At 40.2% G+C, this 72,089-nt stretch overlaps 3 protein-coding genes across 7 annotated transcripts; 2 read left to right on the top strand and 1 right to left on the bottom strand.

Moving 5' to 3' along the window:
• The first annotated feature begins 15,757 nt into the window (after positions 1–15,757).
• On the top strand, positions 15,758–18,202 carry LOC117775648 (homeodomain-interacting protein kinase 3-like). The gene is made up of 6 exons (XM_034608984.1): positions 15,758–15,857; positions 16,501–17,286; positions 17,388–17,511; positions 17,608–17,727; positions 17,825–17,917; positions 18,026–18,202. Exons 2-6 carry the CDS (start codon positions 17,057–17,059, stop codon positions 18,200–18,202), a joined length of 744 nt encoding a protein of 247 aa, XP_034464875.1. The 5' UTR covers positions 15,758–15,857; positions 16,501–17,056.
• A 2,327-nt stretch (positions 18,203–20,529) lies between these two features.
• Positions 20,530–41,800, top strand: vrk2 (VRK serine/threonine kinase 2). Of its 4 annotated transcripts, none has more exons than XM_034608504.1 (14): positions 20,530–20,701; positions 21,264–21,417; positions 22,450–22,505; positions 23,859–23,928; positions 24,688–24,775; positions 27,186–27,294; positions 27,432–27,524; positions 27,656–27,788; positions 35,115–35,235; positions 35,634–35,692; positions 37,600–37,778; positions 39,603–39,746; positions 39,852–40,031; positions 40,222–41,800. In XM_034608504.1, the coding sequence occupies exons 2-14, from the start codon at positions 21,288–21,290 to the stop codon at positions 40,606–40,608; spliced, it is 1,749 nt and encodes a 582-aa protein (XP_034464395.1). In that variant the 5' UTR covers positions 20,530–20,701; positions 21,264–21,287; the 3' UTR covers positions 40,609–41,800. The 4 variants fall into 4 exon arrangements, with proteins under 4 accessions (XP_034464395.1, XP_034464394.1, XP_034464396.1 ...); XM_034608503.1 differs by having other exon boundaries at positions 20,557–20,701; positions 21,283–21,417; positions 40,222–40,642; XM_034608505.1 differs by having other exon boundaries at positions 20,557–20,705; positions 21,283–21,417; positions 39,606–39,746; positions 40,222–40,642.
• Positions 40,125–66,164, bottom strand: fancl (FA complementation group L). Of its 2 annotated transcripts, XM_034608506.1 has the most exons (15): positions 65,816–66,164; positions 65,226–65,284; positions 65,002–65,062; positions 64,764–64,790; positions 64,392–64,448; positions 63,957–64,054; positions 56,818–56,914; positions 54,880–54,948; positions 47,568–47,718; positions 47,277–47,360; positions 45,875–45,920; positions 44,063–44,144; positions 43,119–43,235; positions 41,124–41,195; positions 40,125–40,715 (listed from the first exon to the last, which is right to left on the bottom strand). In XM_034608506.1, the coding sequence occupies exons 1-15, from the start codon at positions 65,897–65,899 to the stop codon at positions 40,680–40,682; spliced, it is 1,140 nt and encodes a 379-aa protein (XP_034464397.1). In that variant the 5' UTR covers positions 65,900–66,164; the 3' UTR covers positions 40,125–40,679. The 2 variants fall into 2 exon arrangements, with proteins under 2 accessions (XP_034464397.1, XP_034464398.1); XM_034608507.1 differs by lacking the exon at positions 64,764–64,790.
• Between the last annotated feature and the right edge of the window lie 5,925 nt (positions 66,165–72,089).

Genomic DNA, 72,089 nt, shown 5'->3' with positions numbered 1-72,089 from the left:
GTGTGTGTGTAAGTGCTGGTGTAATTAATCTGCTGGCCCTCAGCTCTGATTAAGCTCAGATTCTTCCACACAGCTGAACACTCTCCACCTCCCGTCCTTTTGGCTTCTGCTCAACACGCTGCGAAACGCAAACACTAATATGATGATTTATGTTTCTGTGTGACATGAAATTCAAAGACTGATAAAAGAAACAAGACAAGGAGCAAGTTTCATTTTCTTAAATATTTCATTCCTGGAATTATCCGTGTTTAGTGGCTAAAGGTCAAACACTTATATCAAAATCATGTCAGTAGGAAAAAAAAACGTGTAAATAAATTTGAATACATTTTTACAATTTGTTTGTGTTTATATATATGACTATAAATTAACAACAGCAGCTGAAAGAGGGGGAAACAATCCCTAACATTCATACTCAATAAAAAAAACAACAGAAATATAATTCCCCTATTTCATGGGTGCTGCCCTTTAGGTGATGTGAGAAGTCAATAAGCGCTACAGATCTAATAAAAAGCTGCTTTGTGTGTGCACATGTGTGTGTGTGTGTGTGTATGTGTGTGTGTTTATGTGCAAGAGCACACACTCTCCACACACACTCCTCTCTTCCCTTGACGTAATCTGTAATAATTGTAGCAGTAATAATCTAGCAAACAGAGTAAAAGGTCAAGTCTGGCAGGTTAATATGGGAGGAGTGGGGAGGGGGATGAGGGGGAGAGAGAAAAAAGAAACAACAGGAGAATGATTGAGAAATGAGAGGAGGGGTAAACAAAGATGATGAGCACGAAAAAGGGATGAAAAACAGAGGAGAGGCCTTTGCCGTGTGTCGCCACTAGTCTCTGCTCTTGCATCAAAGATGAAGGATGCTCCCGGTCGCCCGGCTGCGCTCTATCCCTCTCCTGCCGCCGCTCTCTTTCTTGAAAGCCCAAGGTCTCCCAGGCGGCGTTGGATTCCTGTCTTGACTGCACACGGGACTCCGCTGCAGCCCGCCGCAGACAACTGTATTGTTTCACTACAGAGGAAAGAAGCACAATGTTCGCAGCAAGTGAGCTCCACCAACCCATGCTTCCTATGGAGAACAATGGTGGAAGAAAGCATTGTCCGGTATAGAGTGTTACATAATGTTTACAGTGAGCTCATTATGTCATGGTGGGTCTTAGAAGTGCAGGATAAAAGAACCCTTTGCTCGACTTATTATGAAAGATTTACTCTTCAATCAATGTCTTTTATGTGGTGTCGGATGTTTCTCACTATGACATCATTATTTAGTGTCATTGTTATTTATATGCATACATAGAAATAGTTGATACAGTTGCTGGAGCCTGAGCATCATCACAATAACACTTTTCTGAAAATACATTTATGAGCAGCATGTAAACAGTTAACAAATGTTTTCTAACACTGTGTAAAATATAAAGGAAATATTTGTACTAGTTTCAGAAATGAATGAACAGCATTTGCAATTTATTAATATGAAGTATTAAAGTAGTTATTAACAATTTGCACTAATTATTTCTTTATTAATTAATCAAGTATGTAATCAGTATGTGTCACTTTCCTTAATAACTGAGTAAACTCAATGTGATAATGAAAGCCGCAATATCTAGCTAAAAGCTCTGGGATTAATCTACCAATGAATTATTTTATTATTTTATTCTTTGCTATTTGGAGGAGTTGAGAACACCTTTCCAGGCAGCGTTAAACCTGTTCACCAGTTATTTGTTGTCATCCTCATTGAATGATCGACTGCAAACTGAGTATCAGTCTGGCGACACCAGATGTAAGATGCGACTTCACACAAACAGCTGGGAATATTATACATACAGGTAGATTTGAGGAATCCCACTTTGTGTATATGAGTGTGAATTCATCTGAGGAGGAGTGTCAGACTGACACAGATGTTTTTATTGAATTCTAAGATCAAATTCATCAACGTTATTTTTTTGATGATGATGGATCCTGTCTTTCTCCTCATAGCTGCAGATAAATGGGTCATTGCAAATTAGCAGTCTCTCTATATGGGTTTGACGGGAATAATATTCCCAAATACTGTAGTAAAAGAAGCCATGTTATTTTTCTATACACCGTGGAACGATGGGTTAATATCATCTCCCTCTGTGAAGCTGGAGCCTGTCATGCAGATGGCGTCGTCTTCCTGCTCAACTCGCAGCCTTTGGATTTCACAGACACGAGATGCCATTCATTTCACCCCGATTACTATGTGGAATGAACATCACAGATGGAGACAGAAGTTTGGATCACCTGCGTCTGCAGGTTTAAGAGTTTAAAGGTGAAGTGAAGTGCACAGACTTTTGACTCGCTAGAAGACCCTAAGGTCTTTTGCTCAATATCCCAAAAACGAACTACAAAGAGTTTGGGGAAGCAGCTTTCTGTTGCTATGCACCAAAGGTTTGAATCAAACTCCCACCACACATCAGACAAGCTACTACTGTTGATAGTTGTAAGACACAACTCAAGACCCATTTCTATGATCTTGGTTTTAATTAATTTTCTCTCCTTTTTTAACACCATTGTCTTTACTCTATTTTTTTTTATTTCTTTTTATACATTTTGCTAGTTTTATGGGTTCATGGCTAGTTTTTTTATCCTAAGTCTTTGTTTTATTGCTATCGTGTTCTTATTGATCTGCCTTATTCCATGTCTTTGATTTTATTGTAAAGCACTTTGAGCTGCATTTTATGTATGAAAGGTGCTGTATAAATAAAATGTATTAGTATTATTATTATCATGAGCATGACTCGCATCCACTATAGCATGTTTAGCAATTGATTAAACATCTCATGAGAGAACTGGCGTCATACTCTCTAAACTCTCTAACTCTCTAATACTCTCTACTACTCTCTAGACAGGACACAAAGGTCAGTCATTTAATATATAATATAATATAGATTATCTCAGACGTTACTTTTGTATAACAAACACATGAAATAATTATAATAAATCATGCATCTCCACACGTGTTTTATTTCCTTTCTTTAATTAAAAAACAGCTATTTGTTAAGAATATGCCAATTCCTAATGGACACTGTCTTTTTCATGAATGAAAATGTGCAGTCTTATTATGAAGCAAAAAAGAATAGCCAACACAAATGTTTCTTTTTTAATTATCATTTTTAATTGCATTGATGATATACCACAGTCCTGTAAGTTCTCATTAGATGGTAAAATGTCCTGATTAAGAAAGCCCTCTGTTGACCTTTCACATGAGAAGAGCCAGTAAGAACAGACTGAACCAGGAGATGAATATCACCATCCCACAAATACATGCATTACTTTTTTATAGCTCATGTATTTTCACAGGTGTTATTGTCTAGTGGCTCCAGAACAAAACTTCCACAGCAGACAGACAGACAGGGAGACGGGCGGGGCAGAATCTGACAGCAGAACTTCACTTCAAAGTAAACTTTGGTGGCTCGGGAAGTAGAAAAAGAAAAAGGGAAAGTCATGCAAGGCAAATATCATACAGCGCTGATTCACCGTGTGACCAAACACTGAGCCCAAGTTGAGACTAATGAAGTCTTTAATTTAGTTATAGTTTATTAATGTCAGAGACACTCCGCCATTAATCATATTATAACGCCCCTGAGTGTGCGTGTGCTCGCACTAATGTGCGTCGAGCTTGGATGTGTGAATGTGTGTCTCTTTGCAAGTGTCTTTGACTGTTTTACCTGTGTGTTTCTATATGTGCTTGCATACGTGCACATATATGTATATATATATGTGTGTGTGTGTGTGTTTGTTTGCGTGAGGTAGATGAGTGTGCAGGTCTCCACCAGCAATAATATTGAATACATTTTTAAGGGCCGCCATTATCGCCGTGGGTTACCCCGCAGCCCCCCATTACAAACCCCACAAACCATTTTCATTCCAAACTCATTAATATGCAAACATATTCAAATGAGATTGTAATTAAGCATCTACTGAGTGGGAACCCTTTTCATGATAATTTATGATAAACTCCTTGCCACCTTTGATTGAGATTGATTTTTGGCGCCGGCAAGCCGACCTGAATACAAAGATACACCTGAGAGACCTGGAGGGAGAATAACACTTTTAAAACAGCAAACTTATTTCATGGCTGATTGTGCTACAATCATCTTGGCTGAGTAACAAAGATCTGTTTGAATAATGCATTCCCACTGTGCTGACGATGTGCTCAGCCTATTAAAAAAAAAAAAAAAACTTGAAAACTTGGGCATATCTGTTTCTGGCATCGAGGTGACAAAAAGTAATGTGTGAATGAGAGTCTGTGTGTTTATTGTATAATGGAGGGTAAACCAAGCGTAACTGAGTTTACTAAGCTTTAAAAAAGAAAAGAAAAAAAGATTCATCACCTTTCTTATATGAAAACCGATTTTCTGAAACTAAAACTTTATGAAAATATTGTCAGTTTTATGTTCATATAGATGGTCTGTCATCTTTACAGTCATTTCATTTACCATGGTATCACTATTTTATTGTGTATAAAATTGTAGGTGCAATAGCAAAATATTACTGCGGAACAAAAACCCTGAGAAATCTGTTTCACCACTATGAAAAGAGTTTATGATGGATTAAAATCCATGGCTAAATGTGTAGCTCAATGGGGTTCAAGCAGCATTTTAGTATTGCTCTACCATAAAGTTAAGGTACTCACAAGTGAAAGATTATAAAAAAAAATTAAAAAAAATCAAAGCAACACCTTGAAGGTCAAGGTCTGAAGTCTCTGGATCATACCCTTCCCATAATGCAGCTTCTTACAAACTAGTTAGAAGTATGTGTTCTTTTGGTTAAAGGTATTTTGGGGTGAATTAAATAAAGCCATGAAGGTTCAGCAGGCAATACTCTGCTCATGGCTGGTTGTGTTGGTTGCAGAGATATAAACTATGCGTTGGAAAAACGAAATCCACTAATACACCAAGCGTCAGAAGTGAGGGTGATGAACCTGATGAAATGAGCTGTCATCACAAACTGGGTGGTTCTATAATCATAAAAGGTGGAGTGTTCTTCCGGTAAATCCTTTTCGTTTTTCTTCAAGTTGTGGCTGTGGAGGTATTTTTGGTTTCAGGACATCAGCTTGTTTCCATTCACTTCCATGCAAAACGTACATCAATTAGCAGACTCTTGAAACGGTGTAACTGTGTAATCCATCTTGGTGAACATGAAATTTACATTAATTCTGGTCAGTGTTGTTGTTATCACGGCAGGAAGCGCAGATTGACTTAAAAAAAAAAGGCATTCTATTTCATCATAACTGTTCTGAAACATAAGATAACAATTCTAGTGGATTTCAAGAGTCAGATTTTTGCATGGAAACCAGTCAATGTTTGGAATATTTTAAGAAATTGAGAACAATGGATTAACTCATTAGCATTGAGGCACAGGAAAAGTGCTGCTCTGTAACTGTAGACTCTTAGATCTCAAGTCCCTGAAAGGTTATACCTTTTACTTTTACAAATGGAACGATGAATCCTCAGGACAACCTTTAACAGTCTCAGTATTTTTGCTGCTATGGCCCATCTTGATCTGATGACTAATAGCTTATAGCGGCTGATGTTAGCCAACCTTAAATATTTCTGCATAACTGAGCAAATGGCTCCTCTGTACTTGCTATTAATGTCACACTGTGTTTCAGCAAGGTACAATAAACATTTCAATTAATTTATCACAAAAATAAAACAAGAGACATAGGTGTACAGTTGTTGTTTCCTGTCTCATGTCTTTCTTTTACAGACAGGTAACTGAGTGAGGATCTCTGTAAAGCAACAGACTCAAGAGACATTCTGACATGTCACATTGGGAAAGGGACAGGTGTAAATGCTAAAATGAAGGATGGTCGAATTCCTTTGAGCTGATTCATTTTATGTGTCACTCTGTCACGGCTCACTTGAAAAACCTGAACTTTTTTCCACAGTGACAACAAAAATGTCCACTATGAAAAAGACCTGTCTCTGCCAATGATGAGAAAATCAGTGGTATTTTGCTGCTTGTGGCCACTGTGGTAGTTTGACAAAAGCAAGTTTCACTTTAAAGACCCCTTCCAATGACAATCAACTGAATAACCTTACTATTGTGTGCTTTACTACTATGAGGTATTTTTTATATCATACATGATACAAGCAAAATAATGAGTTAATATGTTGAGTGTTTCCAACTTGGAATTGTAGTGAACCCATGACAGTTTAGATTTAGACATTCAGGGTTTCATATAACACAGACTTAAAAAAATTACAATCTCATTGACCTTTGGCCATAGCATTACAAGCTTAGTTAGCTAGGACGTAGTCAGGCTGAAGGTTATCTAAAATTAAATGATCTGAGAGTGAAAGGTATGTAGAACATTGTTTGATGTATTGGGGGCCAGGCCATTTGATGATTTTTCAAAACTTTTTAAAGAATCTTATTCTCAATCCTGTTCTTAACCCGAGAGGCAATGCAGTGATGCAAGTCAAGTGAGATGTTGTCTCTCTTCCTGGAACCAGTTAGCAGCATTCTGCACCAGCTGCAAATGGGATGACTGGCAAATGCCCTCATAGAGACCATTAGAGTAATCTATCTGCAAAAAACTAAACCCAAACCCAATGAGTCAAAGGCATAAACACTAACCGTAACCTTGCATATCATTTTTCTGCTCACCTAACTGCATCCCTTACAACAGCTTTTGTATTTAAAATGAAATAAATGTAACCATCAGTAGAATGCAGTATATAATCGAACATGACAATCCACTTTCCCCTAACTTAAATTCCTCTTCATAACTCTATGCAACCCTCATCAGAATTCTTGCCCACCGTTTGGGAAACAGTGGTTTGGATGCAGATGGTAATTGCCTTGGTAATTAACACTCTGTGAGTACCAGTGAGGGATGAAGGGAGGGAAGGCATTGTTGTTTGAGGAACAACATCAAAGGTAGTCTCCAGCAAATGATAGTTGTGTAATTGCCCTACAGTACCTGCGAGCTGTATGACCGTACTCTCTGAGCTAGTTAGGATACCCAGGTGAGTGAACAGTGGGGCCAGATCTGAGCGCACCCTGTATCTGCACACATACACACACCTGCATAAATTGGATAGAATCTTTGGGATCAACATCAGAGATTCTTTTGTATTTTCAAAAGTATATTGTTTATTGGGGTCAGAATGATTTAGGGGCAGGACTTGGGATGAAACAAAAGAAAAGCAAAGTGATGTTTGTTTGTGCAACTACAAACTCTACTTAGCATAGAAATGAATCAATAAATTCCTCTCAGCACTGTTCCTTTGTTGTTGCTGAGTTTTTTTTTTTTTTTCTTTTCTCTAAAGGTTTATGTTGGACACTTAGTGCTGTTGTAAGGAAACTAAAATAGGTGAGCTTTGTTAGAGAGAATGGCTCACGGGCCTGCAGCCTTTCTCATGTTTGTGAGGCAGCTTCACAGATCCGGCAAATTGTGTGTGGTTTTGTTTTCATTCTTCAATCAGGTTTCCTGGACATATTCCATTCATGCGCACCATAAAACATGATGCAGACTTTCCGAACCCATCCAGGACTGGCATAAACATCCATCCTGAGCGGTCCAATCACAAATGGACAGCTCTAAGAACAGGTGTGAACATCAACCCAAGATGCACTGAGAAACGATCACTCAGACCACAATCGGAGGCGGTAGTAGTATTCAGCAAATGCTAGTATGCTAACCTCCATCCAGGAAGGGTCGTGGGGGGAACAGGAGCCAATATGTTGGCTGCGAGGCGGGGTACACTCCGGACAGGTTGTCAGTGTGTGACAGGGTTGACGTATAGAAACCAACAACCATTCACTCTCACATTCACACCTATGGTATGATGAGGATAATTAGGCAAAATCCACACAAAACCTTCTTGCTGTGAGTACAGTGGTTAGCACTGTTGCTTCACAGTAAGAAGGTTCTGGGTTTGAACATGCTAGCCGTGTGTGTGAAGATAGCTAGTTTCTCCCTGTGCCTCTGTGGGTTTTCTTTGGGATACCTGGGCTTCCTTGGCTTAATCGCACATTCCAAAATATGCAGTTTTGCTTAATTGGAGACTATAAATTGCCTGTATATGTGAATATCCGCCCTGCAATGCACTTGTGACCTATCGAGTGTGCACTGCTTCTTGCCCAATGTCAGCGGCAACCCTCAAAGAATAGGTTGTATACATTATGGTATGATATGTCGTTCAGCCAAATACAACGCAAAAAAAACTCTTCTCGTTGCCTTTAGGAAGTTGCTGACATGGTTTATAGTGTACATATACTACATGATAAGTCTGTGGATGTATGCGTACATACTTGATCAAGGCTTTAGTCTTATTTTCTCATAGCTGGCCATGAAACTTTGTCTGCTTTATATCCTTGAATATTTCACTGATTCAATTGCCTTTTTCCTGTTGACCCCTGGTTTAAAGTATATGTACATAAGAAAATGTCTCATAGAAATGATGGGAGCATCAATGAAAATTAGTCCCTGATCAGCTGCCACCATGATCACAATCTACCGTCATGATCCATCCCCCACTATCCATCGATCAGTATCCACCATAAATTCAAAAGAGAATTTATTTATTTGTTCATATAACCTGGGTAATGTAATTAATTAAACATGTATGTATGATACATAATTATCAATTTGTCATTATCAGGTTAAACTAAAACCAGTTTTTAGTTAGGAACAGAAATAAATGTTATTATTTCGTAAACCTAACCTGCTTTTTGCAAAATGGAATCTGATTCTCTGATGCTCTTGTATCTTCTATACTTCTACATCCTTATATCTTATTTACAACAAATTATATAATACTTAAAAATGAATAAACAAATGCTGCATTGGGAGGTATGTCCATTAGGATATTGATGCTATCTACTGTCAACTGAAGTAAAAATCCTCACCTCTTTAATGCTGTAAGACAGAATAATTAGAGCCACTTAAGTCACTGCTTGGTGCAAATCAATTGAAATAACTTCATAGTACAGGATAAATTGGATGCATCAACCTGATTCCAAGCCAGTGTCAGCTTATACAGTCATGGTGTTCTTTTGTTAAGTCAAAAATGTTTTTGATCTACTTCTTAAATTCAAAGACACCAAAAAACATTCACCCTGAGAATCCTTTGAAATCTTTCATGGTCTCAGATTTGTAGGTGTACGAATAACAGGAACTCTATGGCCAATCTTGATGACAAAAAATAAGTATGTGTCCAGTTATGTCTACATTCAAGACTGTCTCTCTTTCAGATGCCAGACTACATGAAATACTACAGATTGGTCATAGAGAACTGGAATTTTCTTTTGACTGATTACTTTTGCCAACTCTCAACTAAGACTGCAGGTACAAAGCAAGCACTGATGTGATGTGTGATTGCTTTGCTGAATAAAATGCAGCAGTGTCTGCAGTCCATTGACTGCCAGACTTTTCAAAGGCACAGGGAAGAGTCAAAGGAGGGCAAAACAAGCCATGGTTTCAAACCATATCCAATCAGTGTGGCTCAAGGAAAGTCAGGGTACAGTCCGATAAGGTATTTAAAAATTCCTTGGGCCCTTTCTTTCTGTCTTTCTTTCTTTCTTTCTCACCAGCACTGGACTTGGTGTTTCCGTGGCCAAGGTCATCCAAGTGAATGCGTCAAGCTGTGAATGCGTCAAGTGCTTGAGCATTCTGTACAGGACGCGCTGCTGTTTATGACACAGTACAAAGGCATTCGGGCCAATGCTCCAACCCTCCACGCACCTGATAAGACAATTGATTTAATTCAACTTTCTTTTTACACTTTTTCTCCATGGACGCAGGGAAACATTGCCCCTGTAGATTGATGAGAAGCGTCTAACAGAAGAGCTTCCAGTGGTAATGTATCGATCATTGTTCAAAGAGATAATTGATACCGGGAGTTTGGCTGTTGGAGGCTGTGGCTATACGGTTAGGGAGACCTTGAACAAATACAGCGAGGCTATAAAGGAAAATGATCTCAGTGTCGATCCGGAGTGGACTGAAATAGTGATTTAAACTGAGAATTTAACGTCATCCCAGGCCACGTTGTTCACCCACAGCATCCACACCGCTAATTTTGTAGGCCAACGCTCTTTGTTGTTATAATGTGTATCACACCACTTACAAATTTGGCCACCATGTCCATCGAGAGGAAAGTTATCCAAACTACGGAGTACATTAATGTTTAGGAACAGAGACCAGCTCAGAAAACTATTATTCCATAGCACCACAGGTGGTCAGATACTCCACCGGTAATAAAGGGGGATTGGGTGGCCCTCACCAGACTGAACTCTGATCTATTGACCAGTGTATTGATCACCTGATCTATCAGTCCAGCCAGCATTGATGTGATAGCTGGTCCAGTCTGACCTGTCATAATGATTGTGGTGTGAATGATTGTCATTATTTGTTCTAGTGCAATGACCATTCTAAACATGTCTGTTTGGAATGGACTGTTCTCTTGTCCTGTGTTAATGCTCCGAAGCTACTTCAGAATTATTCCTTGTCATTAGTCTATGTTGCAGAATGAAGTAAAAGGTAGAGTGTTCATCATACCTGGTTTATCTGCAATAAGGTTTTTATGGTAAATGTTTTTCATAAAATTTAAACTTAATCTACTTTATCACTGTTCATTAGTGTGGCTTATATATTAATTTGAAGCATTTACTGAACTGCTGTCATTTTTATACACACACACACGCACACAGAGAGAGAGAGAGAGAGAGAGAGAGAGAGACTGCTGTTTATTTAATGTTTATTAATATTGAATGTATCTCATGTTTACAATAGGCATACCAAGTATGAAGTCGATATGATAAACAGTGCTGGATATGTGTTCCACTTACAAACAGACAGACATTTGTGGAAATTAGTATGTAGATGACCAACCTCGATGCTAATTTGACTGCAATGCAGTATTTAAATTTGTCTTTATATTATTACAGCTTCTATTACTAATAAAAAGGAAAATAACAGATGACAAAGGAAACAAAATTACAAATCTACAAAATACCAATATGGCAGGTTCTGTGCAAACAGTATTCTAACATCCCATATTGTTCAAACATTGATGTGTTTGTCTTGCTGATGCACACGAGAGGAAAAAAGACTGTAATTACTTCAGTACTGAAGTCATTCAGTTGATTGGGATGAAGCTGCTGAGTGGACACAAATCAACAGGACCTAACAGTTAGCACAGCATCACAATGCAAATCCATACACGCATCTTTGTTCATGTAGAGCACCATCTTCCATGCAATGTTTGTGTGAAACAAGGCAAACTACAGTTAAACAGCTTCATGTCTCCATTTTCCACTTGCCGGGCCACATCAGGAAATGTAAAGACTAAGTGATGTTTGGTTTGGGGTTTTACATTTCACTTTAGCCCCAGGCCTGGAAGCCATTAAGGCCTAATCTGAATCCTGGTCAGTGCTTGCTCCCTGGAGCAGAAAGTATGGTTTTATTAGCATCAAATCATACACAGCATTGAGAATGCACACACACACACACACACACACACACACACACGCACACGCACACACACACGCACGCACGCACGCACGCACGCACGCACGCACACACACACACACTGGCATAGACCCAGTGCACATCCAATAATGGTGAAACAGCATCTCATTACTGGCCATTAGATTTGTATTACTTTCATTTGAACTGGCTTAATTTCATATTCATAAGGGAAACAAAGTCACAACATGAAATAGTGGCACAGCTGCATGATGGGAGCTGAGAGACAAGGCCAGGAACAAATGATTCATAAAATGAAACAGTTTGAAAATGTCGTTTATGATATGGGGGCAGGACGTCCATAATTACTGACAAATTGTAACGCCCACTAATGTGCTGACAAGTATGACTACTGTAGGTAATTAAGCTCATAAATACATCAGGTTTTTGAGTGACAATTTTTTTTATCAGAGGCTAAATGTAAATTTATGTGCGTATGAGTGGAGGTGGGTGGGTGGAAAAGAGGGCAAAGAGAGTAAAACCTCCTCTATCTCTTTGGCACAGTGTCCATACTGAGTAGCTGTTACTAACGGACACAGCACATTAACTGGCTCATTATCAGCCTCCCACCATATGGACTCAGGACGGGGTGGGTCAGAGCCGCAGCCGCCCCGATCCGCGCCCCTCTAATTAGGACAATCATACCATCTCCATCACGAGGGCCGGTTACAAAAAAAAATGGTGTCGCGCCCTCAGCGAGATTGGTGTCACCGAGCCCAGACTCCGAGAGGCAGGGAGAGGAAACCGTGAGTGCGATTCAGCAGGCAGCCCACAGAACTCTCAGAGCAATTACCCCCGGATGAGAGCTGGCGAAGTCAGAGGTGGGGAAGGCAGAGAAGAGAGCGAGAGAGGTGGAGGGCAAGTGAAAAGAGAGGAGACAACAGAGGGGGAGCGGTGGAGAGATGCAAGAAGGCGAGGGTTAAAAATCTGGGCCACAGTGAGAGGTTACAGTGTCAATGAAGTTAACACCGAGGGCTGTTGGATCGATTGGGTGCGAGGATGTACAGCTGTATCCTACTGGACAAGGACAAAGACTTTATTAAACGCATTTAACCTCTGTTGGTCCCATTGAACTATAGAGTCTCTCTCTGTTGAAACGTAGTTAAAGGAATAGTTCAACGTTTACAATGTATTATTTGTAGGGGACACAGCCAGACTGGCTACCTACAAAAGTTTTGAAAATACGTCCACCATGCAAGCTCATGTCAAATATAATGAGTTGCATGCTATCACTTCCTCATCAGGATTAATAGTTTATCATTCCGGTCATCTTCCGTATATCATGATTAAAATGATACCAAACCGTGTGATGTGTCGTCAATCTCAAGTGAAGAACTCTGATTCAAGTACAACTACTGACTTGATTTTGACTTGAGCTCTGATGAGTTGAACTTGGAATCAGGCTTAAGCACTGACTGCATTAGGATCCTGACCGTGGACTATGATTACAACAAGACTGCTTGATATACAACATGTCTACTCAGATACTCCATTACTGACAATAATTCATCAATTAATTTACGTTCCATTATGCTACAAACTGTTTATTCAAACCAATGCTGTAAATACCCTTATCTTTCTGATGTTCTCCTTTACACTTGACATCTATTGAACTTCTGTCCGTCCAGGGAGAGGGATCCCTCACATGTGGCTCTCTCTGAGGTTTCTACGTTCTTTTTAGCCTGTTAAATGTTTTTTTTTGTTTTTCCTTACTCTTGTTGAGAGTTAAGGGCAGAGGATGTCACACCCTGTTAAAGCCCTATGAGACAAATTGTGATTTGTGAATATGGGCTATCCAAATAAAATTTGATTGATGATTGATTGACTCAGACTTTTTTTCTTTTTTTCTTTTGTAATGGGCCTCCTCCTCTCCTGTCTCCCCTCTTTTCCACCCACTTCTCCTGTCTATCACAGTTTTTCTCCTCTCACCCCAACCGGTCGAGGCAGATGGCAGCCTACATTGAACCTGTTTCTGCTGGAGGTTTCTCTCCACATTTTCCAAGTGTTTGCTCACTGTAGGAACTGTTTTCTTTCTCTATTATTGTATTGTAAGGTCTCAACCTTATTATGTAAAGTACTTTGATAATGTATGTTGTGATTTGGTGCTTTACAATAAAATGTTATCGAATTGATGATTTGCAATGAGATATTAATAGCTATGTCAACACTGTAGCATTGTTCAATTTTGTGCAAAACATTTTGTGCAACAGTTAGTGCATAAGAGATACCCTGAATTGTTCCCACTTACACATTAAATTCAACCTTGATGACTCAGACTAGTACTCAGGTTATGGTGGCTTGACTCTGACTCTTCTTTGGTGACTTGGACTCGAGTCTTTATGCCCAGCAAATATATATTTTTTCCCAGTGTTGTCTACACCCTTTTGTACACGTCACTCACCTAATGAGCACAGTTGGAATAGCAAATACATATATTTTCATACGTATATATTGTGTCATTAAGCACAAGAAAAAACAAGGTGCATCATGTCATGCAACAAAAGCGACATCAATTTTACACAGTCCAAGCAAACAATCCAGGAAGACGATGACATCTTCAATCCAAAGCAAATGCAGTTTTCTGTTCTTTATGTTCATAGCGGAATCCTCAAGTCTTCAGTTAGACCCTAAATGATGCCTACAGATCGATGTGCAGGTGCACACTGACAGGAGCAAAAAGAGGAGAAATGTTCCCTCTTTTTTTCTTGAAATAAGACAGAAGCGTGATTAGGAGCGATGATTGGGGAGACATGCTCAAGTTTGTGTCCACCACCTGTTACATTTGTTCCCGCAGTCTGTGTTCATTAGCCAGTATTGACCATGTTGTACAGCAAATGGAAATCAAACTGGGATCCTGAAAACAAACTGTTATTGATTGTGTAAGTAAGTTGAATAAACAGCATGCAAGAGGCTACTTTGAAGACTGACTCCCATGTCAGAGTCCTGCACTGCCTCTGGTTTTATTTTACTGCATGTTACACTGGCTGCCCTTATTTACTCTGTGGAGTAGTTATTTATGTTGAGGTTGAGTCCACTTTAAGTACAAGGGTGTTGTAGGATCTGAGTGAAACTGGCATTTATGAATGGCACCCTGAGGATCAGCTACCCTAGAGGCTGACAAGCTGATACACCGGAGGATGGGGTATATTTTTTTAACTGGAGTTACCTTAAACATTGTTATGCTAAAACACTAAACCATTTAGATTTTCACCCTTAAAAGAGATGAAAGCCATCTTAAAGCATTTTTGGTACAACATCAGATAGTAAACGTAAACAAATAAATGTATGTAATGGGACATTTGTAAAGCAGGGGGACCCACAATTATTCAGTAGCAGGGAAATCTCTGCCTTTAGATGAAAAAATCATTTTGTGTATTACTGAATAATTAAATGAATTAGTGACATGTAGACTCTTGATGGAGGGGTAAACATGCATCATATTGCAAGTGATGAGCACAGGGCCTGTTTTTGATTACAATCTATTATGTAGAGAAAATGAAAGGGGACTGCTCAATAAAAAGGACTCTCTCCCTGCCATTGGGTTGATAAGCGCATATATAAATGAGTTCATGCCATGATGTCTGGATGAAGGTCAAGTCCGTGCAATTATTTATTTTGAGAGCTGCAGTTATGATTTTGAAAATACTGTAGAAGACAACACAATGGCACACTGTGACGTCTTAATTGAGCTACACACACACACACACACACACACACACACACACACACACACACACACACACACACACTGATGTCATGAACCCATGCAACAAATATGTACACATACACTTATTTTCTTACTTGTGCTGCTCTGTAAGTCTCGAGCAAACAAAAGTTTGATGCTCAGTTTTGATTGGCTCACTGTAAAGGTCATTTGTTCTGGAGTGAGGGTTCAGGCTGTGAGATTGAGATTGATGGGTGTTCGGGCCCGAACTCTGTGTGAGGCTGGTTTATAACTTTCAGTGACCAGCATGACGTACAGTGTCATGGCTGACTAAACACACACACACACATATATATACATGAGATACATGTTATTATTTAATACATTTCAAACAAGTTGCTGTTTTATGTTTTTAAATGATATATATTTTTGTTTTGTCCACCGGGGACAAATAAAGTTTGTTTGAATTTGAATTTAAAAAAACAACATCTAAGACATCAAAGGAAACCCTTTTGTTGTGAGGTCACAGCAGCAGAGCTTTGATGTAAAGGGCTCAGTTCACCTTTGACAGTTGGAGAGAGGCACACAAGCAAGAAGACTCTGGATTACAGATCGATTCTCAGCTTCTGGTTATTGAACTGCAAACACTGGACATCATGTCATCGTGGGAAACTCCAGAAGATTCTTCTGCTGCCTCAGGTAAGACTCTGAAAACAGAGTAGCTATGCTAGCAGAAGTAGCTATGCTAGCAGAAGTAGCAATTTTAACGTGCAACCTGTGTGTGTCCTTGGTTAACAGCTTGTTGTGCGCTGTTTCCTGTGTGTGTGTGTGAAGAGGAAGATATCAGAGGCTAGCTACTTCTGCTAGCATAGCTACTTCACCCACATCTCCATCTGCACAGTAGTGAGGAGATGATGAGTGCATTTTCATTTTGGGCTGAACCATCCCTTTAAATGCACAGTGACACACAACAGCAGCTTGTGTGTCACCTTCTGCACTGACTTCATGTCCAACAACTCATTGTTTGTTACTTGAGGCCAATGAGTTTTTTGCTGTTTTATCTACAGCATCAACATTATCTTGTCTGATCTATGTACTGAAAACAGAAATAACTTAAATCATCAGGAAATCAAAACAATGTCGGTCATATTTTTAGTCTTCACATGGTCTTAAAATGAGAACTGCAGAAAGACAAAGACATGTGACTCCTGTTGTGCGTTTGTTCATATTGTGTCGACTGAATGAATCTCTCACACTGAAAACACCCACGTCACATATTCTGTCTCCACCATCTCTCTCCACAGTTTCACTGACAGCACCTGATGCTCATGCCGGCAAGAAGCTGCACAGCAGCTCTTCCTCCTATTCGGTCCTGGACTTTCTAGGGCAAGGCAACTTTGGAATGATCTTCTCGTCCATGAACCTTAGGACCAAACAGATCGTGGCTGTGAAAATCCTGAAGGACACCGAGGACGCCGAGGACATTGAGCATGAGGTATGAGACTGAAGTCTTTGTTTATATTCCTGTGCTCAGGTGTTGTCTGCTCCATCAGAACATGAAGCTGATCACAAACTGTTGATAGTCTTGTCTCATCATGTCTCCTCTTCTCTCTTCAGATTACCATGCTGAAAGTCATCAGTGGCCTGGATGTGGATCTCACCAACATGGTCAAGTTCCATGAAGAATTCCAGCACATGGAACAGACCTGTTTGGTGTTTGAGAAGCTGGACATGAGTCTTTATGACCTGCTACAGCAGCGAGAGTGGAAGCACCATCCTCTGCATGAGATCCGCCCAGTTGCCAAGCAGGTATGTAGCCGCGATCAGTGCATCATGAAACCAACACTCTTTTGTTAGAGAGATCCCCAAAACCTAAACCTAACACCCAACAACAGAACATGGGAGAAAATAATTCTAAATGTTGTGTATTCTTTGTGTCCCTGCAGCTCTTGGTGGCTTTGGATGCCCTGAAGGGTCTCGGCGTCCTGCACACGGACATAAAACCAGACAACATTATGTTCGTTAACATGAAGGATCAGCCACTCAGGGTCAAGTTAATTGACTTTGGCTGCGCCATGATGGCGTCCCAAGTCGAGCTGGGGATGGAGATCCAGCCGTGTGGGTACATGTGAGTTCATCCTGCACAGCATCTGTTTAGCAACATTATTTTCTCTGCCCTGAAATGTTTCAACAGATTGTTCATCTGTGGCTCATGTCTTTCCTTCTCAGAGCTCCAGAGATCTCTCTGGGTCTTCCATTCTCCGAGGCCATCGATGTGTGGGGGGTCGGGTGCGTACTGGCATTCCTCTACCTGGCTCAAAACCTGTTCTCCATTAAATGCCAATATCAAATGGTATTTATCATCCAACCAAATGGATTTTTATTTATTTTTCATATTCATAGAGAATGTAAGTGGATGTGATTCTCATAATGTGTATTCTGTCTGCAGATGAAGAACATGGTGACAGTGCTGGGCCAGCCTCAGGACCACCTGCTCCGTGCTGGAATGTACAGCGAGGAGTTCTTCATCGAAGAGGAGGGTGTAGACAGTCCATCATGGAGACTGATGGTAGTGTAAACATGTTCTTCTATGTTTGAGAATTTTAATGGAGCACTTTTAAATCATACTGCCCTGTTCTCATCTTTATTTATTTTTGTTCCTTCAGACTGCAGAAGAATTCACGGCTGTTAATAACGTGGAAACAGAGGAAGAGGAGGGCTTCATCGAGCTGCCGAACTCCCTCAATGGCCTGATTCATGTGAGTACTCTCTCATGTGTTGTACGAGTAAAGACTGGATCTGTACCAGTTATTTATCTGTCAATCGGGAGCTGGATCATCTGACCTGAAACCTGTTTTCAAATCCAGATCCATCCAAAGTTGGGGGCAGCTGAGATGGAAGACCGCATGGCCTTTGTGTCTCTGTTGGAGGGGCTGCTGCATCTTGACGGGGATGAGAGGATCTCTCCTCGTCAAGCTCTGGAGCTGCCCTTCATTTCCATGAGCCACCTGAGGGAGGACGTGACTAGTGACTACAGAGACTAGTAAGTGACCACATGTCCTTTCACACTGGAACTAAACAACACATCAGGTTGGATGGACTGATGGTTTTCATTAATTGACAGTGACTGATTTACTAATTGATTGTCTTTCCTCATCCAGTCTGACCACCTCCCAAGAAGCAATGAGGGTCTGCCCAACGGAGGACAGCGTCAAGTTTTCAACCTCAGACAGCAGCTACTCTGGCTCCATGGACGAAGCCTCCTGGGATTCTGTGGAGGCTCTAGACTCCACAAGTGTCACCAGTGAACAGTTCTGGTGTACTGACCTGAGAATAGTGTCCACAGACACCTCAGTCTGGTCGTCCATCGGAGATGATGACACCAGGGAGGAAGTCTCCTGGGATTCTGTGGAGGCTCTAGACTCCACAGAATCCCAGGAGGACAGCGTCCACGGTTCAACCTCAGACAGCAGCTACTCTGGCTCCATGGACGAAGTCTCCTGGGATTCTGTGGAGGCTCTAGACTCCACAAGTGTCACCAGTGAACAGTTCTGGTGTACTGACATGCCAATAGTGTCCACAGACACCTGGTCGCCACTTTTCAATGGCACCAGGGAGGAAGTCTCCTGGAGTTCTGACGAGGCTGCAGACGTCACCGCTGCAGCCACAGCCTCCTCGGGCGGCAAGAGGAAGCTGTGGAGAAGAATTAGAAAATTCTTCTCAAGCCTCACAAGCTGCTGCCGTCCGAAAGTTGAGGACTGAATTATATATTTCTTTATTTCTTTATTGGTGTTTTTCTATTTTAATATACATTGTACAAATATGTTTTTACTACTTTTTACTACTTTTTTATACATTTAATTGTTTAAATACTTTTTTAATACTGTGTAATATTTTTCTACATTTTACTACATTTCAATGCTTTTCAATACTGTATAATTTTGTTACCACATTTAACTACATTTTATTACATTTGAATACTTTTTAATACTGTTATATATTTTTACTCCATTTTACTACCTTTTAATACTTTTAATATTTATAATGATTTTTATTCCTTGAATAAGTGTTGTCTGTTGCAGTGTGTAAATAAAATGTATTGAATGTATTTCAGTCCAGTGTCTCATCATTATACAAACACAGAGTCTCAGATCTCAGGATTTTTTTTTTTGATCTCAGACACATTCAGATCTGTATTGTAGCATCGACCACTTGTGATTGGATCACTCAGGATGGATGTTGATACCTGGTCTGAGCTGTGACTTAGTGATGCTCAAACCTTTACCCTTCATTCCACCCACAGTTATTCTCTGGTGTTCTCTCACTCTTAGTCTTCAGTGTTTCTGGGTAAGAGGCACCGGTGTTAATGTACTGTGGTCAGTTTCACACACACACACATACACACACATATACAGAAATGCATTTCAGAGAAATTGACTCACTGCCGCTTCCCCCCTCCTTCTCTGTAATGGATGCATTGACAGCAATAGATTCTGATATACAGTGTGCATGATGTGTGTGTGTGTGTGTGTGTGTGTGTGTGTGTGTGTGTGTGTGTGTGTGTGTGTGTGTTCTTTTGGAGCAATAGTTCAGGCCAAATGTCAAAGTAGGAGGCAGCAATGAATTAGGTCTTGATCCGTATCAGTCAGTCGTTAGTCTATTCTTCATATCACACACACACACACACACACACACACACACACACACACACACACACACACACACACACACACACACACACACACACACGCATACGTCATTGTATATATACTTAATAGTTGAGCATAAAACAGAATAAGTAACAATACACTAAACTCACATAATATGAATAAAGGTCATACAGAGTAATCATCACACTTCAAAGTTGATGTGTCTTTCAGACATGGTCAGTGATGTAAGCGTAGTAAACTCAAATTTCTCTCCAGCTGCATTTTAAAGACTGAGTCACTGAAAATCAATCCCTGAGTTAGTTTCACTTAAAAGTATAATAACTCCCATATAAGTGTATCCTCTCTGCTGTCATCAGCTGCTTCACAGACAGAGCCCTTTATATATATTTTGATAAAATGTATTCTAAAAAATTTTAAAAGAGGAAGTTGCTCTTTATCATAGATGATTTAGTCAGTGTAATACTATTTTTACTTTTTAGGAATCTCCTTTAAATTATAACTGGAATTTTTACAAGTTCAAACAATCTTCGAATATATATAAATAAAGAAACAACATGGTCAGCCTTTCATTCCCCAGATAATAAACACCATGTACAGGAAGTTGATTTGTCCGTGTGACTGCCTGTCACCGCGTATTCCCGCCTCTCTATTGGCTATTGGTTGTTGAGAAACTTTTCCTTGCACGCTATTGGCTGTGAGGTGGAGTGGGTGGGACAACTTCCAGGAAATAATAAGGATTTGTTTTGGTTTCGCACCGGGACACAGGAACACTCTATGGACTAAACATTGTTTGTTTTAAATATTATCGCGACTTTGCGACTTTCCCTGCTCAGAAAACACACCTGACGACGTCTGGCTCCGGTTCCCTCAGAGGTCGGTAGGTTTATGCTCATACATTCATATTAAAAGGCTCAATATTAGCGAAGTTAGCTGCTAGTTATGTGCTTTTTCTAAAGCTGCGACGTTAACCGTTGTGTTTAAAGGTCTTTCGTTGGTTTAACCGCTGCTGTCAACAGTTCAGCTATATTTGTATTATTAAATTTACACCATTACAACTGTGCTGTAGCTTTGTAGATCCTAAAATAGACCATGTCCTTAAAACTGGACACAACTGAAGATATAACCACCACCAGCTGCTGTGTATTGTAAGAAATGTTATATCAGAATTTCCAGGATGGCAAATGTGGAGGTTGTTGTTAACTTTTACAAGAGAGAAGTCACAGTTCAATGACTCTATAGGACCAGGACTGGTTTCATTCTGATGTTTCGGTTTTGTTTTGATATTAGACTTCAAAGTGTAAGAGTTTACAGTTTGAACACCTATAGTTAAATTATTTTATCCATTTAAGTGTTATCCCAGAAGACTAATGTCACAGCTACAACGAGAAACATGATGTCCATCTGTGTGATGTTTCTTGAATTTTTTATTTGACAGGTTTTCTCAAACTTTCCAGTTTCCATGGCGCCACCTAAAAAGAATGTGCTTCCTAAGCCTCTCCCAGAGGGATTCATACTGACAGACACTGAGAAAAAGAAATGGAGGCTGGGGAAGATCATCGGGCAGGGCGGCTTTGGACTGATTTATCTTGGTACTGCAACTGTCTGACAACCACTCCCCGCACATGCACACACCCTGTACATACTCACATTAGATTAGATTAGATTAGATTCAACTTTATTGTCATTGCACAGAGTACAAAATACTTAGACAACGAAATGCAGTTTAGCATCTAACCAGAAGTGCAAAAAAAAAAGCAGAAAAAGTGCAGAGTATGTGCATATGAAAAGTGGAATATGTAAATGTGCACTAGGATTTATAGAATAGACAGGGTTTCTCCTGGGTTTTTAAAAAGTCCTAAAAAGTCTAAAATGTATAAACATCACATACTTAGTCTTAAATACATTTATCTAATTATGTTCAATTTCATTTAATAGTACTTCTGCCATGCATAGTTTGTAATGTCACTGTTGTAGTTCTCGCTAACTAAAAAAGATATTAGCAAACTATAATAAAAGTACAAAGAAGACCAACTTGGAACTGATAATGGTCTACAATCACCCAGTCAAAATATATCGCAGTACATTCGGCTGTTGGAAAGACGATGGATACCAACTGTCTCTGTCAGTAGTTTGAGCGATAATGTGGCATATTGAGGGTTATTCTCTACTAGGCTTGGCTTATCTTTATTTATGGAGAAGTGTAAGTAATTTTGAGAATCTATTATTCATTCATCTGTTGTACTTAACATAGGTCTTAATTGTGATTCACTTTTGGTCTTAAAGTCTTAAATTAACTTCTGCAGAAATCCATAATAGAAGTCTTTCTCTGCCAAATACATATACATGGTTTGAGGGAGACACTTTGGTGAATCAATTTTTTCCTTTTGCTTATGTTGAGGTTGTCTGAACATATCAGTCAGTTCTCAACTCCTCTAATCTATGAAGACCTTTGTTTTCTGCTCAGCTGCTCAATATAGCTCTTTGTAAATTCCTCCTCTGTTCTTTAATACATTTAAAAACTCCAAAGGATTTGATTCACACCACGAGTTAAGACTTAACATAACGTATACTAACTTTGTAGCCTTCATTTTCTCTCCTCTCTGTCTCCTCTCGTCTTCAAGCCTCCCGGGGTGTTGACAGACCTGCCGCAGCAGACACTGACTTTGTCATAAAACTGGTGAGTACATTAATGCTACATGCAGATGGCCTGTTCATCTTCAGGTGCAAATTTTGATCTCATATTTTAGTATATACAGATACATCATATACTGGAAGTTGAAAGCAGCCATAACCATGATTTTGAACAATAACTGATTTTTTATAAAAAACAAACATTGTGTAATTTATTTTGAAGCCACTAGGAAGCATGTGATATGAACAACCAATGATGACCAAATATAATACAGTATCTGACAATGAAGCAAAATGTAAGTTAAGTCCATGTGATGGTTGTTCATCTTGCACATGGATTACTATCAAACTACTGTTTATGGGTAGCATGCCATCCTAAGGGGGTGCAAATCTATTACACAGTCACTTGTTGGATTGCATGGTTTGGAATAGCCTTCAGGATGTGAACATTTCATGCAAATAGGCACATTTTGGCTGAGTGAATAGATTATGACTGCAGAGACAGGTTTTAGTTCACACCTTGGACTGTGTTCAATGTCAAACTGGCTTGTTCTCCCTTGACATGCACCTTTTTGTTCAAGTGATTGGACAAGAGAAGGAACAGAGCATCTCCTTTGTTTATCTCGTAACTGAGTCAGACCACAGACCACATCTCTTTGTTCTTAACCTTTAAGAAATTGTTTTTGTTTCATACAATGATGCTTTGAAAGCTTGAGAAAGGATTTAGTGGTATACAATATAAATGAAAGGTTCCGATTTTTCATCGCCATATTCCTATTTAATCCACAGTCATAAATGTGCTTCACATTTCAGCTGAATCCAAACGCAAACCATTGAACAAATTATATGGTTTGGTTTTACATGGGCTTTGTCTTCACCATGAGCAGTAACTTCCTGCAGTATCCACCAGTTCAACCTCAACCTCACCGTGTCTGCCAGATTTTAGGAAGTTACTAAATCACATGACTATGGTCATGTAAAACCCATTTTCTTTTACACTTTTTTACACTTACGCAGATTAAACAATATAGTAGAAGTGTGTTAAGGTTAAGTGGCTTCTGGCTGTAGATTAAAACTATATTTAAGGGCCAGAAATGAGTGAGAACTATAGTGAACAATGAACTGTACTTGTAGTTTATAGTCCTGATTAAAGGGTGAAAAATAAAACAACAGATTTAAAGAAGCAAGAGGTTCCTCACTTTGTTGTAATTGACATAGAAAGTGCTCCTTTGGTAAAAAGGTAGAGGGAACAGGAAGAAAACTTTAACAAGGAACGGAATGCACAGGCAGATTTCTTTGTGGGATGATGCTCATTGCTTTGGATGATGCTCATTAGTTGGGACATTGCTCAGTCAGCCTAATGCAGCTTTAACTAACATACTGTGTCTTGTATGTGCAGGAGTACCAGGAGAATGGTCCCCTGTTCTTGGAGCTCAAGTTCTACCAAAGGGCAGCCAAAGCAGAGAGCAGTGAGTAGCACCACCTGTCTGGCGTCCCAGCAGCTCGCTGGAGCACGAGTGTGTTTGACTGATGAAGTGGCCGCAGACAGAGGCTTTGCTGCGTGCCACACAGTAATTAATAATAAGCCAAAGCAAACATGCACCTCAGTGGTAGTCAGCCCCCCTCTCCGAGCTTGTCTGGGCTCTCCAGTGCCTTCGCTAGGAGAGGAGCAAGAGACAGTGAGCCACTCACACGTAATGATGCCCGGGCCTCCGCTGAGCCCCTGACCACCTGCCAGCCTGGTTCAGCGCCAGTCAGGCCAGTAGCCATCAAGTCCTGAGCCAGACCCACTGCTTTGTCTGGCGCCTCTATGTGCACGTGCATTTGCAGTTGTATATTCAACACTGTAAGATTGATATTCCCATACATTCATTATTACACTTACAAGGACACATTTTCCTATTTTACATAGAGTTTAAGGGCTTTGTTCAGACTCCTGTGACAAGCTGTTACACTGGGGCTTTGCTCAAGGTTGCGAAATCATAAGAATCTGAAAAAGTTGGAATACGAAACATAAAAAGTTTTTCCAGCTGCTAACCCTAAACCTAAATACATTAGTTAATTTACTAGTCCAAGGCACCAGAGTTTCTACTCTCTTAATATAGCTAAAGTTGTTTTTAGTTTTAATTTAGTGGGTAGATTGACTCAGTCTTTTCAGACACCAAATATTAGAACCTCAGGTGTGTACACACATTTACTTAATTATCCCTGCTCTAATTATGTTCCAGTGGAAAAATGGATGCGCAGCAGGAAATTGGACTTCCTGGGTATCCCGACCTACTGGGGATCAGGACTGGCTGAACATAATAACCTCAGGTATTTACACAGCCAACATGCGGGGGAAAACATGTTGTAATTATGTAATGTCGGCTTCCTTTTTTAAATGTAGAAACAATATCAGCATTGCTCTGCATATCACAGTATTACTGCAGTTTTGCCAAAATCTAACCAGACTTTTTATTCCATGTTGTACCATAATCTGAGATTAATGTTCAAATGGATAATTTTATTTTTACCTGAGCATTTTATATGTGAGATAAAATGTTAGCAGCAAATAATAATTCCAGTTTCTTTAATTTAGCTACACTTAATGGGCAGAACTTCAAAAATAAAAGGTACTTTCCACATTGCAAAGTAATTGGAGCGTAAAGTGAATTACCTGTTGGGCTTTTACTACAAGGCCAAGTGGGCTTTTGTATGTTCTATACTTGACCCGGAGGGCATCCATATTTATGTGTGTTGTGTTGCAGTGTGAGTAAATTCTGGGTAGTGGTGTGAAATGTATGAAATCCTGCATCCTTAAGAGTGGAGTGAGCTGCGTTAAACTTAAAGACTTCCAGCCACAAATGGGCCAGAGAGCACATATTACACATACTTTATGCAACTTGCGCACTAGCCACACCCTCAGTTTCATTAAATATAGACATAAAACTTGTTTGGTTAACTTTGATGTATCAGTGGGTGTGTCCACGTCACTAATTATGAATACTTTGTCCGTCACTGCAGTTATCAAGTGAAAGTGTCTGCTCCGCGCTGCAGCAGAGTAGAGCGTGACTCAGGCTGCATTTTTCTGTCCGAACCCGAACCGACCCATCATGTCCTGTTGAGTAGCATAGTCACACTCTACTGTACAGAGAGAGCTGTACACTTTACAATGAGGCAACAGGACCAATCTTTTTAGAGATCGTTTATTATCATTTAAGAAGTGCCCCATCACATTAGAGGTAATTAAACGCTGCACGTAACGTCAAGATCCGCGGTGTCCCTACTACAAGTGAGATATTAAACCAGCTACTTCAGTGCCCTTTCAAATTGATCATTAAAATATATCAACATCCTCCACATTAAACATGTTCACTAAATACTGCAGTTTATAATTATCATGTAGGAGGATTTATTGCAGGCATGTTGTATTGTTTAATACTATATTCATACTGCATTAGTTAGATCTGGGTGTATTTAATAAATTGACAAGGGAGTGTAGAGTCATTTTTACTAAAGAACTTGACCTTAAAATGGGTTTGACATGGATTCATTTCATCCCTACATAGAGTATGTAGTTGAGAAAATCACTCACCAGCAAGGAAACGACAACAGTCTGTAATGTTAGTTGTCATTTCTTCATTTAGTCAGTTAGTTCTCATTTGTTAAACAGAAAATATAAAACTGAATGGTAACTCTGTTAAATGACACATTGTGAAATGATACCATTACAGCCACGGCGTATAAGTGACTTTTTCTACTGGTATATAGATAATGCTAAGGTGGGGATGAGAAGTAAAAGAAATTTAAAAAATCTGATGCTATTTTGTCTTAAACTAAGCTTTCTCTTCAAGCAACTGTACTCAGGTGTTGCTCTGCTGTGATAAGTCAATTCCAATTTGGGTCTCTGTCGAAAATACTCCCACACTTTAGATGATCCTGCACAAGGTTTTGCAGATGCTGTTAGTTTTCCAGGAATCCACCATTTTCCCAGGCAAAGCTATCTTTGTGATGTCATAATTAACGATGTCACTTAACTTAACCTTCACCGTTAGTCTAATAATAGTTCTCTTTTTATGTTTTTTGAGAACCCCTCATCCAAAAGAATTTCACGGTCAACACTGAACTTCTATGGGTCTTCAACAATAAACACATCAAGGTTGAAGTAAATCTGACGAGCGATTGTCAATGAAATAATATTTATAATTTGAGGATCTTTCTTATCCATTGACTTATGTGACTCACTTTCACATAAGCTTTTGTTTCTTTGAGCTTATGCATGGCTTCAATTATCAGTATTAAGATCCAGTATAAAGTAAAAGATTTCACCTTCTTAATTTGTTCATGTTGATATGAGATTTTCTTTTTGCGCTGCTGTCTTACATAATGCTTAACTCCTTTAGCAGTCTATAATTATGCTAATTATGTTAGACATTTAATGGCTTTTGCTTGTGAAAATTATGTTAAAAAGCAGCTTCCCCCTCTTTTATTTAATTACCCCAGACTTGGTAAATAAATCACCCCTTGGAGACATATTATTTTAAAGTCATTGTGACTCTCATCATTCCTTACTACAAGTGAATAGTATATGATGAAACTCCACTTTAGCAGTTATTGTAAGGTCGTTTAAAAGCTGTAGTTTCTGATCTTTTTAGACTTGGGACTCATAAAAACGCTTGAGACATATCAGGAATTGGAAGATGGAGTGTTATTCAAAACCAGGATCTCAACCTCTTTCACTCAGTTATCGCTTCATGGCCATGGACCGACTCGGCACTGACCTCCAGAAAGTCTGCGATCGCAATGCAGGTCGACTGAAAAAGGCCACCGTGCTCCAGCTTGGTCGAGGACTGGTGAGATAATCACAATGCTCTATTGATTGTTGCATAAGGAAGCTGGATAAAGCTGGAGCTCCCGCAGATCGGATTGAGGAAATTCAGGGTGAAAGCCACTTTAACAGATGTCTTTGTGTCTTTGTCCCCTGTGTCAGGTGGATGTACTGGAGTATATCCATGAGAACGAGTACGTCCATGCAGACATTAAAGCTGCCAACCTCATGCAGAGTTACAGAGACCCTGATAAGGTTTGTACACTTTAGAGCAAAAACAATGCAAAGGTCAGCTGTCAGCCATTTTAACAAAGATTGCATCTCTAAAAAGATGGGATACGTTTGTGTTTTTGTTGAATGTGTGGGCCTTCTGTTGTGTTCTGTAGATCTACCTTGCAGACTATGGGCTGTCCTGCAGATACTCTCCTGAAGGAGTCCACAAAGAATACAAGGAAAACCCCAAGAAGGGCCACAATGGAACCATTGAGTACACAAGCCTTGATGCCCACAATGGGACTGGTAGGCCTTTAATTTCAGTAGCAGAGAATTGGGTTTGCTGCAGTAGTCAGTGTTACTGGTGTTACACGTTTGTTACACAGTGTTCAGGCACATACTAATTATGTTTAATTTTTAGACACATAAAACTTGTTTGGTTAATTTTTGTGTATATGACTCGGGCTGTATTTTTCTGTCTGACCCGACCCCTGCTTGACCAAGTAGTGACTGAGCCTGACCCGAGGCCGATAAATGATTCGATTTTTTTGTCCTATCCTGGCCCGACCCGTCGCATCCCCTCTGGTTTCGGATCTTTTATGCTGTTATGAGAAGTGGACCCTCACAGTCTGGGTAGTTAAACACTGCACACAACTTCAAGTGCAGCAGGAGAGTGAGGCTGTCTGCAGTGAAATCTAATGTAAATGCTGTACAGACACTGAGCAAACATATCTTTTCTTGTTAAATGTCCGATGTAATCGATAACACGGCCACAACCCGGTGGGAAAATGTCCACATTGTGTCATCCCTAGAAGAGAAACCCTGGAGAAAAAGCCCTGACATTTGGTTACATTTAATTTCACCTCTGTCAGGTCATGCTTCCCTCTTGGCCATGAGGTGGGTCATTATACAGGCCGACAGCTCTGCTTTCAAAGAGTAGGGTCTGCTGTTATTCCTAAAACATCTAGATGTAAATATATTTACAATAATCTGCCGGATTATAGTAAGGTGTTTCAACTAAACTCAGTTACCTGTTGTTTGTGTTGCATTCATTGTCAAGAAGGGCTCGAGAGAGCAAGACATGAAAAGATGTGACAACCCTCTTCTCTATTCAGATCAATACGTTTTCTAAGAAGAGGCTATGTAACACAGGTACTTACATAGTTAATGTAAGTACCTAGTGTGGACGGCACCATTCAAAGAAAAGTGGTCTTTTGCCTCTTGTTGAGGTCTCAGTTAAATTAAATTGCTGTAGCCCTGTGCAAATTGAATCCTTACCCATTTCCACACATCAACGCACTTAAGTATATCTCTGCTTTTCTGATCTTCACTTTAAGTCCTGTTTATAATTATTATTGGCCTAACCAGACTCTACTTACCAGAGGGACAATAGTTTTTAGTCAGTTTTAGGTAAGTGGTGTCAGTGCAACAAATGGTGACACATTTTTTCAACAAACTAAAGTATCTAACAATAAAACTGATACAAGGTTTGTTTTCTCTCATGTTTAATGTGTAATGGGAGGTGGCTTTAATTTACAACTAGTATGAACTAATCAATCAATCAATCAAATTGTATTTGTATAGCCCATATTCACAAATCACAATTTGTCTCATAGGGCTTTAACAAGGTGTGACATCCTCTGTTCTTAACCTTCAACAAGAGTAAGGAAGAACTACAAAAAAACCTTTTAACAGGGTAAGTTTTCATTGAAGAAGCTGGAACCAGAGAACGTTTGAGACACATTGGTTAAAAAAAATAGATGTTATATGTTTAAAAAATAACCTCACGTTGATCATTTATTAAGTAAATGTTTCACCTCACTGGGGCGTCTGAGAGGATTTATAATAAGAGTAGAACTAAAGCAGCAGTAAACGTTTTAAAACTGATGTGAAAGAAACAGTTTTATTGTCCGACAGTTTCTACAAGATCAATGAGGGGCAGCAGAAGGAAACAAGAGTTTTCCACCATTTCAGTGACAGGCAAAGGCTCTCAAGAAACCAAGTGTGTTGACTGGATAACTGTGTTTCATTTATACTTATATGCTTAAATTTATTGTTGCCTATTTAACACATCCGTCAGTAAATGGCCTTTCTGTGAGGAACCTTGAAATCGTAGCTACACTTGACCGCAGACAAAATCTTTTCAATGGCTCATAAAGGAGGTTTTCAAAATAAAAGGGCCATGATATGAAAAAGGTTCCCCACCTCATAGGTTGTTATTGGTTGCTGGTCCCATTGTTGTGGAGGTTTCTTATTGTTTTGTTCACCTCTCCAGGGACTACAAATACAATATATACTGCACAGAAAATAAAGGAGGAACAACAATGACTACACAATTATTAAATCACCCCCAACATCTTTTCTGTCTGTAAAGTGGGTAATATAACAAATTTCTACTTTTTTATCTAAATGTTCCTCTTCCCTGAGTAGAAACTAGACAGTATTACTTTGTTGACTTGATAGCAGACCCAGGTAGGTGCGTTACTGTGACTGAGATTACCTGGCAGTAATCCTACACAGAACTAACAGGGAAACCCTCTTGATTTGTCTTTGTCTGCTAATCTGACTTCTTAGTAAGTGCAGGAAGAACGACAGGTATTCACAATAGCACTGCATTTATAATAACCCCACTCTAAGCTTTGTCCTTAGAGTTTGCAGTCTTTGTTTGTCAATACATGTAAAATAGTCTCCACGCCCTGCCACCCTCTGCCTTCCTCAGCTGATATTGGGAACACATTAACTGGCAAATTGCCTACATGCTCCCTCTCCTCATTGACCATCGATTCTCCATCTGCAGCCCCTGCTGAATTCCCCGGCACCGTCTTGTCTCTATTTAACAGCTCCCTAATTAGTTGAAGTCATAACCTGCACTGTGTATTCATCTCCCATTAATTAAGGGCTTTGGTGTTTGGTTAGAGCGAGGCTCGAGCCACAGATAACCTCTGTGAGCCCCACGTTGTCCGACTCCCCGACTCCACCAGTTCGATACTGTATGTTAGTGTGGCTCTGCCTGCCTAATTGCCATGGCACTGCTTCTATCAACTTGATCGATAAATAAAAGAGGGGCAGAAAATGTCCTGTCAGCAATTATCAAATGGAACGCATGTTAGTGTTAATATGATTTTAAAAGGCAGAGGTCTGTATACATGAAGCAATTTAAATGTTAGTTAATGTATTATACTAGTGCTTCAATGAACTGAAGAAACCTCCAGCTTTGGGAAGAAAACATTAATATTTTGTGTTAGGGTATTTTCTATTGGTGCATGAAGATTATGACCGAGGACCAGACCCTTGTCGGCCTCTTTCTGACCTGATTGCACCAATACCCACAAAGATGTTGACAGGTTGACAGGTTGCCATGGTGAGCTTTGGCAAACACGGCTCGCGAGTGGCAGGCCTTTGAACACAGAGCTAAACGGTGTAATTATCGCCATTCGGTGGGCGTCCAGCGAACAGAAGACCGTCTCCCGACAACAAGACTGTGTAGCAAAAGGGTTAAGAGTGTGACACTGCGGCGCGCTTTAGGGAATCTGAATAACAATAGGAGATAATTAACAACATCATTGCTGCCTCACCTCCTTGTCGAAAGCATGTAGAGAAAGTGTGTGTGTTTATGTGTGTGTTTTTCACGCATGTCCAAGCTCCCTTTGAGAAGGGTTTAAATGTACGTGTGTGCGCACATGCATATCTCTACGCTGTCCTGTGCCATTCATCATGTGAGGGCAACACAAGTTAAATAAGGAAGAGCAGACGCACAAAACACTATTATGAGCTGTGATAATGTGCTGAGAGCACGCACAGAGGGCAGCTACGCTTAATGTAGTTGTTGATCTTTTTAATTGTTAATCTATTATGGCGCTCAGGGAGTTGCTATACTTTTTCCAGTGTCAGTATTTGTCATCTTTATTCTCCTTCAACAGGCTCTTGGTAGCAATGAAGTACCGTGTAATTATTTACAACAATTGGAAGCCGCAGTGTAATGCTGACTTAATGCATACATTACAACTACAGTGGCAAACAGACCTAACTCTTGTCATCAGAGTCATTGTGATTAAGTATAACAGACAATGACTGTTTCATGTTTGAAGGGGCATGTGCAGTTCCTTGTTGTTTTCATTGCAGGGTTGTGGAAAGCTTTTTATTTTAATAAGTGGCCATTAGAGTTACATAATTAGTCAGATTAGGCAATCATGAAGAGCATATTCCGACATTAAATGAGCACATAAAAGAAATGCAACTAAGTAAAATGGAAACATGAAGATGTTTGAACCTCTTTTTATCACAGTTTGTTGTCATTTAACTCTCGAGAAAAGGACTGTGTCCTTCCTCACCCTGTGTTTTAATATATGAAGGATGTTATATTTCCATCATGTTTTCTACATGTGAGGTTTGACTGGCGTCTTATAATGCTGTCACCTCATTGCTTCTTCCTTGTGTATTGCTCACATATAAATCAAGAGACATTTCACGTTTAAACTTCCCTGATTGTCAAAGTAACCAGAACAGCTTAGGTTTCAGAATTTTATTTTCTTCATTCCAACCCCGTAACCATCTCTAAACTCAGATTTATCTTGTGACCATCTGGTATTTTCACTGGGCCACAGTAGGTTGGGAAAGTGGACTTATCAATGTAACTGAATATGACTACATATGTAGTAAATTAAAGTATTTGAATAAATACAGTGATTTGCAGTTTATACTGATGCATCAGCAATCTCATTATTTGATACAGATGTTAAATAATATATCAGTCACGTAGGCCTGTTTTAATAATATTACTCACATAGGAGTTGGAATGCAGAAGTTGTGCTTGTGATGGTGAATGTAGGTATTTATGAGTACAGTCCTTCAGGTACTTTTCTTTTATATACCTCCACTGAGTACTTCTTTCACCACTGACGGTTCATGCAAATATAATGAAATCTATTCCCTTTCACCTTTGCCATCCCTAAAGTTGTGGGTATGAACTAGGACCTTTTCCTTGGGGTGTTTGCATGTTTTCTCCAGGTTCCCTGGTTTCCTCCCACAGTCCAAAAGACATGCAGGTTAGGTCGACTAGCAACTCTAAATTGCCTGTCAGTGTTAATGTTTTTTTTGTCTCTCTTTGTGCCAAATAACAAAGTGGCGACCTGTCCAGGTTATACCCCGCCTCTCACCCAATGTCAGCTGGGATTGGCTCCAGCACTGTGACCCTTAAGGGTAATCGGTATAGATAATAGATGCAGGGATCTCTAAAGATGTGCACAGAAGTGTGTTCTATGCTCTAATTGAATAATTGTCATACTAGAGGGAGGTTTTGGTTTTCTTCTACAATGACACAACACAGGATACAATGTTATACAGGAAGGCTATTTGGTTTGATTTTCCAATTACACACGAGCAAAACACAACAAATAGAAAGTAAGGTAAAAGAATTATGTAGAAACCTCAGGAAAAGCATCAGAGGATCCCCCACACTTCAAGAGAAGACAGGGATATATGTATTAGACATAGAGAATAGACAGAATCATCAGCAGCAATTTATTCTCTGCAGTTATTGTTGTATTTATATTTTTATTTAAATGCCTCCAAACATCTCAGGCAAACTATTAGGAAATGTCTTTAGTTCTGATTATTGCCAAGTGTGAACAGACTTTCTTAACGCTGTCCACTTGTGATCGGATCTTTCAGGACGGATGTTAATACCTGGTCTGAACAGGGCCTTAGAGGTCAGGAAGTCTATAAACTGAGTCTGAGTAACTCTAAATATATAGATAATGGAAAGTATGAGCAGGGCATGCATGTTAATGTGTAATCCCATTACTACCTTCACACTCCAATCTGGTCCTGTGGGCCAGTGACCACGCTCCCTCCTCCGTCCAGACTGTTGACTGGGGAGGATCAATGCTGGCTGTGGCTCAGGGAGGAGATTTCTCCCCTCTGATGGAGCCAGTCAATAGGTAATTTCTCCGGAGACGTGTGGCGGCCGTTACAGTATTGAGCTGCTAAAACTCCCCGGGCTCGACCCCTCTGGTTGGACTTGGTTCACATGTATTGATAGGGCTCACACATTAATGTAGACCCATGCAATCACAGACACACTCACAGTAAAACACAACACACTCTCGACTTGTTTTTAAGCAAGTCTTGATTCAAAATCACACAAGTATCATACATACAATTTTTCATGTCTTCAAATATTGAATTCCATAATATCAAACTGTTATTGTACCTGCCCTCTGGATCAAATCCCTGAAGTGAAGAAGTGTCTTTGGTCATGAAAAGTGAAAAGCTGTTGTATCTTCGTCACAGTGCAGATACACACTGATTACATTGTTATTGACCATTAAAGACCTTGTTGCGTTTTTTCCACTTTTTCTCAAAAGTGCCATGGAAGCAGAAATACCATTGATTATGGCTAATGGTGAGAAAAAAATGACGAAATAAGAGTGATGCACAACAACAAAAAAGATCAAAAGAGCTCTACTCTCCTGCCTATGTTACCCACAATGCAACTTGATCACCAACAGTTTGGTCAGACATATGGGAGTTTTCTGCCAGTTGCAGCTATTGTAGATCTGTTAAACTCAGCCACAACCTACCTTTTCACCTCAAGTGACATTGCTCAAGGCAGTTGATCAGATTTCATACAGCTTCCTCTGGACTTACAAATGCTTTATAGACCATTTAATGTATCCACACAGGAAACAACTGTAGCTGAAGGCATCATGTTTTAGGCGTGTCCATCTGTCCTATCTGTCCAGAGTAGTTTTTTTTAAATTTAGCTCTGTGCTGTACTTTTGTGGCTTTTTGTGGTTTCACAAGCTTCTTGCGCAGGTGATAATAAATGCTTGTGGCTTTTTGACTCTCTCTGGGCAGCAATCTGCAACATAATATGCAAAGCACAGTTTTCTGGTTTGTATCAAGCTTTTCATTCTACAACTTCATCCATTTGACAGAAGTAATCCCTCTTTTATGAATCTGAAAAAGAAGCTATTGTCAAACTGCCCCTACCCCTGACTTTTCCTCTTCCGTTACCATTTCTGGTTCGCATTTCTGGACAGATTGCCATTCAATTTGGTCTAGACATTTATGTCCCTGTTAAGGACCTGAAATGACTTGAACAGTGGTGATAAGAACTTCTAGCCCCATATTTTTCCGAATCGCTTGCCCATCCTTCAGGCTTAGACATAAAATGGAGTGAGGCTGTGAGTGCTGGCACAGACTACCAGTGTATATCACTCTAAGACACAAGTACGAAAGAGGTCAACAGCTGACTATTGTTGTCTTTTGTAACATGTAGTGCTTAGGTTTCACACTTTCTGTCCTTTATATTCAGTCAGTGTCTACAAGGGAGAGGAAGGAATATTTGTTATTTATTGATCATGTTGAAGGTGTCTTGATTAATAAAAAATGTCAGAAAGAAGAAATAACAGAAGATCAGGAAGGACCATGTAGATTCATGTTTCAAGTTTTATTTTACAATGCTTGACAATGCTGTAAATTACACTTGTGTCCAACTGTTCTTTTAAAATATCTGTTGTTTAAAACGATTTGTGATCAGAATAAATCTACTCCAATAAATCTAAGGATAAAAGAAATAAGGCAAAACTTTAGTGTCCTTTTGACCACCTCGTATTTCTCTCCCTATAGCCCCATCTAGACGAGGTGACCTCCAGATTTTGGGTTTTTGTCTTCTTCACTGGTTGTGTGGGTCTCTGCCCTGGGACAGCATTCTCAAGAAGGCAGCTCAGGTCCAGGAGGCTAAGACCAGGTAGGTAGTCTCTTGTGCTGTTTCTAGACCAGAGGTTTAAGGAGCAGAAGAGGCTGTGTGCATTATTTAGGTTAAGGATGTAAGAGCTTGTTTGCAAAGGTTACAATGCATTAGTAGAGATAGTATAGGTTTTTTCAAAAGCTGTTTGTTTTTCCATTATGAATCTTTTTTTTTCATGTTGCAAATTCACCACTAAATTCTACACACTAAACCTTAAAACTAATAATTAGAAAAAATAAATGTACTGACTTTCAGTGTCTTAAGTATTAACACCCTGTAGGACAGTTTGCTTTGGCTTAGATTCAACTGATACTATCTTCTATCTACCCTAAGTTCTGACTTATATAAAGTGTGTCCCCCCCTTCTTCAATGTTTTATCTGTCTTTGCTCCTCCTCAGACTGATGGATAATCTGCCACACTCAGTCCAGCAGCTGTCAGTGAGCAGAGCCAGCACAGGTAAGGCAGGGCAGGGTCCTTTTCTTACTTTTTCCATGAGCTTATTTATCTGCAGTACTCCAGTACAACTGCTGACAACTGAGATTAAAATACAGGACAAGGTACAATTCAAATCAAATAGACTGTACTTTATTAGTATCTTTGCCCTAAAGTGCAGAGCTTTAACGCAAACTGAGTCACTGTTCTAGAAAGTTATATTGTGACCATAACTTTTCCTGCTGTTTGAATGGAAAAAAACTCAAATCTGGACTTCAGATTTAAATGAACATTCCATTTATTTGTCATTATTCAGGCAGACTGTTGGTTGCTTAAAGCTACGGTTGGTGATGCAACTGAAACACCCCACCCCCTCCATAGTGCCCCACCAAAACAAATAATCGCTCACTGTCTGAAAACTGCTAGAAGCCACATTTTCTGAGACCTGCTCACATTTGGACTGATTGAAATGATTGGTTGTGTTTATTACAGTCCATGCGAGGGCCACAGATACCGTTTTTCAGAAACAACTTACTACGTTTAAACAAAAGCCGAAAAAGTTTAATTTCTCACATATCAGTTTTCATTGAGGGCAGTAAAATGATTTTTTTTTTTATCTTGTGATGCTTCTACTTGAGTTTAAATGCTGTTGTTCTCAGCTGCCAAACAAAATTAGTCTACGTTATGACCCACTGGGAATTTATTTGTCGCCTTAAAATAATGAATAAAAAAAACCAACTGCTACTCAGCAACTGCTATTTTCAGATTTTATCTTATATTCATTAGCTAATGGAGTATTGTTTAGTACTTGTAGTCTTCCCAATCAAACTACAATCTGGTGTAAAAAAAAACAAAACAATGCTATTCATACAGAATAATTTCAAGCTCGGTTTTTCAGTTTTAGCTTTTTCGGTTCCCTTGTTATTTTACAAGACCATGTGACTGTCTTCACTGGGTTTATCTGGGGTTATTACTGCATGTAATGGGGAAAGAAAATCAGTCAATCATATGAAGCAATTTCCGACACTTGTTTTGTAGGAAGGTATCTTTGTTTCAGCACTGATATGATATTCTTTATCTTTATGAACACTTATCTGCACATTAGCACACTCTGAGGATTGAGGATTGCTGACATATACCAGGATTTATTTCCGGTTATTTGACCCTTTTTGATCCCTGAAAATAGCCTAAGCATGTGTGAAGTGAAGAGGACCTTTAAAAAAGATTATATTCAGTGATGGGACTAAATATTCTCATTTGGTCCAAAGTCGCAGAAGCAGCAATAAGAATAAAACGCTCACTCCTTCAGTTCCCAGAGGCTCCAGACAAACTTTATACCAATTAAACAGCCGTCCCATCAGCATGCCTTTCAAAGTTTGTTGTGTGTTATCTGCTCTTTATGAGGAGAGGTCACACCTGCGTGAGGGTTGTGTGATGTATGCTTTGTGACAGGTGCTTGCTGCCCGCCACAGATAAGACACAGTTTATGCATCAACTACGTGTGTGTATGTTGGAGAGAGATATAAGTTCAACTGCAGTATGTGTCATAGACGTCGTCTGGCCAGTGTGTGATGTATCGGCGCTGACTGCGTATGACACTTCCACACGTGGACACAATGCATATCCATAGCTGTGTGCATGCCTGATCTGCTCTCTGTGTGGACATACATTTCCAGGCTGATGTATATCTGGACAATGACACTTTCAGGTGCATCTTGCCTTTGCTGCTGCATGACTCAAGACTCCCAGAAATCATTCCATACTGAGTATTCAAGTATAGTCTAAAAAAGTACCATGCAGTTCGTAAAATCAAACTATCGAACGAGGAATGGATCACAAAGAAGTTGGAATGGTTCCCAAAATAGTGTAATATTTGGATGTGCTGTAAATCGTGGACTTGTTGTCTGACCCCATTCTGTTCCTGTCCTTAGATGAGGTGGCTGCATTCCTCCTTTATGTTAAAACTCTGGGCTACCAGGATCAACCAGACTACCAGCATGCCAAAGACCTGTTGGCCAGTGCTGTCAGGGGAAGACTTGACTTCTCCATGCCTGAAGGTCCAGCAACGGCATCATCCACAAGGGTCGTAGATCCTGGCACCAGGGAAAAGGTGAGAGGAACCGACTTATGTGATCTCAGTCTGTTCAACAGCAATCACTGTTCTTTGATTCCTGTAGGCCTGGAATATTTTTCAGAAAGATCCTTTAAGGGGCTTTTCACAGCTAACAGGTTTCATTCTGTTAAAATGGAGCCTAGTGTGTCTTGTTAGCACTGTTCATTTGGTGAACTCAAGCACGGGACAAAACTATATCCTTTGCAAGATGCGTCCACTTCCAAGTGGAATCTGGTTGTTCATTTGTCATCTGAAGGTCCTTCACCAAGGAGGTGACCAATGTTCACTTTAACAGAGCGTCAGAAGATGGAAGAATTTACTAGAAGGTCGACTCAGCAGCTCTCCATTAATCAGGCTTTTTTGGTAGAGAACTGAGACAGAGGTCTCTTTGAGTAATAGGCATATGACAGTCCACTTGGTTTGCCATCTGCCATCTTGCAGTCAGTTGAAAGTCACCCAGTTCACACCCTGATACCCCTGATGTGTGTCCTAGGAAATAGTCATGTTCAACATCAGCTAGAAGCCAGGGATGATTACTGTGTGCACATCAGCCCTTACAGCGGATAGCTGTGGAAAACAAAAGAAAACACTGACAGCTTAACAGACTTCTCCTTTTAATGCACTCCTTATTTGTTCACTTACTTTCCGGTGTTTGTAGACTGGTGCAAAGAAGAGACAGATCAGTGCTTGGCAAATGGGTAATTCCCAATAAAACTGGGCTATTAAACTATCGACTGTGTTCGAATCAAAATTATAGTTCCGCTACCTGCAGTCGTGAAGCAGATAAAAAAAACCACTTAAAATAAAATACATGACCTGACGATTTCCTTTAAATGTTTTTGAATGTAGGAGTGGTTGACTGTAACTGATAAGTATAAATAAATTAAATCCACAGTAGTTTTTACACTGACTTCCATTTGGAAATGTAATTGTGTGTAATGCAGAGTACAGGGAGAATCTGTTCATGTGTCTGTATTTCACTGTGTGTGTGTGTGTGTGTGTGTGTACTTTTGCTACAGAAAGTAAACTTGAAGGTTTGAGCCATTTGATCACTGGTGTTTATCATGAAGAGTATTTTACATAATTCCTTTTTGCTCTCGGTGAACAATCAGAAACTTCAGTGTTGGTCACAAATATTCCTGTTTCCTTTATTGAGTCTCTTAACCCCAGAGTGGGGAAGCGTGCCAGCAGTGAAGGTGGAGGGTTGACCTCCTCCACCCCGTGCCCCCCCACCTCCACTCAGAATGTCAACCACAGGTGGTCAGGTCTGAAGCTGGAGGAGCACCGCGATTCTCCTGAAATTCACCAGGATCACTTCTTGACCCCTTGGGCTCAGAGAGCGCCCTCTCAACGGCCCAATTTGAAGCAGTTGATGACACACACTTTACACAGCACACGATGTCTCCAATTATGCTCCTGATTTCCTCTCCTCTCCTCGTGTCATTTAATTTCCCTGCTAAAGTGCTGGCCAGTTTGATCCCTAGTTAAACAGAAGTGGCCATTTTCAGGCAGTTTAGTGAGGAGAGTAAATGTCAGCCGAGATAAAGGCCGTTCAGTGGGCATGTTCACTGAATCATTTGCTGCTAGTGTCGTAGGAATATATTATTTCAGATCTGATGATGGTCATTAAGAGTTTTATTCAAGAGAAATTGGTCTAAGACAGGTATAAAAGAAAAAAAAACATAGTTAATAACTAACCACAGTTATTAAAGTTCTCACTTTTTTGGAAGATATCCCATGACAGAGTATAAAAGACATGTTAACAAGGTGGCCGCACATAAACACCCCTCAGCTATAAATCATTCCACATGTATTCATCAGCAGAAAGCAGGACGATCCAGAGGAGCCTCCAAAGCCAAGCCCGTGGTTACAGGGATGGATGAAGAGGAACAGGAGGGAATGAAGTCCAAACCAGTGCCGGCTCAATCCAGAAGAGGACCAGTCGTCTCTAAAACTCAGTCACAGGTAAGAACTGAAACCACCAAGTAATGAAAAGCATCAGATGGGTGACTCGAGTTTTCCTTTCACACATGCACAGCTAGAGATTCTTTTTTTGCTGCTTGTCCACAGAAGGACGAGGTTTTGCCTGCTGTCAGAAGATCACTGAGGCCAAGGACTGAACCTGTAAACACTTATAAAGATGATAGTGAAGATGAGGATGAAGAGGATGAAGAGGTTTCCAGACCCAGACCCATTCCTGCATGCTATCTCCGAGGCCCTCCTATAGGCCCCAGAACTCAGTCTAAAAAGGTGTGAGGCTAACGTGGAGGAGCAGCAAGGCACTTTTTTCCCCCAATGGGGACAATGTTGTTCTCAGGAAAGAAATAAAAGCATACAACAGTATTTCTTTCACAACTTTATTTAAACATATTCACATAACATAGTAGAACAGATCCTGTCAGTTCTCAAAGAGCAAACACTGACTCATCCTCTCTGACAGAACACTGAACTCAAAAGGACCTCCAGGAAAGGAGACAGCCCGACTGTGACCTCGGCGAGACGGGAGCGAGGAGTCCACTCCCAAATGAAACAACCCATATTCCCTGGCTGTGACAGTAAGAGCCAAACACACGGTGCCTGCAGGCGGGGGTGGGATGAAAGGTTGCACAGCCACCGAGCAGGATGCAGCCGTCAGCAGCGGTGGGACAGTGATCCCTGTTCTGAACACAGGTGTGGTGACTGGGGAACGTCTACTCTCACAGGCGCAGGATGGGCAGCAGGTCCCACACAGACGATAGGCACCTACTGGTTTGTCTTTGTGGGCGTCTCCCTTTTCTTGGGTGCGTTTGTTTTTGCGGTTTGCCAAAGTGCATTAAACCCCTTTTGATGAAGAGCACGAGGGGTCTTTGCTTCCGTCTTCTCCTCAGAGTGGAGACGGAGCTGACAGGAAGCCTCTTCTCAGGACGACGGAGCCGACATTTTCACAGTAATAGGCTGCAATGGAAGGAGAAACTTCAGTTCATTGTATTCTGTTTATTAGACAGCCTTTATAGCTATGAGTACTATGAAGGATGACTTTATATCAAATGAAAAAAGAAAATGGGCTCTTGAATGTGATTGGACTGTAGATGAAGAACAGCCAAACCCTCCCAATCATCTGCACAGATAAAACTGTCTTTGACTTTGAATCAATGATATGCTGCATTCAGTATCACATACTTTGCTCGCTCCTTTATCACAGAGGTAGCTGCGGTAGGAGTGACTGAATGTAGCGGATTGTTGTCAACACACTCGTCTCCTTTCAGAGCGGAGAAGGCTATGTGTTGTATAGAGCGGCGCTAATTAAGTATGCTGAATATGTATTGAGAGTGTGGAGTGAAGGCCTTTATTACGCACACGTACCTTGCTGCAGTAAGGACACTCTCCAAAAACGGTGCTGAAGCTCTGCCTGCTGGAGGGCAGCGCTCGCAGCCACTGAGGGAGGAGAGACAAAAAACAAACCATCACCACCTTGAATCGAATGTGTCGGTGTCATGTGACAATATCCCTACTTTCAATGTACACATTCAAGATTGTCTGCCACTCTGAAGAACTTTAAGGGCTTTCAGGTGGAACTTTCCAATGTCCGCCTGTCACGTTTTCTCTGCTTTTAACAAGAGATCATTGAATACAGCATAAATAAGCATATACATGCAAAGTAAATCCCTGCTCAGGCAGATGGATGGAGGACGGGGACAAGCTGACTAGAAGCATCATCAGTCTCTTTACCTCTGAGTGTGAAGCCAAAGGCCTTGTACATGTGTGTGTGTGCTCTCTGACTCAGCCAGAGATCAGATGTCAGTATCTGATCTCAGGCCACATCCACACGGCTGCGTTTTTAGATACTGTTACATTCAAAACTGCCATTTTACTGAGACGTCTTCAAGATCACAGGACTTTCTCTCTTGTGACTGTGACATTAAAGAAAATAACATGTTCCCAATTTTAAACCAAGGTCTGTGTGTTAATTCTTCATTTATCTCTCTATTAATTTGATCAATATCATAGTATTTTTAAATCTGTGTTTTTTCTTCCTAACCATAAAACTGTTAAACTGCTTGATGACTTTAATAATAATGCTTTCTGGAATTTGTAACTCCCTCCCTGTGACAATACATTTTGAAGGTTATCACTCGGAGTTACCTCCATAGCTGCGAGTTTTCACTGGACATGCCTAAATATGTGGAATCAACCAGAGCTTTGACTTGTGATTCACTGGCTTTTTAAATGATGCACTTTAGTCACAGTGCAAGTAACCACCAGTTTTAAATTTGTGATTTGCAGCATTAAAACTTAAAAATGTCTGAGTGAACAGAGAGACATGTGTAAATCTGTTCCTCTGAATCTGTTGAGCCACTTCAATCTAAAGCATTTCACAATGTAAACACAGGCAGTGTACTTCAGGGAGGTCGAGTGGTTTATTAAATGTAAATGTAAGTGTGAGTTTGTTTTATTCACCTGTGCATTAATGAAGAGGTGTGTATGAAGTGTGTCCCTGGGTTACTGTAGAAGTACTTAAAGTAGTTTGGAATAAGTGGAAACTTTTCCTTTTCACTTACCCAACAGACATCATTTGGACACTTGTAGCTTCAGGTATGTTCTGGTTTTTAATGTAATTTTCACCTTTCCAGTTTAAGTCATTATTCTAAAACATTTTGACGACATGTCAGGTCATATGTATTGAATTAATTCCATTTGACCTCGTATACACTGTTGCTTTGGACAGATCCGTTAAAAAAGGAGGAATTATTTGAATAGAACAAATACATTTCTATTCAAATGAATTATGCAAATTCAGTGCTCATTTCAAGATCATGAAAATTCATGACAAATATATGTTCACATGCTGACAGTCGATTCAAATCAAAATAATTGTCAGGCTCAAGGTTTCTAACTCGTGTAATATTAATATTTGAAGTGCAAAATGGATTCGGAGTAAAAGATAGTTCTTCATATCCACCAGAGTGAAGGTGGATGACGGTTGGTTAATATCTAACACTGACACATTATGTGAAGATCAAATATACTACAAGTAAACTACTGAAGTGAAGTGAATGACTGTTTGTAAAGATGGATGATATATACTGGCTCTCAATGCATGTTGAAGTGATCAGGTTTCTGATAAGTTTAGTTGTAATTAGTTATTTGATGCTATGAAAACTGGGTGAGACGTCGTGATTGACAGGTGAGGCTGACTTGTGATTGGTCAGGCTTGTGTTATCGGCCTCCACACCACGATCACTACTGCGCAGACTCTGGCTTCAAATGACGTCAAAAGCGTAAGATGGCAGCGCCGATATTGTCCAAACACATCATCCATCTTCATAAAGAATGCAATCATGTGTGTGTGATCCATACCTCATACAAACAGGCCTGGTGGAAGGGTTGGCCACAGCGAGGGTCGTTACACACCTGATCAGGGATCGCAGCTTCAAGACGATAGGAATAACAAATCCCACACTCAGTGCTGAAATCCTACACACACACACACACACACACACACACACACACACACACACACACACACAATGAAAGCAAGGAAATGGAAATATTCAGTACGCTTGTTCACATAAACTACAGCTACAGATGCTGTAGCCTTGTGCTGGACCTCTGAAACCAGTTAGCAACAAATAATGATCTAGTTAAATCTAGTTCTGACATCACCTTCTAACACACACACACACACACACACACGTGCGCATGCACGCACACACAAGCACACACTCTCTCTCACACATGCACACACTTTCTGCTCTTGTTTGCATTTTAGCGTAATGAGTAGCTCCTGTTTTTCTGGAGTTATCCATTAAGACAGAGGATGGCAGGTTTAAAAAAAAAAAAAAATCAACATCTGGTCAACTCAACTTTTTTGCACTCCTCTGAATGTTAATGAAGCTGAGGCATTAATCACTGCGGTGACAGCGGATAAACACAACGCCCTTTCAACCCATCCGCAGAGAGGGGAGGGGAAAAGAACATGCGTTTAAAAAAAGAGAGATAAATGGTTTTGCATAATTAAAGCGATTTGATAGTGAAGAGAATCCTGCCATCTTTGTTATTCTAATGATATTATCTGTTAACAACCCAATTAAAGGAGAATGTGTGTGCCCATCTCTTGGAAGAACAAAACACAGAGAAATATGGAAATGGTCAGAAAAATACGTCCGCCCCCTTATAACTTAAAGCTCAAACAGACACACAGACAAGAGTATGCATTCATAGATGTTAATACACACACAACACACACACACACACAGCTCCTTAAGGTAATCGTGGAGGGAGGGGGCAACTGTGTGACATACAGACTTTTCGTGGGTGGCAGGTGACGGGAATTCAATCTCCAAAACATCCCGGAGGTTGCGCAAGACGCTGGAGTCCGGGTTCCTGCCAGCAGACCACAGACAGCTCCTTCACACACTAATTAACCACATGCAAATAAGCCTGCAAAAACACTGGGGGATGATTAGGAGGCTTTTACCAATGGTATTTGAAAAAAAATCTGCTGCTTCAAACTGAACAGTGGGGGAGGAAGATTCTCCTCAGATTTGTCATGCAGGGAGGTAAAACACATAATCACTCCTCATTTTGTAATACGGTACAGATTTGAAATCCTGTGAATTTGAAGCCTAATTATGTTTTTAATCACTGACTGATAATCAGATGGTTCTATGCTTGGAAAGTAGTGGACCTGGTGTGCAGGTTGTGACTTTGACAGTGATAAAGCCACTGCTCGTCGAGCTGGAAGATATGTTCATGAAAACCCAGGTAAAGACCAAAACCAACAATTAATGTATCCTATTAACAAGTATAGTGTGTATATCTGCTATAGAGCCACTCTGTTGCACTGGGTGTCGTGTTCCCACACAGTGTATTTTATTTTTAGTATCACTAAACCTACCTGCTAAATATTCACTAGCTCAACAAATTTGCTAGTGAGTATTTACAGCAGCAGGCAGCTGAAAAGCAGCAGCAAATGCACTTTGACCTCCTCTTTTAGTGACATTTGCTGGAAACCACAGAGGCCAGATGTTTTTAAATTACTGGGAATTTTTTCATGAAACGAACATATTTGTGTCATGTGTTTAAAGCGACATTATTCCGGGTTTTTGGCTTCTTGGGCATTAAAACTCAACATCACTCACAGGTTAGAAAATTGGCTAGCGATGAAGAAAACATATTTACACATCCAGCAGACACAGAGCAACATTAGCATCTGTTTGGAGTTTGTGCACCACCCGAGGAATAAGCGTTGAAGATTGACCTGCTTTTTGGCTCCGTTTTTGTTCTCCACCATCACAAAATCTGATTGTCCCAGTATGTTCACCTGCGGTTCTCTAACTCGGCCTATCTTCCGTTTGGTGCAGAGCGAGTGTCAATCAATCAATCAATCAATCAATCAAATTTTATTTGTATAATCCATATTAACAAATCACAATTTGCCTCATAGGGTTTAACAAGATGAAACATCCTCTGCCCTTAACCCTCGACTAGAGTGAAGAGAAAATACCAACAGGAAGGGATCACTCGCAAGTGAGGGATCACTCACCCAGGACAGACTGAAGTGCATTAGATGTCGGGTGTAGCAGAGCACATCAGCAAATTAACAAAATGATGAGAAAAGACAGCGTCTAACATGACCAAGGTGTTTCAATGACAGCTGTATGTTGTGTGTACATTTTTAAAAACTGAATCAGCTGGCTTGCTGGAAAACAGAACCCAAAAAGTAACTCAACAGGCCCATAAACCTTCAGTGAGATGAAAGATGCCAAAGGAGTGTGTATGTGGGTCTGTCACTACAAACAATCACTTGTTTTGATCTGGCTCATTATCAATATAAACATCTTTCTAAGTCCAGCTTTAAAATCCTACATCTTTAACAGGAGCCGATAGGTTTGGAGCTGAGTGACCCTAAGAGGTCAGACTCTGTAAGAAGACTGACAAATACATTGTTGGTTTTGGTCTTTGGTCCTGAAAAATCACATAAAATAAGCTGAAGTAAATATCGATTACACAAGAGTAAAACACATCATTTAAGAATCAACTTTGTTAACCTTTTTAGTTACTATTTGACAAGTAAAAGCTTGGTTGATGCAGAGGACCTTAGAGGACCTTACCATAGGTGCATGTTGGAGTTCAGTTTATTCCTCAGAGGAGTCACCACTGCAGCAACACAAAAAACAACAGTATATGAAGTTATAAGATGTAAATTGAATATGTCTTTTTTTTCTACAAACAGTTGCACATACACTATTGTAAACAGTATAACGCTCAGAAAAACATCCTCTACATGCCCTCAAACGCTGTTTTTCAGTTCAACGCAGACGGTGGCGTCACCGCTGTCCCATATGAACCATCACTGCTTCCTCTGTTCCACAGGGAACTTTGTCTCTGTGCACTTCTCATCACCTTCACTACTTGTTATTCTTACATGCAAAAAGCAATATTTCTGCGTGACCCCTCGTATTTGAGGGTCGCAGCCTGCCTCCCATCTTGGCTGAAGTGTGTACTTGTTTAATATGTTTTGAGTTGCATTGCTAGGCAACAGGCTACGAACTGCATGACCTTGAGTTTACAGAAACAATGGCCGACAATTGACAGGGACTTAAATAGAAACGTGAAGCTCTCTGGCTCCATGTCGGCGCGGTGAGAATGAAAATGTGCCTCGTTCTGAAAGCTGAAAGTCCTGTGACATGACGGCCGACAGAATCACTATTCCTTTTCCTTCCTACCTGATGGCTTCTCACTGACCTGATCTGAATAACAACAGCTCAGACTGGATTTGTACTTTATTACCTGAGTTGATCCTCAGCTGGATTAAGTCAGATAACAGTGGTATGGGCCTTATGAAGAGGCACAGTATACAATTGTTCCCATTAATGTGAACACAAGTAGTCGGTTAGTTGATCAGCAATAAATGTATGATTAAATATTCAGATTAATTGTTTAACCAATCGACAAAACACAGAAAACATCACTTTTCTCCCAACAGCATATACGAGTATTTTTGGGAGATTTATTTGAATAAAGAAAGCTATTTGAAGATCTCCTTTCGTGCCCAGAGGAATTTTGCTAAGGATTTTTCATTGTTTAATTACATTTTTTAGACTACATTGATTAAGTTTTACGTGATCCTGCTAAAACGGACAACATAACCTCTGCTACTTCACACTTTAATCTGTCAGCTCTCCTTCTGAAGCCGAACCCAGAGTCCACAATGATGGAAGCTACAATGTTAGGTGTGCTGAATGACCATAATGCACGAAGCCATCTACTGTGGATACTCACTTGTTTGAGCAGGCATTTCCACTGTCCATCCATCAGTAAAGTCAATGAAAATAAAACGACACACAAATTTCATGAACACCTGATGAGCGTATAATATTAAGGAAAGGATTTCCATGCTTTAATACAGTATGTCAGTTTAGGGTGTGTAATGGAGCAGATATGCTTCTTATGCTCTCGCACCGCCTGAGAACACACTTTGAAGCGTTGCCATGTCTTTGGGGTCCTACGCACCGTGTTCAGCTCCCAGCAGGCAGCACTCTGGCAGCATCTTGGGGTGTCTGGGATCTACCTCCACTTTAATGGAGACATTGTTTCCTGCAAACACAGACAGGAATGTACCCAAATCAATGACAATTCAAATGTTCATCATACCAAAAAATCATTAGTTTTACTGTGTGTGTAGTTTTTCCTGTTGATCAGTTGCATAATTTACATTACCCTGTGAAATCTAGTAAGACACTATGTAGTAGGGTTATATATTATTATATATCAAGTGACCGGACGACAGGAAGTTCACAGTACCAATGGCGATCCGCCTCATGGTGTCGGACCTGCTGGGTTTTTCCGGCTCCAGAATCCAGGTGTTGTCGTCGATCTCGTCCAAGACGTCCCAGAACTCTGTCAGGGACTCCAAAACCAGCAGGAACTGGTTGTGGAGCTGCTCCAGAGTAGTCTAGCAAACCAGCGCAGACGGAAAAGAGAGGTGAGTTACAACACTAGAGCAACAGCAGTGAGGTGTCTGTAATAATCTACTTCTTGTTCAGTGTGACTGAAGGCTGCTCTGTCCTGTTACTGTCATTTCCAGCTTCTCTCACCAAGGTTTACAAATATGTCGACCAACACCTGCCAAGTTCATGAATTAATGCCTTTTATCATGGAAGATCAATCTGCACACAAACACAGTTGTACTCAATGACAGATAGTGCTGGAACTATTTCTTAGCAAACTATCACAGTGAGGTTATTTACACCTGCAGAAAAGACCTGAAATAAAACCTGTGCTCACTGACCATATCCAAGCTATAGATACTAGAGCCTGATGGATGAGTGATCAGTTGGCCGGTGTGAGCCTTTCACAGACCTATTACTATCAGCTGATATGAAAAATGTACATTTACAGAACAAGATGTACATTGATGATCAAATTATTTACAGAAAATGTTTTTTCTGAATTCAAGTTTTACATATCTGGTTGTATGTCTTACTTTTATTTGTAGAAAGTTATAGTTTCTGATTGAACTGTAAAATATCAGCCTCAAACACATTTCTCTGTCATAAGGGTCTGATAAGGAATATCTTAGGAATTATTGCAAATAATAAATACATATAACATTTTGTACATTCGGTTTAGCCCCCCCACAATCCCTGTCAGTCGTTCTGTAATAGATACAGTACATGTTGGATATAAGCAAAGTTATATCAAAACAAACTGTCAAAAAAGAAGAAAATAATTAACCATGTCGAAATGTGAACCCACAGTGAAAATGAAAACTCCATTTGTTGATTTAAAAGAAAATTACTTCTACTCTTATGACAGATTAACTGTTCAAATCACTTATCAAGCAAACGTGTTCTTGTTCCAGCCTCTAAAATGTGACGAGTTACTGCTTTTCTTTGTCTTGAATACAAAACAAATTGAATATGTGTTGCTGTTGGATGACACCGTGTAATTTAAATAGATCAACCTGTGCACTAAGAAAATCTGACATTTTAAGGACTCCACAATTAATTTATTAATAAAAAAGGAACCATTAGATGGACGGATAATTAAAATAACTGTTGAGCACAGCCCTGCAGTTAAGGGTGAATAAAACAGTAAATTGTAATTAGGTTTATGTTCGAGAGCGTGCACTTACCAGAGTTGTTTCACTTTACTATCACTTTGTGATTACAAAAGAGAAGAGAGTTTATTTCTTGATAGTGTAGAGGGCTTCTGCCGTCTAATTTGAGGCAAGTGAAAGTGGATGAACTGAAAGTGCAGCGCGACCAGTTGGTTAAAAGTGAAACAACTTAAAGTGCACACATGCGCACACACCTAGAGAAAGGCAGGCTGATGGAGGTGTGGGAGAGCAATACAGATGGAATGAGAAGGAAAAAAATTAGGGGGGTGAAAAAAATGAACCAAAAATTATGGGTCATTGTGCCAGCACAGTGCACACAATTAAGCATCGTCCAGGTGCTGAGAGCCTCAGCAATTACAGCCCAATTAATGCCAGTGGCATGATTACGGTTACTGCTAAGGATAAGTACGCTCGGCCCCGTTCAGAAAGAAAGAGAAAAAAACTGAAGAAGAGCTGGTAATTGAATTCCTGCTGTATCTGAGAGAGGAACATGGGTGAGGGTGGGAGGCTGTAAGAAAGTATGAAAGACACAGAGTCTGAGCTGAGATTGGCTCCTTGGCCGTCTCAATCAGTTCTTTTTATCTATTTATGATATCTAAGACTGACCTCAATTTAGCTCTTAAAAGCAGCTGGGCTGAAATAATCCACTCCTCTTTACATGGACGATATTAGACTTCACTCTTTTTAACCTATTTTCAGTAAATCCTTCTCTCACTGAGCAGCCTCTCCTTTACAAAGGAATTTAGCATCTTTTATTGAATTGCACATGATGTGGAATTGTATTGGTAGCAGCGGTGAGTTATAAGTCAGAATAAGCATGGCAATATTATCGCATTCTATAGAAAAAACAAGAACAAAACATCACCAGGTAGAGTGATTATTAGTTCTGTTTGTCTGCTCAAGTATAACCTGCCTCAAATTTGGAATGTGTAGTTAAATATTTTAAACTCGCTAAAGATTTCTACAGAATGTACCTTACTTTGGTCACCTGACGACACATGAGAACAATTTGCTGAAGAAGGCTGTGTGGAACAGTCGAAAGCTCTGGTAAAAGCTGAGGAACTCACCTAAACCAACTTAACTGGTCCACATCTGGACATGACTAAACATCTGTAAGAATTGAAGGAGGGGATAAAATGCACCGCTCACAGCACAAACATCTTGATCGATAAAAAACCTATTGAGACACTGTTCATGAAAAAACAAATCATGGATAACATTTGAAATGTCAACTTTTGGATCACCTGCTAAAAGGTGCATTAACACACAGATGCAACATGGTGTAATAGGCGTGCTAAATGATTTGTAATTTTGGCCACAATGGTCTAATAATATTCAAAATATGAGAGGGAGCGAAACTTCAGTATGAATGATTTGACCAAAGAGGAGATGCATTTCTTCTGTCATATGGTTTATATTGTCAGATGCTCAACCATTTCTCCTTAGACATATCACTAATTTCATATTGTCCAAGAGTAAAACAAAAATTTAAAAAACATACATATTCAAAGTAAATTACTGGAAAAACTGCCTATGGCCAACCTTTAAAATCAATTCAACAAAAAGATAATTTAACCCAACAATGCTGTCAACATGTTGACTTTCTGACTTATTCAGTACTTGTTACATAATTAAGAGCACTTTGTACTCATGGGATGACAATTTTAAATTCCTGCCAAATTACTGCTTCAGTATGTGTATCCAGGATCACACACACAGACAGAAGTATATTTATTTAACAAAAAATATTCTTTTCTTTTTAATTTCTTTTATTATTCTAATTGCATGATTCTAATGACCGTTGCCCCTGTTTGTTTGTCAGCAGGATTACCCAGCTGACTTCCACAAAGCTTGGTTGAAGGATGGGACATGGGCCAAAAAAGAACCCATTAAATCTTGGCACGGATTCAAACAATATCCAGGATATTTTTCCAATTTCTTTAACATTTTTATGACATTTTCACCTATTTCCCAGGGAATAATTCATGGATATTGATGAAATAAAAAATCTGAGCATGTTTGGGGGAATGATATCTATTAGAGTGCGCAATTTGAGGTGGCTTGTTTGAATAAATTCAATAGGCCCCTTAAATTTAAGGGGACTGTTGTGCCTTGGTGGAGGTCTGCGCTCTGCTGAGTGCCATGCTAGTTAAATACTGAAGTACTCTACCTCCTCAGTTATCAAAAACTTTTAAAATAAAAAAGGGAATATCAATCTTTTGTCAAATGGACGTGCCTACAGCATGTGATGAGGGGTCATGAGTCAGCTTAACTTTGATGTAGAGTCACAGCCTAAACTATGCATATGGAATTTTACAGATACTGAGAAGATTATTCCGCATCTATAATGATAGTTATTATTTTAGATGTACGACAATTTACACACATTCCCACTTTTGTTCACACTAAAACCTCCTCACTATCTTAATAAATGCAGTCTTTGGTTGTTAAAAATCGCCTTTGTATACTCTGCAGGCACAAAGGACACAAACTCACACACAGGTTTATTTTTCTTCCTATTCTAGTTCCACACAAATGCACAGAGTGGCACGTCTTGGCCCTGCAACAGAGCAAGCAATAATTACTCATTCAAATGAACATGTCAGGACTGACGACAGACAAGCCCTTCCCCCCGCCACACACACACACACACCCTTCACACTTCAGACAAAAAAACACACTTGGCATAGGCACAACCGAATACACACACATACACTCACACACACACACACTTCATGTCGCAGTGTGGGAGAGATCCATCAACAGCACAGCAGGCAGACAGGCTCCATACGGTAGCGCTGTTCTAAGCTGGTCCTCACTGTACGCCTGCCATGTATCAGCTCAGCAACATACACACACACACACACACACACACACACACACACACACACACACACACACACACACACACACACACACACACACACACACACACACACACGTGCGTGTACATGCACATACACACACAATATATTGAAACAGAAATGCAAAGCTCAGATATGGAGCAGTAGTTTTTATGATTGACAAAGCGACTGCGACTGTAAAAAAAGCACAAGACATCTGTGTGTGTGTGTGTGTGTGTGTGTGTGTGTGTGTGTGTGTGTGTGTGTGTGTGTGTGTGTGTGTGACAGTAAGCTAGTGACACACAGACTCGGAGGCAGTGGCAGAGATGAAAAGCAGAGCTGGAGTGAAAGAAGCAAGACGGCAAACAACAATAACAAGGAGGGGAAAGAATATATAACATGCGGCAGAGCCCACAGCTGGTTTTACAACAAAGCACTTTATTGCCAGTTAAAGTGGACTGTAGGGGCAGGGAGAAAATACTGTCTTAATACAGCAGGTGCAATAGGTCGCAGAGGATGACTCAAGTGTATCTGTGTTGTGCCTAATCACAGTTTGAGTCTCAAACGGCCACAGAAAGTCTCACTACAAAATACAGAACGGAAACATAACCCTGTCCACATGTGAGGCTCTGATGATTCACAGAAAACAACCTATTATTATTATATAATATAATATAATACATGTATTATATACACTGCTCGAAAAAATGAAGGGAACACTTAACACCAAGTCAGTTAAACTTCAGGGGAATCAATCTGTCCATTTAGGAAGTACAAGTGATTGTGAATCAATTTCACTTGCTGCTGGATCATTTTCAAACATTCATAGAATCACTTGCTCTTAAGCAATTTGCTAACAAAGTAAAAATACAACGGGAAGCAAACAACCCATTCAATGTTTAGGATGGAACTGAACTAGTGATTAATAATAAAACGAAGTGCAAACCAGATTAAAGTTAATGTCATCGTTAGAAGGGCATGATTTTCAGAGGGAACACATCCCTACCACTTTTCAAAATCCTATCTCTGCTCCACTCGGCACAGTCTAATTCACACCCTTTATTCTTTCACTAAAATCTCTCTGAACAGTCTTCAGCTGCTAAGGAAGGTTTAGAAGTCAACAATAGTTTCACAAGTTATTTTTTAGGGAAAGGCTGTTGGTCGTTCACCACTCTGTTAGTAGGCCCACTTCTTCCCTGTGAGCAGATTCATTGTTGCTGATGAGGTCCGATGCCGTTGTGTCATCAGCAAACTCAATGATGCGGTTGTAGCTGAAAGATGTAGGCAGCAGAAACTGTCTGTTCCTTCATACGTGTGTGAGATTGATGACTGAAGAATGCAGCTGAAACACCTCTTGTGTAGACACACCAGGTGAATCTGTTGTAGTGCAGAAAGCGTTACAGCTTAGCTTCAGAGCTAACCCACGTAGATGCCAAACATGCACCACCCTAACTATACATGAGAATACAGAGCCAACAGAGTTTTCACATCGAGAGAGAGAACTGCGATTGGTCACCATGGTCAGTTTTTGGAGCAAGAGTCTGGGCAGTAGTGATCGTGGAGTAGAGCCGCGGTATCAAGCTCCAACCAATACCAATCTCGAATCAGTCTCAAGCTGTCAATTTCCCCCCCGTTTTATAAACATCAAATAACAAATTAAAACCAAAGTTATCAGAAACATGACACTTGATAATGAAGCTTAGCGTAAGTTCAGTCAGGAAGACTTAAACCTGCATACTGATCAGCTGATTGTGGGCGGTCCTAAACATCAGGAACGCCCACAGGAGGACTTAACCTGCATACTGATCAGCTGATCATGGGCGTTCCTAAATATCCAATCAGGTCTGCGCGGTCTCTTTCAGCCAGTCATTCAGCAGCTGTCAAACTTTAAAAATCCCTTCTCCTCTCTTCCACAGTCAGCCGTCTTTCAGTGACTCTCATAACCCCTCCTCCACCCCAATCTCCTCCAGTCTTGAGAGAATTTCATCACCTCTTCCGGATCCCGACCTCAACTGATCGTATGTACTGTTTAAATCCCACATCGTTTTGACAGCGATCATGGACCATGATGAGGATCCCAATAGTATCAGTGGATCATGACAACGGATCGTGGACCATGGTGGCAGCTGATTGCAGATTAAAAAATCTACAGACTGCCTAAACAATATACCTATTACTCGTGGCATCCATTGCACTTCTGTCCGTCCTGGGAGAGGGATCCCTCGCATGCGGCTCTTCCTGAGGTTTCTACGTTTTCCCCGTCAAAAGGGGTTTTGTAGTTTTTCCTTACTCTTGTTGAGGGTTAAGGGCAGAGGATGTCACACTTAGGGAAGTCCAATAGGACTATGCTCATAATATGGGCCATCCAAACAATCTATTGACTGATCAACCACCACCAGTGTCTAGACCCCGGGGGGTATTCCTGTTTGATGTTCTGCTCCACCCCCTTCTAATCCTGATGACATCACACAGGGGTCTAAAATGCCAAAGACTATAAATATTCACTTTACTTGTGTACGTTTGTCAAAATAAACATCGTTAAATTGTGAATCAAGTCTCTCCTGATTGAAATACATCAGTGTGATAGGAGCTACCTAAAATGACAGAAACCTGATAGAATTCTAAAAACGTTTTTTTATTTTTTGGTGTACACTGCTAACATGTTGGCTTTTACAAGCTTTCTGAACAATGTCAGTTCTGTGAAACTTTGAAAATTTACTCTAGCATTATCTCAGATTTTTGACCTCAGAATAAGATTATCAAATAAGAGAAGCAGTATACATTCAGACATATATTAAACAGTTCCAAATATTGTGGTTTTACATTTAACAATTTGTCAAAAAGTAAATGGTAAATGTTCTGTATTTATATAAGACCTTATAGTCTTGATGACCACTCAAAGTGCTTTACAGTACAGTTTTACATTCACACACACATTCATATGGCAATTTGTGGTTCAGTATCTTGCCCGCGACAACCCTCTGGTTAGAGGACGACCACTCTAACCCCTGAGCCACAGCTGCCTGGAATACTGTTACCATTGTATTTTTGTGTTTTGAACTTCTTTGAAACTGCCTACTTAAATAGCTTGTTTGCCGGAAAAAGTATGTCAGTTTACATTCATGAAAATCATAAAACTTTGTTTACATACCTGTGGTGTCCATGTTATGGCCAGAGGGAGGGGCAGGTCAGCTGAGCATCCAGGGCCCTCTGCAGGGTGCTGCAGGGTGTAAAAGATGGGACAGTTATCAGTTTTTTTTACTGTTTCTGTGAGTCTTATGCTCAGACCACACTGGATGTGTGAGTGACGTGTGTGTGTGTCGCAGAACATCTTACTTTTCATTCCGGAGTACATTAAAGATGTTAGAGCTGCCACACTGTCTTTCTCAATGTAACATATGGTTCACAGCAAAATAGACAGTGGAAATGACCATTCACCACAGTTTCTATGTCTATATCTGTTGAATATGTAAGAAACTTAATCATTTGCAACACTTCCTGTACCTGCTTAAGTAAAAGAAAAACTCAAAGTAAAAGCATTTCTTTTGACTGAATCCATTAATTTATCTTAACAAAGTTTTTATTGTTATTATAGGACCTGAGATGCATGGCTTCATAGCAGAGTCCTGGCATTTGCTTAAGTACAAAGGCCTACAGGAAATACAGTACTCATAGCAGAAACCTCACATATCAGCCCCACAGCAGACACACTCCCTGTGTGAACAACAGAGGCCCTCGAGATGCAGCAGATCAGTGACAGCGACGTAGCTGTCACATGCTACTCACGCACCTAGTGTGGGTCAAGAGGGAGGACTAGGTGGGCAACAAACTGTCACCTTCTTCTCTGAGGTCCTTTATTTCATCAGAAACTGTGTTTACATTCAATAAATATTTGCAATCATTTCAAATGTTTGCGTCAACACTTCCCTTAATCCGTACTGATCCTTGGAGGCTTTTAATGTATAAGATAATATTTCAGTTAAAAAGAGAAACTTAGAGAAGTGTAGATGCCATGGAAAAATACATTATGAACTGACCAGCTATTAAAGCACAGGTCATTCGACCTGTCTTTAATGACTAGTGACAGCAACTGTTCTTTATTTGCTGGGAGTTATTAGTTGTCACTATTAGTTGTCACGCCATTTGAATGTGATCTGTCATTGCTGTTCAGCCAAAACTTCATTAAAAGTCATCAAGAAGACACTTGTTTACAACATTAGGAGCCAGATTTCCTCTCTCCTTTCACCTTCAACATCACACTACTCCTCGTCCTCTCCCCACACTCTTCTTCCCTCACTCCCCCTGCCAGCCAAGCCTCCATGTGTCCGTGCCAGTGCTGCCTCCTCCCCTAGCTGTGCCTGGTGAGGGATGACCTGGCGCTGGATCTGATGGAAGCAGCTGGAACGTGGGGAGCACTCCAAGCTATTTTTACCTGGTGCCAGAGGGGTGAGGAGGGCCAGGTGGGCAGGTGGGCACAGAGTGGGGTCCCGCTACCCTTCCATGTCCCCAGTGGATGTCATCCGGGCTTAGGAAAGCATCACCTCACCATGCCTCCCACCCACTTTTCCCTAGACTGTGCAACAGCGCTGTGCGATACGAACAATTCTGCCAGCTGCTAGACGTTCGATTCTGACTCAGATTTTAAGAAAGTTCCAAAGTGTCAGGAGTGAAAACCATATATTTTATTGTAGAATAGTAAAAATGTACTTTATGCTTTAACTTCAATATGTTTCATTGCATATTTTCTTCCATTTGATAGTGATAACATCTCCTGCTGCCGGGCACATTAGGAAACGTGACCATACGATCTTGTCCACAGAGTTTAGATGTTCTGTGCTACATCACAGTCACGGTGAGTTATCATGTCTTTCCTCCTCATCTCCAGTTTGACCTAGATTTATGTGTGCAGATGTAAATCACTCTTTTTCGGTCGGTAAACTGAACATCCAAAATATGTTCGGTAAAGTTAACCTGGTTGGATTTGGATGGACTGTCAAGCTGTGGAGTGTTCCATTTGATGATGAATAATTGTGAAACCAATTAAACCCTTTAAGTAAACTGTGTATGTGTGTCCATATGTGTCTCCTACCTTCGACTTGAGTTTGATAGTGAGAATGTGCTGCCTCCCAGAAGAGTCTTGCGCCTTCAGTCTCAGTGTTCGGAACTCTGTGTCTATGAAAAGCAGCCTGAAGATGGACACACACACACACACACACACACACACACAATTCATACACGATAAATCAGAGAAAGGTGCCCACAACACTGTGTACTGACAACAGCCATCATCCATCATTAATCACAGCAGCAGAGAGCCATATTGAGATATCAACTCTGCCTTCAGATTTATTACTTTGGGTACCAAAGTGGAGACATCAGGTTACATCCAATCACACCCAAATCCAGCAAAACATTAACGACAGGATGTCTTCCTCTAAAATTCTGATTAGCACTCTTCTCCAGCGAGAGCTTTTTTAATGCTTTAATGTGGAATATAACAAACCAAATCATGTTGAGGGTGAAAGCATTTCATGCTGAGTCACCAGGAACACAGTGGATTTTATGCTTTCCAATAAACTGGTGGAAACACACTGATTGTATGAACACTATGTTAATACAATAACAATATGTAATCACAGGGCACTTCAGCCAATTTTCTAATACATTGTTCTAATACAGCTTTCATGAAAGGATACAATGAAGATGCAGTTGTCCACTAATCTACGTGGATTAATTTAAAGAATAATTGTGAAGAACAGAAGTATATTTGATTTGAAATATTCCTCATGCCACTCACATGCCTATTTAAAACTAACTGAATATAAATCCATTCAAATAATCCATCGGCTTACTCTATTATAATTTCTTTAGTGTGGGTAACGGTATGCCTGATATATCTGTTGGGTCAATTTCATTGGCCAATCACAGTCACAGATAAATTGATATTGGCTTATATATGCATTTTTTTCCTTATAGAACATAATGTGGAAAAATATACTTTGGTTTATTTTAGAAATTGTAAAAAATATGTAAATACATAAATCTTAAACAAAGACAAAAGATACTTTATGCCACATTTAATATAAATACAGAGTATATATATAAATACAGAGTATATATATATCATGTGTATCAACAACAAATTGATGTTGGAATTACTCCCTTAAATTGGTATCAGCATCAGCAGCAGTCCCAAAAAGCCAGTTGTTGCCGGACTCTGTGTTTCAAGCAAGTTTAACTTTCAGTCCTCACATTCTCATTAGCACCAGATTTTTGTAGCAGCAGGCAGATGTTTTCAGTGAAAAGGCTCGGGTAACCTCCCATAGACTATCCGCCCAGAACCAAACAGCAGACTGACACAGAAGCATTTAGCATATCAATAGCTAGATGTTTTCTCAGGAGTTGGTGGACACACAGACTCAAAGTAAAGATGGACGAAGCATTTCCACATCCTCCCATTCTTCCAAGTCCGCCAGCTCCACCTATACGATTTCCATCTTAAAGTCCAATCATAATGCAGGCAGAAATTAGATGAGAAATACTTGGTAATAACACGTTTTGCATATTGCAAAGCAAGTTTTGCCTTACATTTTGCTTGAAGACATCTTGACATGAAAAGACTGGACAACCGACTGTCAACAGGAAGAAACCTGTTTAACATCCATTTGCAACCAATTAAAAAAAGTGACACAACAAGGATTTTAGCAGCAAGAAGATTCATATGCAAGCTCTCGTGAATGTAAATCTTGCAATGGCCTTCAGGTAGGATGTCATTTTCAAGCAAGAGTCAGCTGGTAAATCAGACCCCCCCTATATAATAAGCTAATTAGAAAAACGTTTTGACTGGCTAAGGACAAAACACTGATGTGGCCTAAGCATGAATCAACGCTGCTGTCAGATTTACTGCTGCTTAAGTCCAGCTCTGGTCGACTCAGACTTGAAGACAACACACTGATCTGAGACAAAGGGTTTGAACAGACCTCCTCCAGATTTACAGTACATTATGATCGGCGCTCTGTGTTGAGGCTGACATCGCTGAGGATTTATGGAGTGCGGTAGAGGAGTGTGATGTGAGCGGCTTGCTCACGAAACACACACACACACACACACACTAAGGGAAGTGATGGAATGATGGGAAACGGTGTCAGATTTGCCCAACTCATAAAAATGTCTGCTCGTTCATACGCTTGCAATCAAATGCCTGTGAAGGGCGACAGTTGAAGTGTCATATGCACACTTACATCTACACTTACATACACATGACATCATCTTCATGCCAATTCGACTCAGTGTAGTTTTCCTGCAAGTTGAACTTATAGATAGAATTTTTCTCAGTTTCACCTCCATCACCCTCTATCTCTAGGGTGTTTGTGTGTGGACCCACACACAAACACATTGACAACCTTCACATATTTAAGGCTGTGTCGATACTGATCTCAGTGCTTATCAGGCCAAAAACAGGCATGATATACAATGTATACATTTATGTATCAACAGATTTGAGTTTGACAGCCCTTCATTTAATCCAATAATGACTAAATCAGCTTACTTAATACAATTTTGAGTTTTAGAGAAGAGTTACTGTGGTTCTTGTTGAATTACAAAGACACTGCATTTGCTCACAGCTGCTGTGAGAATCAATCAAAAAAAGTCAGAAATCCAGAAACTCACATGTTTAATGTTATGCTATGAAATTATATTTGATTTGTTCAAAATGTCTCTAACATCAACCCCAAACCTTCATTGAAAAATTATGAATCATATCACGTGCAAATATTTTTAATTTAATAACTTTAGAGAAAATAGTTGTTAGCGGCTGTTGATGTTTAACCTTTAAATTTAACTTTATTGTGATTTCCCCCCATTTTGCAAGTTTAAAATATCTCCAATAGAAAGAACTTATGAACATAAACAAGAAAGTTTTAATGCAGACACATGCTGTCTACTACAATCATCCCACTGATTTGATTGTAAACAATGGGTTAAATCAAGCATTTATGAAGTGCTTAAGAGGAAACCTTTGAATATATAAATATATTGTGATGTTGCCTTAAAATTTCACATATTATTTAGGGGCCATGTCAACCAGCCATGTTACGACGTGTATAAAGTTGTATATCTAAATTTAAACTATTAAGATTATTGAGAACAACCCAGACCAGTACTCAGTATCAACCAACTTTTAAGTTTTAGGTCTGTACAAACTGTATTGACAGTGAAAAAGTCATTGGTGCATCACTAATACATAAATTTCCACCCTTCCTCTCTTCCGGGGTCTTATGCCAGGATATCGGGGACTAGCTGCCGCCCCTACTTGGCCATGATGGAAACAGCATGACAGTCAGATGTCCTGCTGGGAAGACTGATGAGAGCATCCCATTTACAACTCCACAGCCAAGTGATCTGCTTCCACACAGTGCACACCACGCTCATTTGTGCTTGCATGTGTGTGCATGTTGTTGAATTTGTGTGTGTGTTGAAAAATGATTCAGGACCACCGACATCAACAGATCTTTAACTATAACTCAATAACTAAATATGAAGAATTCTTATTGTTTTGCCAATAGCAGATAGTTGTGTGTGATGACATGCACAGGACATATATAACTTTTTATTCATTGACCAGGTTTACAGCATAAACTGTTCTGATTGGGACATTATAATTACTTACTGGATGTACCTGTACAGCTGTTTAAGTCCCAATACATTTGTGTTTGCATTGAAATAATATAAAAAAACAATAACACACACTGAAAACCTTTCACTCCCTCAGCCAAGGCCTGGTTGGCCCCACATAGCCTGTCAGAGATCTTAATATCAGTTTGCAAATTACATTAATATAATCCTTAAATTTGCACCCAGGGATTGGCCTGTGCTTTTTGCTATCTACATGCTTCCCTTGGGGACATTGTTTGGAAACATGGTGACACTTTTCACTGTTGCAATGACATGACTATATTATACCTGTAAAGCCCATTGATCTTTCCAAATGCCTAAATTAAAAAATGTCTATCAAAAATGAAACATATTGATAAGCATAGATTTTCTGCAGTAAAATGCTGATAAATCAAATTTATTATTTTTTAGACCAGCCAATATGGGTAATTATTTAAGAATTTGAGTGCTTTGAGAGCTCACCTATCAAAGACATTGGAGTGACTTTTGATTCCTCTCAGAAATTCCAGTCTTTTATCAAGAGGATCATTAATACTGTACAGCATGGTTATTTGGCTACAATCTGTCTTGTTCTGTCATTGTGATGACGAAACCATAATGTGTTTATTCATATCTTCCAGACTTGATTATTGTAATCCCTTTTTCTCTGGTCATCCTACATGAAGTCTTCAGCCCGTTCAGAAGGCTCCAGCTAGAATTTCATCTTGTAACAGCTGATTCTGCCCACTCTTCAGAATTTTAAGGTTTTTCTTTTAACTATAAAGCCTGGATTCAGAACAGATAAATCATTCACACACCTATTAGGAAACAAGTGCATCAGAAAGTAGTAATACTCAACTTTTCTCATTGTGGGTCTTCTGTCAATCCTTCAGTTAATTACAAATCAGTTAGCTTCAGAGCATTTTACTGCCTTTATTCACATCATTAGAACCTATCATGGCACTAATGCCACTCCATCACCTTACCAAAGCTTACTGACATTTCATGTTTGTAATACCATTGATTTATTATATAAAACCTTTTAATGAGGTTGCGTTTAATTTTTTTTATTTCCCTATTGTACTGGGATCATGACACAAGGTGATTCTACTTTAAACTTTAAATAAATTGATTGCCAGATGATAACACTGTGATAAGAAGAGACCATGTTGTGTACATGCAGTAAGAGTGCCAGCCCATAATGAGCCCAGACAGATCCTGGGCCATGTTTTGGGGTCACCAAGTGATGGCGGCTGAACTACTTGACCTCATTTTCCATTAATTAACACATGGTATGCCATCTCCAGCCAATTAAGATGACCACGCTCTCAAATGCAGTAATGGAGACCGAGAGAGGGAGGGAGCGACTCACTTACCTGGCCCAATAAGCAGACAGCATTACAGCTGAAAACCCCTGGTGGCTATTAGCACGGCCAATACAAATTAAGACGCAAACGAAACTGGAGTGCCTTGGAGATTGAGGTTCACTGTGTATAATGTCTCGTAACTGCAACATGACACTGGAAATGATGTTGGTCTCATTTCCAGCATAAAGCATACCTTCACCTCCCCTTCTCCTATTAAAACCTGAGACTCTTCAATTAGAGCCATTTGCATTTCGCTAATATCATAATTGTAGCCATGGTCATTAATAGGAAAGTGGAAAATGAGTGTAGTATTCAAGGCTTAATCCAAGCTGGGGGAGAACACATATCTCCTCACTAACCACCACCAACCCCGCCTCCCTCTCCTGATGAGTGGAGACGACGGCATTAGCTGAGCCTGTCACCGCTCGTGGCCTTAGAGTCATTAAATGTTACCTTGATTTAACTATAACTCAATAACTAAAAATAAGGAAGTCACTAAGAGCCATTTGTTAATGGGCAATGAGCTGTTGTTGTGGTTGTGTTGCAGCCTCCTTAATCAGTTTAGAGTGCAGGCAAGAAAAAAGTCACAGAAAGGAGGTAGAGCAGGTCATCCTTAAACCAAAAGGTCGACAGTATGATCCCTGTCTCCCCCATTCTGTGTGCCAAAGTGTCCTAAATGTCATAACTGTAAAATTACTTAAATTTTGACGTACAGACAGTGGAGTTCACCATAAACAAGAGTGAGGTGAAAATTCTGGGCCAGATACTGAACCCCAAATTGCCCCTGACAGCTTTTCTGGCAGTGCATGATTGATGTATGATGGAGAAAGTGCTGCACATAGATGCACTGTATAATTGTGTGTGTGTGTGTGTGTGTGAATGGGTGGATGGCAAAACTGTACTGTAAACCGCTTTGAGTGTTCAACAAGACTAGAAAAGAGCTATAAATGTACAGACTACCATTACAACAGTGGAGTTTTGTCATCATATAGACACCTACGTTTGTGCAAAAGAAATAATATCAGTAAGGTACAGTTTCAATAATTTCCTTGATTCTGGCCGAAGAGTTTCTTATAATGCCCCATTATATTCAAGGGTGCAGAAGCTGAAGTCCCTTGTATAGCTTGAACAGAGAAAAGGAAAAAAACATGAAACATGAAACAAGCGCCATCTGCAAGTATGTCTGCAGGCAAATCACTTTCAGAGAATCCTAGCACCATGTAAGTGGGGAAGGGGAACAGGGAACTTAATTTCATTATCGCTTGATTCTCGCTGTGAGGCAATTTAAACAACTGTTTGCATTTAGAGGCGATTCATTCAACAGCACTGCAGCGGTAGTTTATTGTTGTAATACTGATAATAGTTACATTTTTATGTTTAAGGGCCACTTTGAAAACCAGATGGATTATCAGTGGACGCTTATTCTGATACGTTTAGGAGAAATAAATGCATTGCAAATAAAAATACAAGCTTACAAGCACAATCGTACAAGCACTTGCCAGGACTGCAATCAGGGCAGGTAAACATGCTTCAAGTGTGTATTTAAATTCCAACCAGTTAACTTCCAGCAAAGTAGAGACCCTGAAATCTGAGATTTTAAGCATTCCCACTGAAAAAGGAGAAAGTAAAGACCTGCTGCTGAGCACAGTCCACAGAACCCTGAAGCCACCAGTGCTGCACAAAGAGCTGACCCTGAACTGGAGAGAATCAGTTGTCTTTGCCATAGTTGTGAACGCACCCCTTGTGGTGAACATGCTGAACAATGTCACTTACATCGATGAGTCTTTGCTGCAGCTACAGAGCACTGGTCGCCCATTTACTAAAAGTTTATAATTATTAAATGTACAGACAAATAATTAGAGATTTCCGGACTTAGTAGATACTGTGTAAAAATCCTCTGTCCAGCACTTTGGCCAGCCTAAGCTGTGTTTAAATGTCCTTTAGAAATTACCCTTTCTTACTTATGTTTGTACTATAGATCAAAAAATAAATATTTGGGAATTTACGAGCAGATTACCACAGCATCTTGATTTTAAGATTTGATCCACTCATAGTTAGTTGATGCCACTGTGAATCAGCAAGCCACAGACGACACAGGTAAGCCACCTCTCAAAGTGAAATGTAAAGTTTGCAAACATGGCGGTCTCAGCCAACTTTCCCAACATTTGATAAATTTAGTTTCTGAGGCTCACCGAGGCCCACTTACTTGTTCCACCCAAGGGTCTCCATCTCAGAGATGAGCTGCGAGTAATACTGAGGAGGTGGGATGGAGCTGCACTCAGGTCGGCTCTTCAGACCCACTTCCTGCAACAACACAGAGAGCGCTTCTTATTTTAAGCCCAGATTACTATGCACATCACTGCACAACTTAACAACCATGCACCATCTCGTTTCTGCTAAAAGCAAATAAGATGAATACAAAAATGGAATCAGGGTCAATAGGTCAAATGCCTCTGTTTGGCAGCAAACATACAGGCTGTCACACTTTTCAATAATTTATCAAAAAACATATACAGTATGTACATGTGTGCCTCGCCATCAAGGTTATTGATAGTGCCTGAAGGTTCTCATGTACCACCTAGTCTTATAGCAACAATGTCACGGTGAACGTGTTAACACAGCGTGTCCCTCTCCTCCTCACCAAGACAGTCTTCAGCTCCAGTAAGAAAGTGACAAGATCGGCCGACTGCTGCAGCCTCTGTGAGAAGTGGAAGAAAAGAGAAAAAGGCATCCTTGCATGTGAGGATAATGAAGTGACAGTGTCTACTTTTTTCCTCTAGCCAGCCATTCAAATCAAACACAGCGTTTGTGATTAATGGGGGCTGCCACCAGCTTTAATAATTAATGATAGCTTAAAGGCTGTGAAAATAATGAACTTTGCAGCCCGGGGTGAAATATCAATCTCATCCAAATAACCCTGAGGGGCCACATAACAAATAGGGACATTTTCCAGGCGATGTTAATTAAACAGTGAAAAATATTTTTCTCTGCTTCTGAGTGAGGCGAGCCTAACGGGTGACAGAGAGCGCAGGAACGACGCCTGGCACGGCGCCGCAAACACAAAAGGAGCCAAAAGAAAATGACATGACAAATACACAGATAAATAAATAAATACAGGAAGCACGGGACAATCAACATGATCTCAATCAAAGCTGACTGACACAACACAACTGAAATGTTACGATGCAACAAGCAAGATGCTCAGTGTGTGTGTGTGTGTGTGTGTACAGTGCAGTGTGTGTAGAGTTTACCTGCTTCACTATGGGCTCATATCCATGCAACAGGTGTTTTAACTGCCAGCTGCAGTGCAACCTACAATACAGAGTTATGAACAGTTACAACACACACACACTAAAACAGACATTCTGTGGATGAGCAGGGATTTACAATTAGACACACTGCTCAACACACTAATATTAAACCATCTTTATAATGTGAGCATAAAACATCAAAGGAGATAAATGATAATTCTCACTTGGCCCGTTTGAGCTCGTGATCTGGTGGCAGCACTATTCTCAGTCTGAAGTCTCGTTCCTACAAAACAACAAATGACAAACAGACTGTTATGATAGAAACAGAGGTCAATATTAAAAATTAAAAAAACTACATACATTAGAAATGCTTAAAAACAAAACTGACTTGTAAAGGCAGCACCGAACTCGGTTTGGAAATTGGAAAATATTATAAGTCTGAATCAATGATATCAACTGTTTGATTCAGCGTAAAGCAAGTAGTTAATATTACTTATTCTAAATAAACTATCGTCACTTTATTTTTGTCCTTTCTACAACTAACTTCTTCTAGCACTGGCATACTTTTAGTGGTGATGTGCTCAAATATCAATGTAAAGTTGCCATTCCTTCCGGGTTCGAATTAACATGTAGATACTCGTGGACATGTCTAAACTAATCTACTGCACATGTACACATCTAAATATCTTTAAAGTCACACATTTCTCAGTGCACACTGGAGAGGCTTTCTTCTCAGTGCGTTAACTAAAGTTGGCTAGAGTTAGCTGAAGTTAGCCGAAGTTAGCCGAAGTTAGCCGAAGTTAGCTGAAGTTACCTGGACGGTGATGAATCCGTCATAGACAGTTCTGTCAGAGTTGAGGGGCAGAAGTATCGGGTTGTCTTTCACCAGTGACTCCATCGTTTAACTTCCAGTCACAGACTCTCCTCAGCTGAAGTCAAGCAGCCTCACAGGACACCGACGGATTTGAGGTGACTCAGCAACACGGAGCCAACACGTACGTTCACATGTTTCAACTCGTGCACATAAAACACCGGCTGCGCAGATGTATCTTGGTTTTAAGCAGGTTTTAAGCTAGCATTAGCGTTAGCATTAGCATAGTGAATGAAATGAAACTACACGTCCCTCCATGAAACATAAACAGCGACGTCACGCAGATGCCTTCAACAACTAGTAAAAACATCGGAATTCCGAGACACACACGGTGGTGAGACGTTTAAAGGTCACTTTTTGAAATGATATTTTGTGTTCGGCTGTATATTTGCTTACTGTTTGTTAAAAGGAAAGTTAAATCATCATCTGTATCTAACAAAAGTACTTTATCACAGTTTCTGCTGCAGATCTCCTGTTTTCTTTTACTGGCATGACTCATTAGAAATTTGCATAAGCAATAACACAGAAATAGCTGCGAAATAACTTTTATTATTTCTCCTGCTCAGGTGCTTACTGCTGTTGTTCTTGATAGAAAGATGGATTTATGTGACTAATGAATAGAACGAATAATTCTGCTAAAATAAGCCATAAAATGCAGTGTGTGCAACTTGTGGCCTAAAGCTACAAATTCCCAATATAATTGAGGTAATAATAACAAATGGATATTTATTTGTGCAAATTACAAATGTTCCATTATGTTGAGTTGTTTTAAGTGCCATATTAAGTTTATATACATATAAAGGCAGATGTGGAGAATAATTCCTTGTAGACCATATGTATATTTAATGTCATGAATTAACAGAGAAGATGTGTTCTTGGGGTGCATCCTTCGGAGGCATCATTTGAATCCCCATCCTCTAGAAACAAAGTCTCCAAGGGTAGACCCGTCCTGGTCAGACCTATCCCAGGATTCATTTACCTGACGTTAGTCAAAGAGATAATGGCACCGAGAGGTCCGATGCCTGAGTATCATGCTTCAACTCAACCAAACAGCTATAGTTACAAAGGTAAAAAAACAAACAATGGGCAATAAAACTTTGTCCAACTTGTCCAACTTCAGCTCTTTTGCTACGAAACAAAAATAAGGTTGGGACAAGCTGGTGACAACAATCATGGAAGGCCTCTGTAGACCAGAGAGTCTCATTTCGGTTTGGCCGTTTGGCCGGAAATGTTCAAAATTAATACACTCATGATGATTTGCGAAGTGTGTTGATTTTTAATTAATAAATAATAATCAATAGTAATTTCACAAAGGTACGATTAATTCGAATTACATCAAATACTTCAGTTTCTCTGGAGTGACCTCTCTGCTGGACATGTTAATATGGGTCACTTTCTGTTTTCCTGATGGTTTAGACTTTAAATTGACTTTATCTCTCTGATCAGATCACATTTAAAAGTTTTCAAAATCTGACAGTCTCCACTGACTCTCACTGAAATCAATGGATAAATAACCTAGGTCAGCGTTTTGGTGGTAAAGACATTATTCATGGAAATCACAGTAAAATTAATTCATGCATTGTTTGCTTCTGCATTGTTTCTGTGGTTACTTTATGTTAAAACCCAAGTTGCACTTTTATAAAAGCTAACACGAAAATCGTGTCCTACAGATCTCATCTTTTTTCAGATCCTACAGCAGCAACTACACAACGTCTAAATAAGTTAAAGCTGCATTAAGTGATAGTTTGTGGCCACCTGGGGGCAGCAGAACAAGCTGAAAACTTGACAATATAATGTAAATATATCGCTAAAATTTTTGCAAACTGTTGCCTGTTTACACTTCCAGCCGTTATGGAGCAATATTATCTGCAGAGACATGTTTCGGACAAGCTACTACATTTAAGATCAGCATTCATTTACTTCCCATCTCTGTTTTGGTCTCCACCAACTCTTTTAGCTCCTAAATGCTCTTCTCTGTGGTGGTTTGAACAGGAGGGGGCTTTGTGACTCTGGCTCATGGTTATTGTCCGTTGCAAACTTAAATCTCAGCCAATGCCCTGCATAAAATTGCCTCGGCATATAGCAAATGGAACTCTGGAGATGTAGCAAATTCCTATTTTAATCCAATCACAACATGATTATACAGAAGCGCACTCCAACAATAGCCACTTGTCTTCCAGTTTCCTCCTGAGCCCGTATTCATTCGCGGAGCTGCGCGCTAGAGAGAGAGAGAGAATAGGAATGTGTGATTATACTGTACGGAGCCGGTGAGGGGAGTGTGTCAAAGCATGCATGCCACACAGTGTGCCTGGAGAGATTGATGTTTTTGTCATCCACCTGCTTCAAAGCCGTAAAAAGCCGGCTGATGCAAATAGAGAAAAACCTAGCCAGGCAGATTCACAAACAAAAGAGGGAGAACCTCACTGCTCCTCTTTGCACGTCTGTTCTGGAGGAATATCTGAGTTTCTGTTGTGAGGCACACTGGGCTCAAATGAACACTGAATCTGACTCTTGTGTCTGGGAGTGGGTAAGTGCTGAATGCCCTTCTCTTGTGCTCTTACGAGAATGGGAACAATTGAAGCATATCTTGTTGTGTTTTATTTTCTATACAATGCATCTGCACTGTGGAAGTGGGAGAAAGCAGCAGCTGCAGCCCTCCTCCGTCCTCTCTTTCTGTCTTTCTCTTTGGCTCACTCTCGCGTTCACAGAGAGTAAATCTGCAGGCGTGCTGTGTGGCCGGCTAACGGCACTCCAGTTGCAAAAAGGGCATCAAAATGTTGCACCAGAGGATGGCAGAGGGGCAGATGCATGCAGGTGGTGAGCTCTTCTGTTCTCTTCTGCTCGTCTTCTGTCTCTGTCTGCTTCTCTCCCTCTCTCTCTCGCTCTCTCGCTCTCTCTCTCTCTCTCTCTGTCTGACCGTCCTCCCTTCCGCTGCCTCCAGCGCTCGTCTCCGTTTGAGGGAGGAATGATCTATGGTGCTTTGTTTATCGCTGGCCATGGTCACTTCTCTGGAATGCAATTGGCTGGAACTACACCGTGTGGGTCCTGCACCCTGCGTCTCTCTCTCTCTCTCTCTCTCTCTCTCTCTCTCTCTCTCTCTCTCTCTCTCTCTCTCCTTCTTTCTCTCTCTCTCTCCCTCTCTCTCTCTCTCTGAGGGGTGCCTCATCCGATGTGCCTTTTTATGTCTCTCTTGTTCTTTTCTTCTTTTTTTTAACATGGTGTTTTGCATGTATCTGAATGATAATGGGACGTATTGTTTCCTGGACTGGAGATTGATTGAATGTCTTGACAGCAAAATGTGTTGGAGACATTCAGTAGTTTGTGCATGTCCAGGTCTAGATTATCTTTTGTCCTCTCTGAGCACCATTTTGAACATGTCTTTTTTTTCTTTTTATATAGTTAAAAACACTGCATGATTTGTAGCTACTGTGAGAGGGTTCTTAGCTTTTCATCAAAATTTTTTAGCCCCACCAATTTATTTCCAAACGTCCGAATTTGGTGTTTTTGCATCTTATATTTATTTTTTATGGGAAGAAAACGTTGAATTGCATACACACACTCATAGACTTCGCATGTTATCTCTAAAGTAAATGTATTGGCAGTCCGTCAATGTTTTAGATGTTAACAAAATTGTAACATCTTTCTTGCTTCCTTTTTTTTTTCTTTCTTTCTTATAGTAAGTTTGTATTTTAAGGATCTATTTCACCTCCTTTTGGAAAAAATTGTAACGCAGCAATTCATGAGCAGACTGCATTTGGCGTCAGTTTAAACAGTGCAGCGTGCTTTTCAGCCCACACATTGACTTGACATTGTTTTCATGTATATGCTTATGTTCCCTTTATATACGTTATATCACCTCTGATACACAAATTGATTACAGCAGCCACAGACTGTCTATTCTTTATTTTATCCAAGTGTGTTTAAGAGTGTGTTTACCTCCACAGCATGTGTGTGTGTGTGTGTGTGTGTTTGTGTGTGTGTGTGCGCGTGTGTGTCCAGATAAGTGGGAGCATGGTGTGTGAAGTCTTAGCTGTGGATTACAGACCTCACTGATAGGCTCGTATCCAGCATGTCTGACATGAGATTATGGGAGTTTTAGGAGGGTGTCCGTCCTGCAGCCCGGTGGTACTGAGGGGATCATTGTGTGTGAGTGTGTGTGTATGTGTGTGTGTGCGAGTATTACACCACAGCAGTCTGACGCTGTTAGAGATTAAATAACTGATATTTAATGCAACTTTTTGAGCAAATTGGAGGGTTTTTGACTGTGTACATCAGGTGAAAAAAAAACAGTATGTGACATTTTGTAATAAAGTTTATTTCCCAATATGTATTTTGACAAAACTCTATTTATGAAATGGCAACACCTTTGGAGGGAAAGATAAGGCCTCAGAGGCCTATGGGATATCATTGCATTTAGCATTGGAGTTGCGGAGAAAAAAACGTGTGTGTGTGTGTGTGTGTGTGTGTGTGTGTGTGTGTGTGTGTGTGTGTGTGTGTGTGTGTGTGTGTGTGTGTGTGTGTGTGTGTGTGTGTGTGTGTGTTCGTGCTTCCACTATGATTACTTCAGACCCTCACTTTGCATTCAGCACTTTATTTTATCAATAGGCACCGCAGGACTCATCCCTCCCCACTATATCTCGACATACTCATCCCTTTTGGCTGAGTCTCTGATAACCTGATCTATTGATACTATCTAGATAATTTCTAAGCCAGGGCTCATATCCACGAGGCACAAACTAAACACAGGGATGTGGATGCAATACTTGTCCACTCAAGCTGATTAGTGTGTGAAGTGTGCTTGTTAGGCACACTGTGAAGTGTGCTTGTTATATCTCACAACCCTAGCGCTTGATTACTGCGGGGCGCTTTGCTATACCGACGGCTGTGTGAGGAGACGGTGCTGGGATGTGATGTGTCCGATGATGACTAATGGAAGCTGGGAAATGTTCACACCTCCTGTTATGAAAACACAAAGTTTAAAAGCAGATTGGATGAAAATCAAATGACACGGCGGCCCACGGAATCTATGGTGGCACACACTGATTCTCAGAATTGCCGAAATAAAGTAAATAGCAGTAAACCAACATGTCCTCTAGTAATACCAGATACAATACAAATCTAAATATGGGCTCTCATTAAACTTTATTCTCTTCTCTTCACATCTTTCCTTTCTCTTTTTCTCACCTCCTTTAGTGCTTGAAAAAAGCTTAAGATGTGCCAATTGAATATGTTATGCCATATGCTGTGTTATTATTGGACATGCTCCTCCATAATGCATGCAGTCCAACAAGAATCCCTCAATAATTGTGTGACTGAATCTAATGTGAACTTGAGTGTGTGTGTGTGTGTGTGTGTGTGTGTGTGTGTGTGTGTTGTTGGGGGGTAGCCTGCTGTGATTCTCCATCTGGCCTGGGCAGTATTGGAATGGACCATCCTCCTTTACCATGCCCAGAATAAGCTTCACTTTAAAGGATCAATTCTTTTATTATTGAAGTCGGTCTCAGTAGTGCAGGCTAATACATTCTGCATTGATCCCCCCACCTCCCTCAACATCTTTATTGCCATTCCTTCCAGCGAGGCTCACATAAAAAAAAAAAAAAGATATGTTCGGCAGAATAAAGATTTTACAAAGTGACTGGAGGACAAATAAGCCTATAAACTCAGGTATTCACATTATGGTGGGAAGGAAAGACAGGGGAGAGTAAGCAGTCGCAGTTGCCAGCAGGCATTTTGAATATCATTACCAGCTTTGCGGGGAGAAATTGAAATCATAAGCACAAGGAAAGTACCTGGTAATTAAAACTGTAGCGCTGCACCAAGGCTTTGATACCTGCTCAAGAAAGTATACGCAAGTGTGTTTCTGCCGGGATGTAGATACTGTGGCTGCACAAATTTTCCGTGAGGTTTGACGGAGGATGTGAGAATGTGTTTTGCACTTTTTTTCTGTCAGGAGGATGTCTGTTGATGACATGTCTTACAGTGTGTGTGTGTGTGTGTGTGTGTGTGTGTGTGTGTGTGTGTGTGTGTGTGTGTGTGTGTGTGTGTGTGTGTGTGTGTGTGTGTGTGTGTGGATTGCCTTTATTACTATGCACATTCCTCTGATGAGACCTGCTTGGTCTCCAGGTGATGTTTGCCATGAGTGCTCAGTCAGAGTAGAAGTAATAATGCGTGTTGAAATTCATTAATGTGAAAGCACATGCACTGACACTGTTCTTTT

This window comes from Hippoglossus hippoglossus, chromosome 15 (assembly GCF_009819705.1).
Source record: "Hippoglossus hippoglossus isolate fHipHip1 chromosome 15, fHipHip1.pri, whole genome shotgun sequence".
NCBI classification, from domain to species: Eukaryota; Metazoa; Chordata; class Actinopteri; order Pleuronectiformes; family Pleuronectidae; genus Hippoglossus; species Hippoglossus hippoglossus.
This window is presented reverse-complemented; position numbering and strand designations above follow the sequence as displayed.

What these genes read in the sequence shown, in the direction of transcription:
- LOC117775648 (XM_034608984.1), top strand. Translation starts at nt 17,057, where the DNA reads ATGGGAGAAAATAATTCTAAATGTTGTGTATTCTTTGTGTCCCTGCAG. An exon ending in ATCCAGCCGTGTGGGTACAT is followed by an intron (nt 17,287 to 17,387) that starts GTGAGTTCATCC and finishes TTTCCTTCTCAG; the next exon opens with AGCTCCAGAGATCTCTCTGG. An exon ending in GTCCATCATGGAGACTGATG is followed by an intron (nt 17,728 to 17,824) that starts GTAGTGTAAACA and finishes TTGTTCCTTCAG; the next exon opens with ACTGCAGAAGAATTCACGGC.
- vrk2 (XM_034608504.1), top strand. Translation starts at nt 21,288, where the DNA reads ATGGCGCCACCTAAAAAGAATGTGCTTCCTAAGCCTCTCCCAGAGGGA. An exon ending in GCTGAACATAATAACCTCAG is followed by an intron (nt 24,776 to 27,185) that starts GTATTTACACAG and finishes TCTTTCACTCAG; the next exon opens with TTATCGCTTCATGGCCATGG. An exon ending in CCAGAACTCAGTCTAAAAAG is followed by an intron (nt 40,032 to 40,221) that starts GTGTGAGGCTAA and finishes CCTCTCTGACAG; the next exon opens with AACACTGAACTCAAAAGGAC.
- fancl (XM_034608506.1), bottom strand. Translation starts at nt 65,899, where the DNA reads ATGGAGTCACTGGTGAAAGACAACCCGATACTTCTGCCCCTCAACTCT. An exon ending in ATGAGCCCATAGTGAAGCAG is followed by an intron (nt 64,791 to 65,001) that starts GTAAACTCTACA and finishes GCGCCGTGCCAG; the next exon opens with GCGTCGTTCCTGCGCTCTCT. An exon ending in GAGACCCTTGGGTGGAACAA is followed by an intron (nt 56,915 to 63,956) that starts GTAAGTGGGCCT and finishes GTCCATCTTCAG; the next exon opens with GCTGCTTTTCATAGACACAG.